Here is a 72,089-nt window from a genome sequence, read left to right on the forward strand (position 1 = left end):
TTGGCGCGTATGCAAGGCTTTGTCAACTTATAGTCAACACACGGTTCTAGCAGCAGTGGCCGTTGGATGTCCATCCAACGGATGCCGTGCTTCTTCTTCAATCTCGGATATTCTAGCTTCACCCGCCCAAAAAATGATTCCTCCCCCTGACATCTGGGGCGCACCGTTTCAGAAGCTGACCTGTGGGCCTAATAAGTTGACGAACCAAGGGCTTTGTCAACTTAGTCAATATAAACGATTCTAGCTGTAGTGACCGCACGATGTCCATCCAACGGCCATAGTGCTTCTTCAACCTCTGGTCTTCGTGCTCTAGCCGCCCAAAGCAGCGCCGGTCGTGCCGCATGCTCCTGCTCCCGTGGCCGACTGTCATGCCGTGGAGGCCTCACCGCCCCCTACTACTCCCACAGCTGGCCAAGCCATCCCTCTACTCACCCAAACCCCATGTTATTCTGCGGCGACAACAGCCTCACACCGCAGCCGAACCAGTGAACCCTCATACTCCTCTTCGCGTGGGCATCCGCTGCTGCGTCTTCCCCGGCTCCACATCGTCCTCTTCCTAGGCCTCGCCGTCGTCCACCGCCGTGGTGCTCTTGGCGCGGCGTGGTAAATGTGGTCAACGACCGACTTCCATCGGAAGAGTACTGTGCGTAGAGAGGTTGACAGCTGGGTCCATGGCGGCCGCAAGGAAGTGCCTCCTTATTACGCGCAAAATAATTATTCCTCCACCTGACAGCAGGGACCCACCTGACGGGCTACCGTATTTCACAAAAAAAATGTTTCCCGCCGACTGCTGGGACCCACCAGCTACACCTTCGCATGCAAGGAAGTGCGTCCGGGCAAAAAAAATGATTCGCCCCCCTGACTGCTGGGACCCACCAGCTACATCTTTGCACGCAAGGAAGTGCGTCTGAAAAAAAACGATTCGCCCCCCTGACTGCTGGGACCCACCAGCTACATCTTCTCATGCAAGGAAGTGCATCCAGGAAAAAAATGATTCACCCCCTGACTGCTGGGACTCACCAGCTACACCTTCGCACGCAAGGAAGTGCGTCCGGGCAAAATAAACGATTCGCCCCCTGACTGCTGGGACCCACCAGCTACATCTTCGCATGCAAGTAAGTGCCTGACAGTCGGGACCCACCTGGTCGAAGCGTACATAGCGTTGTCATTCTGGTTGCGAACGTGTACGTACATACTGGTAGATGTAGAGGCGTGCACGTGTCGTAGTAGAGGCGCGCACATAGCATGTACACGTACGTACAACGGCCAGGGTGCAAGAAAGAAAATACGACCACGTACGTACATACGGGCGAGGTCTCGAACGCCTACTCGCGCATACGTACGGCCAGGGCTCGTGTACATGGCTGGGTCAGAACGGAGAAACATCGTCGTCGTCGTGTTCATGGGGAGCCAACCGGCTGTGTCGGAACGAAATGCGTTGTCGGGTTCGTCGGGAGGGCTTGGACGGAACAGGCGATGGAAACGAGGCCTGACGTACCATAGAACGGAGGAAACGACCTTGTGTTCGACCGGCCACATTCGAAACGGGATCTTGTTCATCGGGAGGGGTGTGGTGTACCGCAAGACGGAGGAAACTGACCTCCTACGATCGAAACGGGGGTCCTGTTGACCAGGAGGGGTGTGGCGTACTGCAAAATGGACGAAACAGACTTGTGTTGGAGCGCTACGGTCGAAACGAGAGTCCTGTTGATCGGGAAGGGTGTGGCATACCACAAAACGGACGAAACGGACTTGTGTTGGAGCGCTACGGTCTAAATGGGGGTCCTCTTCATCGGGAGGGGTGTGGCGTACCGCAAAACGGGACTCCACGGGATATTGTTCATCTCCACCATCGACCTCCTCCAGCCTCCACGGGCTACCGTCGATCTCCTCCAGCCTCCACGGTCTCCTGTTCATCCAGCCTCCACCGCGCGCTACTCCACCGGCTACTGTTGAACCACCCCTCCATGGGCACCCATCCACCGTCTATTGTTCATCCAGCCGTCCACAGGGTCGTCCTGTTCATCCAGCCCTCCACACCACGGGGTCCTGTTCATCCAGAGGCAACGCCACCGCTCACTGTTCATCCACCCCCCCCCCCGCAACACTCACTGTTCATCTAGAGAGGCAGCATCGATCGGCTTCAGTTAGCAGCAGTAGCGAAGGAATCGCTCGATCGGGTTCAGTTAACAGCCATCGATCGATCGCTCGGGTTCAGTAACGCGTAGCCTGCAGTGCAATCGCTCGGGTTCAGTTAGAGCCCAACGCCTCGCTCGGGTTCAGTTAGAGCCAATGCCTCGCACACACACGTGTACATGTACGAGAGAAACACGCATTGCTCGGCCCCCGACCGCCCTCCGCAACCGGGAACTCCCCGATATTTTCCTCGCCCTCGCTTCTACCACGGTTTTTTCCGTCATGGACAGCCCAAAGAATGTCATGCAGCTGCGTCTCCGGCCCGCCCAGGACAAAAAGCCCATTTTTTGTCATGATTTTTTGTCATAGAAGTAGGAGCCCACCACATCTATGATGATACCGGGTTTTGTCACAATTATCGTCATAGAAGTGTCATAAGTATGACAGGAAAAAAATGTTCAGCCCAAAGTGTCACGGATGTGTCTTTTTTTGTAGTGCCCCCTTGCAGTTCTTTGTGTGGATTGAATATTATGATCATGAAGTTGTTTGATGCATATCGTAGAATTAACTCACAGATACTTGTGGTGACTTTGGAGTATCTCGGTGACATTAGAGTTAGTTTATGTGTGTCATATGGTGTTATTTTAGTACAAACTCTTGGCTAGATTGATCGGAAAGAATAGCTTTGTGTTATTTTAGTACGAACTCTAGGATAGATTGATTGGAAAGATTAGCTTTGAGGTGGTTTTGTATCCTACAGAAAATTCCTATATTTTGTTCTCTGCTAATAGGAACTTGGGAGTGATTCTTTATTGCACTTTGAGGGATAATCATATGATCCAACTATGTTAGCATTGTTGGTAGATTGCACTAGTGAAAGTATGCACCCTAGTTCTCATTTTCCATCATTGCAATACCGTTTGTGCTCTGTTTTACTATTTACTACCTTGCTGTTTTTTATTGTTCGCTCTACAAAAACTCATATCTACTATCCATACTACACTTTTATCACCATCTCTTCGCCGAACTAGTGCACCTATACAATTTGCATTGTATTGGTTGTGTTGGGGACACAAGATATTTCTTGTATTTGATTGCAAGGTTGCTTGGGAGACACTATCTTCATCCTATGCCTCCCACGGGTTGATAAACCTTAGGTCATCCACTTGAGGGAAACTTGCTACTTCCCTACAAAATCTCCGCTTGGAGGCCCAACATGAGTCTACAAGAATAAAGTTGTGTAGTAGACATCAGGGGAGGAGGTCCGGCGCGGGCGAGGGCCGCAGGCGGGGGAGGACCGGTGCAGGGGAGGGCAGCGTGTGGGGGACAGCGGCCGGAGCGAGGGGATTGAGGGAGGAGAGTGAGTGAGTGTGAGTGTGAGGGAGAGTGAGATCGAGTGAGGGGGGTGACGGCGACGGGATGGGGAAGATAGGATGGCTTTAGTAGTAGTGCACTTTAGGGGAACGCGTTACTGCTAAACGCCCTAGCAGTAGCGTGGTTCGAAATAAGGTGCTACTGCTATAACTAGCTGGGGGGCGAGGTCGTGGCAATTGTAGCAGTAGCATAGCTTTCTACAGACGTGCTACTGGTATTTTGATTTCAGCAGCGCGTTTTTCCTACACACGCTACTACTAAGTAGTAGTAGCGCCTTGTTTTGAAGCGCGCTGCTGGTAAGATTATGTGTATAAGGTTTTCCCTGGTAGTGTTGAGTCATTCTCATGCTCACTATATCGGTCTCCTCATTACTAGTTTGTTCATCTTTCTTGTTGAGATGTTCCGGCATCCATGTGACCTAGTCACCTGTGCCTGGCTAGAAGATGATGGATGTTGTCACACTGAGAGGGCCCTTGATGTCTACTACACAACTTATTCTTGTAGACTCGTGTTGGGCATCCAATCGTAGAGTTTTGCAGGACAGTAGCAATTTCCCCTCAAGTGGATGACCTAAGGTTTGTCAATCTGTGGGAGGCATAGGATGAAGATGGTCTGTCTCTCAAACAATCCTGCAATCAAATACAAGAAATCTCTTGTGCCCCCAATACACCGAATACAATGGCAAATTGTAGATGTGCACTAGTTCGGCGAAGAGATGGGATGTAGTATGGATAGTAGATATAGGTTTTTGTAATCTGAGAACAAAAAATAGCAAGGTAGCAAGTAACAAAACGGAGCACAAACGGTATTGCAATGCTTAGAAATCTTAATTATGGCTATCTAGTGAAAACGTGATCATCAACAACACTTGAGCCAGTCTTAGAGGCGGGACTGGGAACTTATTGTTTAGTTTTTATCATTACACACGTGCATATGAGTTTACCACTGAATCACATATTCCAGGATCATGGCAGTTATAGCATGAAATATAAAATCTTAATTATGAATAATGGAAATATAATAACAATATTATTGCATCTAGGGATCTAGTTCACATAGTCTCTTTTAACACTATGGCTATCCAGTGTTGCTCATGCTTTGCTCGTGGTAGAGCTCCTTCATCATCAGATTTGACACATTCAAATCCATGTGAACCTTGAGAAATTTCACAAAACCCTTCTCGACATGTTGTCGAATAATGTGATACATGCGCTCGATGTGCCTGGTCTCTGATACGTCTCTGACGTATCTATAATTTATGAAGTATTCATGCCATGTTTACAACAATTTTATATGGTTTTGGTATGATTTGATTAGAACTAACCCAGACCGACGTTGTTTCCAACAGAACTACCGTCGTGTCGTTTTTTGTGCCGAAATAGAAGTTCTCGGAATGGGCTGAAAATTTACGGTGATTTTATATGGTCCAAAAGATAAACCCCGGAGCACAAGAGTTGGACCAGAAGAGTCCCGAGGCGACGACAAGGTAGGGGGGCGCGCCCTACCCCCCGAGAGGGTGCTCCTACCTTGTCGCTGCCTTATTGACCCCCTTGACGTGAGAGTGAAGCCAAAAATTCCAATAAATACCAAAAACCCCATAAATAAACCTAGACCGGGATTTCAGCCATGCAAGCCTCTGTAGCCACGAAAAAAAATCAATCTAGGACCTCTCCGGCACCCCGCCGGAGGGGGCCATCATCATCAGAAGCCATGGAGCAGGATCCCGGAGGGGGCCATCATCACCATCAAGGCCAAGGACCAGAGGGAGAACCTCTCCCCATCTAGGGGGAGGCCATGGAGGAGGAATCACAAGGGGGAGATCCTCTCCCCTCTCTCTCGGTGGTGCCAAAGTGCCACCGGGGGAACCATCGCCGCGGTGATCGTCTTCATCAACATCACCTTCTTCATCACCATCCTCATCTCTTTTACGCGACCCACTCTCCCGCACCCCGCTCTAATCCCCTACTTGAACATGGTGCTTTATGCTACATATTATGATCGAATGATGTGTTGCCATCCAATGATGTTTTGAGTAGATTTCTTTTGTCTTTTGGGTTGATTGATGATCTAGATTGGTTTTGAGTTGTATGTTTTATTTTGGTGCTATCCTATGGCGCCTTTCGTGCCGCACACACGTGAAGGATTCCCGCTATAGGGTATTGCAATACGTTCATGATTCGCTAATAGTGGGTTGCTTGAGTGACATAAGCATAAACCCGAGTAAGGGGGTTGTTGCCTATGTGATAAAGGGGACTTGATACTTTAATGCTATGGTTGGGTTTTACCTTAATGATCTTTAGTAGTTGCGGATGCTTGCTAGAGTTCCAATCATAAGTGCATATGATCCAAGAAGAGAAAGTATGTTAGCTTATGCCTATCCCTCATACGAAATTGCAATGACGACTACGGATCTTGTTAACAATTGCCTAGGACAATTGCACACTGTCGCATCATTATTCCACACTCGCTATTTATAATATGTAGTAATACATTCTAACTTTATGTTAACATCACCTATTTTTATATTTTAGTTCTCCGATATCATGCAAAGTTATCCTCTTCATACCAAAAATGTAGTTTTATTTCTTGTTTCTAGATGGAAGCCAACATTCGGTGTACGTAGAGTCGTATCAGTGGCAGATAGGACTTGAGAGAATATTGATCTTACCTTTAGCTCCTTGTGGGTTCGACACTCCATACTTACCACTTCCATCTTTGGAAATTGCTATGATGATTCCTTGCACTTGGGGATTATCAGTCTCCATGTGGGATCTTGGTTAATTTCCTTGAGCAATGACACCACTATTGTCACAATAGAGTGCCATTGCTTTCATCGCAATTGGGACCACAAAAACTTCTTTAAGAAACTTCTTGATCCAGACTGCCTCCTTCAAAGCTTCTGAAGCTGCGATGTATTTTTCTTGTGTTGTAGAATCCACAACAATGATTTTCTTGAAACTTCTCCAAACTACCGCACCACCATTAAGGGTGAAAACATAACCCGATTGAGACTTATAGTCATCTATATCGGTCATGAAGCTTGCATTGGTGTAACCATTCAAAACGAGTTCTTCATCTCCTCCATGGACCAGGAGCATGTCCTTTGTCCTCCTGAGGTAGTTAAGAGTATTTTTAACTGCTATCTAGTGAGCCAGTCCAGGATCACTTCGGTATGTGCTACTAACACTTAGTGCATAAGAGACATTTGTTCTAGTACATATCATAGCATACATGATGGATCCAATTGCCGAGGAATATGGGACTCCACTCATCTTCACTCGCTCATCAACTGTCTTTGGGCATTGATTCTTGCTATATGTGAAAATACAAAAAAATTAAAAAGTGAAAATACAAAAAAAAATACTTGCCTCTTTTGCCTAAAAACTTTTTCAAAAAGAGAAGTGATTGGAAGGTTATGCATTGGAGAAGTGAGGGTCGACCTTGAACACTTGTGTTCATGCTCATGGAAACAATGCAGAGTCTTTCATGGAAGTTTCTCAAAATAATTATACCCTTGTATATATCAATTGTATTATAAAAATAATGTGCCAAGTTTTGGTTTTAGGATGATTAGATTTCTTGTTTGCTATGTGCAGTGCAAAAACAAAAACTTTGGCTGTAGGGCGTGAAAAGTTTCATTTTTTTACTGGCACGTCAAAAGTTTCTGAAATTTTTACACAGTATTGATATACAAATTTTTTAGGTTGTCCTAATTTTGTAGAATTTTTGGAGTTAGAGAAGTATACTAAGCTTCTAGATTACGAAAGACTGTCCTATTTTGGACAGATTCTGTTTTCTATGTGTTGTTCACTTATTTTGATGAATCTATGGGTAGTATCGGGGGGTATGAACCATGGTGAAGTTGGAATACAGTAGATATAATGCTAATATGAAATTGGAATGAGTTTACAACAGTACCTAAAGGTAATGATTTTCTTTATTATAATAACGGATCTCACAAGGTTTCTTTTTGTTAAGTTTTGTGTGGATGATGTGTTCGAAGATCGAGGAGTTATCAATATGAGAAGAATAAAGAGAGGAAAGAGTTCAAGATTGGGGATGCCCAAGGCACCCCAAGTAAATATTTCAAGGATACTCAAGCATCTAAGCTTGGGGATGCCCCGGTTGGCATCCCATATTTATTCCTCAACAATTATCGGTATACCTCGGTTTTTGTTTTGTTCACATGATATGTGTCTTTTGAGTTTATTTTTCCTTTCTTTTCCTTTATGCACCATGCTAGTATGAGATAGTCCTTCATCGATTTATAGAATGCTTCATGTGCTTCACTTAAATCTTTTGAGTATGGCTTTATAGAATGCTCTTTGTGCTTCACTTAAATCTTTCGAGTATGGCTTTATAGAATGCTTCGTGTGTTTCACTTATATATTTTGAGCTTGGATATTGGTTAATTCATATTAATTTTAGAATGCTTGAATGCTTCATGTGCTTCACTTATATATTTTGAGCTTGGATATTGGTTAATTCATGTGGGCTATGAATAATACTATCATCAAAATTAGTATCGTTAAAATATCATGCCTAGCTAGGGGCGTTAAACAACAACGCTTGTTGGGAGGCAACCCATTTTTATTTTTATGTTTTTGATTTTGGTTCTGTTTTTCTATAAATACACATTATTACCTCTGTAGTAATTTGTTTTGGTGTTTTAATTAGTGTTTGGGCCAAGTAAGACATTTGGGATGGCTTACGGTGATAGTTGATTTGATCTTGCTGAAAAATAGAAACTTTTGCACAATAAAATAACTTTCAAAAATCACAGAGGTGTGCTTTTGATCTGAATTTCTTACACAAGATTGATATACAAATTTCCTAGGTTTTCCTAATTTTTCTTAATTTTTGGAGTAATAGAAGTATAGTTGTTATTCATATCATTAAAGACTGTTATGTTTTTGACAAATTCTGTTTTCAATGCATAGTTTGCTTGTTTTCTAGTTTCTATGGCTTATATTGCTCAATACAAATTGTAGAAATGATATGGTACAGTAGGCATTGTGTGAGAACAATTATGAATCTTATCTTGATAGTACCAAAGTGAATGATTTGCTCTTTATCATACTAACCCGTCTCACGAAGTCCGTTAAGTTTTGTGTGATTGAAGTTTTCAAGTTTTGAGTGAGATATCGATATGAGGAGAATAAGGAGTGGAAATACGCTAAGCTTGGGGATGCCCAAGGCACCCCAAGGTAATATTCAAGCAAGACTCAAGCACCTAAGCTTGGGGATGCCCCGGAAGGCATCCCCTCTTTCGTCTTCAAAAATCATTGGTATACCTTACTCGGAGCTATATTTTTATTCATCACATGATATGTGTTTTGCTTGGAGCGTATTTTCATTTTACTTGATGTTTGAATAAAATCATTGGATCTGAAATCTTTAATGAGAAAGAGTCCTCCATGGCTATTTAACTATTTAACTACTCATTGATCTTCACTTTTATCTTTCTGGAGTGGTTTTGTCATTTACTGTCGTGCTTTACTTATATCCTATGAGTAAATGAATGAATGAATTGAATATCATAAATCTAAAATTATATATGCTTCATGTGCTTATCCCATGGGCAGTAATGAATTCACATATAAGAAGTATAGGTGGTAAATTTTATTGAAAGTTAGGAAACACAACATTGGTCACTTGAATAATTCATGAAAGAATATTGAAGGAAGAGAGATTTCACATATAAATATATTATCTTGGACATATTCTATGATTGGGAGCCCCATTAATTATTTTCAAACTTGAGCAAATTAGTTGAAGTTGGACAAGGAAGACAACGTAATGAGTTATGTTTGGGTATATTTGTATAGAAGTTATATTTTTATGGATCCTCCAACATGTGGTGCTTGCTTAGGATCTTTTGCTAGCCAAAAAATTTGTACTAAGTAGAGATATTACTTGTGCATCCAAAACCCTTAAACCCCATTTCATGCCATGAGTGTCCACCATATCGACCTATGGATTGAATAAGATCCTTCAAGTAAGTTGTCATCAGTGCAAAAAGCAATAAAAATTGCTCCTAAATATGTATGACCTTTTATTGTAAGGGAAAATAAGCGTTGTACGAACTTGTGATGGTAAAGAAATAAAAGTGACGGACTGCATAATAAAGGTTGCTATCACAAAGTCCAATACAACATGATGTTCCTTTGCATTAAGGGTTTGCACATCCAAAATTAAAAGGCACATGATAACCTCTGCTCCCTCTGCGAAGGGCCTATCTTTTACTTTCATGTATTTACTTTTATGCAAGAGTCAATAGTATTCCTTCTTATTTCAACCTCAATTATTCTTTAGTTGGCAAGCATAATGTGGTGGGGAAAGATCTAAGCACATATGGCCATTCAAATATATTTGATCATGAATTATTATTGTTGACAATTATCTATATGATAAATAAGTTGGGAGGCGAAACATTAAGCCCCTATCTTTCTTTGTGTTCAATTGATGCCATTTGTTCTAAAAATATGCTTTGAGTAGTAGCAATCATGGAATACTATATGATAGTTCAGTATGTGGGATTTGCTAAATCAAAGCTCTTACATAGACCCTTCCTCAAAATAAGATGAATTGCAATTGTCTGATGACTAAGAACATGGTTTGTTAGTTTTCAAGAAACTTTATGGTCTATACTTTAACTTGCGAATAGCTTGCTACTTGTCATGAGAAGTTTTATGAGATAAGCTACTGTTTATGATGTATAATGATGCTAGAAAAAGTGATTGGAATTATCATTGATCAAATTTATGCACAATGCTAGCATTCACACTTCATAAATTATTACTTTTATCATTTACCTACTCGAGGAAGAGCAGGAATTAAGCTTGGGGATGCTGATACATCTCTGACATATCTATAATTTATGAAGTATCCATGCCATGTTTACAACAATTTTATATGGATTTGGTATGATTGATTAGAACTAACCTAGACTAACGTTGTTTTCAGCAGAACTACCGTGGTGTCATTTTCTGTGCAGAAATAAAAGTTCTCAGAATGGGCTAAAAATTTATGGTGATTTTTTATGGACCAAAAGAGAACCCTAAAGCACAAGAGTTGGACCAGAAGAGTCCCGAGGCGACGACAAGGTAGGGGGGCGCGCCCTACCCCCCGGGAGGGTGCTCCTACCTTGTCGCTGCCTCGTGGACCCCCTTGACATATCAACGCCAAAAATTCCTATAAATACCAAAACTCCATAAATAAACCTAGATTTGGAGTTCCGCAAGCCTCCGTAGCCAAGAAAAATCAATCTAGGCCCTCTCCGACACCCTGCTGGAGGGGGCCATCATCACCGGAGGCCATGGAACAGGATCCCAGGGGGGGCCATCATCACCATGGAGGCCAAGGACCAGAGGGAGAACCTCTCCCAATCTAGGGGGGAGGTGATAACCTACAAGTATAGGGGATCACAACAATTTTCGAGGGTAGAGTATTCAACCCAAATTTATTGATTCGACACAAGGGGAGCCAAAGAATATTCTCAAGTATTAGCAGTTGAGTTGTCAATTCAACCACACCTGGATAACTTAGTATCTGCAGCAAAGTAATATGGAAGTAACGGTAACGGTAGCAAAAGTAACAGTAGTAGTTTTGTAGTAGTTGTAACAGTAGCAGCGATAAAGTAAATAAGCAAAGAGCAATATGTGAAAAGCTCATAGGCATTGGATCGGTGATGGATAATTATGTCGGATGTGATTCCTCATGTAATAGTTATAACATAGGGTGACACAGAACTAGCTCCAATTCATCAATGTAATGTAGGCATGTATTCCGAATACAGTCATACATGCTTATGGAAAAGAACTTGCATGACATCTTTTGTCCTACCCTCCCGTGGCAGCGGGGTCTTAATGGAAACTAAGGGATATTAAGTCCTCCTTTAATAGAGCACCGGACCAAAGCATTAACACATAGTGAATACATGAACTCCCCAAACTACAGTCATCATTGATAAGTATCCCGATTATTGTCACTTCGGGGTTAATGGATCATAACACATAATAGATGACTATAGACTTGCAAGATAGGATCAAGAACTCACATATATTCATGAAAACATAATAGGTTCAGATCTGAAATCATGGCACTCGGGCCCTAGTGACAAGCATTAAGCATCGCAAAGTCATAGCAACATCAATCTCAGAACATAGTGGATACTAGGGATCAAACCCTAACAAAACTAACTCGATTACATGGCAAATCTCATCCAACCCACAACCGTCCAGCAAGCCTACGGTGGAATTACTCACACACGGCGGTGAGCATCATGAAATTGGTGATGGAGGATGGTTGATGATGACAACGGCGTCGAATCCCCCTCTCCGGAGCCCCGAACAGACTCCAGATCAACCCTCCCGAGAGAGATTAGGGCTTGGCAGCGGCTCCGTATCGTAAAACACGATGAATCTTTCTCTCTGATATTTTTCTCCGCGAAGGTGATTATATGGAGTTGGAGTTGAGGTCAGTGGAGCTTCAGGGGGGCCACGAGGCAGGGGGCGCGCCCTAGGGGGGCACCTCCACCCTCGTGGATAGGGTGTGGGCCCCCTAACGTTGATTCTTTCGCCAATATTTTTTATTAATTCCAAAAAGTTGCTCCGTGGATTTTCAGGTCATTCCAAGAACTTTTATTTCTGCACAAAAATAACACCATGGCAGTTCTGCTGAAAACAGCGCCAGTCCGGGTTAGTTCCATTCAAATCATGCAAGTTAGAGTCCAAAACAAGGGCAAAAGTGTTTGGAAAAGTAGATACGACGGAGACGTATCAACTCCCCCAAGCTTAAATCTTTGCTTGTCCTCAAGCAATTCAGTTGACAAACTGAAAGTGATAAAGAAAAACTTTTACAAACTCTTTTTGCTCTTGTTGTTGCAAATATGTAAAGCCAGCATTCAAGTTTTCAGCAAAGATCATGAACTAACCATATTCACAATAACACTTAGGTCTCATGTTTGCTCATATCAATGGCATAATCAACTAGCGAGCAATAATAATAAATCTCGGATGACAACACTTTCTCAAAACAATCATAATATGGTATAACCAGATGGTATCTCGCTAGCCCTTTCTGAGACCGCAAAACATAAATGCAGAGCACCTTTAAAGATCAAGGACTGACTAAACATTGTAATTCATGGTAAAACAGACCCAGTCATAGTCATACCCAATATAAATTAATAGTAATGCATGCAAATGACAGCGGTGCTCTCCACAAGGTGCTTTTTAATAAGAGGGTGATGACTCAACATAAAAGTAAATAGATAGCCCCTTCGCAGAGGGAAGCAGGGATTTGTAGAGGTGCTAGAGCTCAATTTTGAAATAGAGATAAATAACATTTTGAGCTGTATACTTTCACTGTCAACATAACAGCTGAGAGATCTTGATATCTTCCATGCTACACACATTATAGGCGGTTCCCAAACAGAATGGTAAAGTTTTTACTCCCCCTCCACCAACAAGCATCAATCCATGGCTTGCCCGAAACAACGGGTGCCTCCAACTAACAACAATCCTGGGGGAGTTTTGTTTAATTATTTTGATTTGATTTGAGCATGGGACTGGGCATCCTGGTGACCAGCCATTTTCTCGTGAGTGAGGATCGGAGTCCATTCTCTTGAGAATAACCCGCCTAACATGGAAGATACAGACAGCCCTAGTTGATACATGAGCTGTTCAAGCATACAAAACAGAATTTCATTTGAAGGTTTAGAGTTTGGCACATACAAATTTACTTGGAACGGCAGGTAGATACGACATATAGGAAGGTATGGTGGACTCATATGGAATAACTTTGGGGTTTATGGAGTTTGGATGCACAAGCAGTATTCCCGCTTAGTACAAGTGAAGGCTAGAAAGAGACTGGGAAGCGACCAACTTAGAGACCGACAAACAGTCATGAACATGCATTAAAATTAATCAACACCAAGTGCAAGCATGAGTAGGATATAATCCACCATGAACATAAATATTGTGAAGGCTATGTTGATTTTGTTTCAACTACATGCGTGAACATGCGCCAAGTCAAGTCACTCAAGTCATTCAAAGGAGGATACCACCCTACCATACCACATTACAACCATTTTAATAGCATGTTGCACGCAAGGTAAACCATTATAAACTCCTAGCAAATTAAGCATGGCATAAGCAACTATAATCTCTAATTGTCATTGCAAACATGTTTATTCATAATAAGCTGAATCAGGAACGATGAACTAATCATATTTACAAAAACAAGATAGGTCAAGTTCATACCAGCTTCTCTCATCTCAATCAGTCCATCATATATCGTCATTATTGCCTTTCACTTGCACGACCGAATGGTGTGAATAATAATAATAGTGCACGTGCATTGGACTAAGCTGGAATCTGCAAACATTCAATTCAAGGGAGAATACAAGGCAATATGGGCTCTTGGTTAAATTAACAATCATGCATATAAGAGCCACTCAATATTTTCATCATGGTCTTCTCCTCTCGACCCCCAAAGAAAAGAAAAGAAATAAAACTATTTACACGGGAAAGCTCCCAACAAGCAAAAGAAGAACGAGAAATCTTTTGGGTTTTTCTTTTAATTACTACTACTACGGGCATGGAAAGTAAGCTAGCTAATTTTTTTTGGTTTTTTCTTAAGGTTTTTCAAACACACACAAGAAGAAAGCAAGAAAAAGAAATAAACTAGCATGGATAGTACAATGAAAAAGTATGAGCACTGACAACTAGAATGAGTGTGTGAACATGAATGTAATGTCGGTGAGAAATACGTACTCCCCCAAGCTTAGGCTTTTGGCCTAAGTTGGTCTATGCCCATGGATGGCCTGGCGGATATTCAAAGTTGTAACTGGGGTCGTACTGAGATGTGTCATCTGACTGCCACTAGCTGGCGATCTCCTCCGGGTCCCACTGATAACAGGATGGTCGATAAGGGTCAAGTGGTGGTTCTGGCTCAGGCTCTGGAGTTGACGTCTGGCCCCGATGCGCGTGAATGGCCTCCGGCAAGATGAGGTAAGTGCCTGCAGTCAAGTCAAACAAAGAGGGTGCAGGCAAGATAATAGTCTCACTGCGAGTTTTATGAAATCTCAAATTATACTTAAGCATCTTCTCATCATTTTTAGCAATAAACTCATGTGCTACCATGCTCTTATAATCTAGAAAAGTAGGAGGCAACAACTTTTCTTCTTTCTCATAATGCCTAATGGGTATCCTAACGTGTTTAGCAAGGCGTGAACCATAAATACCTCCAAAGATGGGGCCCTTTGTACGGTTCAGACTTAACCATTTAGCAACAATAGCACCCATACTAACAGTGTTATCATGAAATAAAGCATGGCACAAAATAATAATATCGGGAAGACTGAGGTTTCCACAGTTTCCGCAACCAATTAAGCATCGACTAGCAAATATTGCAAAGTAACATAAAACAGGAAAATGTATGCTAGTAATTCTTGCATCGGAAACCTTCCTCGTTTCCCCTACAGTAATCATGTCAATAAATCCATCCACATCTTTACGATGTGGTTCCTCTAAGCTGCCCATGAAGGGTATCTTGCAAACTGCGCAAAAATCATGTAATGACATTTCCCTAGCCTCATCATATAGATGGAATTCTACTGAAGGAGGTGATTTCTTAGGATGAAAGTAAAAAATTTGCACGAAAGTATTAGTGAGTAAGAGATACTGTTTGAGCTGGTCGTGGAGGAAACCGGTGAGTCCCGCATCATCAGCCAAAGTATAAAAATCATCATGAATCCCGGCTGCTCCCAAGAAATCATCACAAGGCCATTCACACGGCCAAACTTCCGCGACGCGAGGGAGATTATACTTGGGCTTCTTATTCTCCTTACTCTATTTCTCCTTCGAGCTTTGGCTAGAAGAGCCCCTCAAAAATCTCTTCATCTTTTTCTGAAAATTTCTGAAATTTTTAGTAACTCAAAATAAAAGTAAACCAAACTAAACAAAATTGATAGCAACTACTCCCACAAGTGCCTAGAGACTATATCATGCATTAAAACTACTTGGGACCATATAAATTTGACATGCAAGCTGAAGAACAGGGTCACCTAGGCAGCAAAAATATGCAATGAATAGAGCACTAGAACAAAAACTAATTGGACCATTGGAGGAGTCACATACCAAAGAACAATCCCCCAAAGCAGTTTTGTGAATGGAGCTTTGAGGAAGGAGATCGAAAATGGCAGCAAGATGAGCTAGAACTCGTGCTTGAGCTGGGTAGTGATTTTTTTGGGAGGAAGAAGAAGTGTGTGGGTGCAGGAATAAGTGGAGGAGGGCCACCATGGGCCCACGAGGCAGGGGGCGCGCCTAGGGGTGTAGAGCACGCCCCTGACCCTCGTGGCCAGGTGCTTGCTCCCCCTGCTGTGTTCTCAGTGCTAGATATTCTCAAATATTCCAGAAAAAATCATATTAAATTTCCAGGGCATTTGGAGAACCTTTATTTTTGGGGTATTTTTTATTGCATGGATAATTCAAAAAACAGATAGAAAATACTATTTTTGCTTTATTTAATCTAAATAACAGAAAGTAGAAAGAGAGTACAGAAGGTTGTGCCTTCTAACTTCATCCATCTCATGATCATCAAAAGGAATCCACTAGCAAGGTTGATCAAGTCTTGTTAATGAACTCATTCCGAATAACATGGAACCGGAGAAATTTTGAATAACACTAGGTTACCTCAACGGGGATATGCACATCCCCAATAATAAGAATAGAATATTTCTTCTTGACAGTAGGAAGAGGAAATTCAAAACCTCCAATAATAATCGATGGAATTTTCCCAATAGAATTGATACTGTGAACTTGAGGTTGTTTCCTCGGAAAGTGTACCGTATGCTCATTACCATTAACATGAAAAGTGACATTGCCTTTGTTGCAATGAATAACAGCCCCTGCAGTATTCAAAAAGGGTCTACCAAGGATAATCGACATACTATCGTCCTCAGGAATATCAAGAATAACAAAGTCCGTTAAGATAGTGACGTTTGCAACCACAACAGGCACATCCTCACGAATACCGACAGGTATAGCGGTTGATTTATCGTCCATTTGCAAAGATATTTCAGTAGGTGTCAACTTATTCAATTCAAGTCTATGATATAAAGAGAGAGACATAACACTAACACCGGCTCCAAGATCACATAAAGCAGTTTTAACATAGTTTCTTTTAATGGAGCATGGTATAGTTGGTACCCCTGGATCTCTAATTTTCTTAGGTATTCCACCATTAAAAGTATAGTTAGCAAGCATGGTGGAAATTTCAGCTTCCGGTGTCCTTATTTTATTTGTAATAATATCCTTCATGTACTTAGCATAAGGATTCACTTTAAGCATATCAGTTAAGCGCATACGTAAAAATATAGGTCTAATCATTTCAGCAAAGCGCTCAAAATCCTCATCATCCTTTTTCATGGATGGTTTAGGAGGAAAAGGCATGGGTTTCTGAACCCATGGTTCTCTTTCTTTACCGTGCTTCCTAACAACGAAGTCTCTCTTATCATAATGTTGATTCTTTGATTGTGGGTTATCAAGATCAATTGTAGGTTCAATCTCTACATTATTATTATTGCTAGGTTGAGCATCAACATGAACATTATCACTAGGTTCATGTTCATCACCAGATTGTGTCTCAGCATCAGAAATAGAAATATCATTGGGATTCTCAGGTGTGTCTTCAACAGGTTCACTAGAAGCATGCAAAGTCCTATCATTTTTATTTTTCTTCTTTTTAGAAGGACTAGGTGCATCTACATTATTTCTCTAAGAATCCTGCTCAATTCTCTTAGGGTGACCCTCAGGATACAAAGGTTCGTGAGTCATTTTACCCGTTCTAGTTGCTACTCTAACAGCAAAGTCATGTTTATTATTTAATTCATTGAGCAAGTCATTCTAAGCCTTGAGCACTTGTTCTACTTGAGTGGTGACCATAGAAGCATGTTTACTAATGAGTTTAAGTTCACCTTTAACTCTAGCCATATAATCACTCAAGTGTCCAATCATATAAGCATTACTTTCAATTGTCTACCAACATAAGGATTGAAATTTTCTTGTCTAGCCATAAAGTCATCAAATTCATCCAAGCATTGGCTAGCAAACTTAGTAGATGGGATTTCAACTTTATCATATCTATAGAGAGAATTTACCTTTACTACCTATGTCGGGTTATCAATACCATGCATTTCTTCGATAGATGGTATATTAAGGCCATGTATTTCTTCAACAGGAGGTAAATTCTTAACATCTTCAGCTTTAATACCTTTCTCTTTCATAGATTTCTTTGCCTCTTGCATATCTTCAGGACTGAGAAATAGAACACCCCTTTTCTTTAGAGTTGGTTTAGGAGTTGGCTCAGGAAGTGTCCAATTATTTTCATTAGTCAACATATTATTCAATAGCAATTCAGCTTGATCGAAAGTTCTTTCCCTAAAAACACAACCAGCACAACTATCCAAGTGGTCCTTGGAAGCATCGGTTAGTCCATTATAAAAGATATCAAGTATTTCATTTTTCTTAAGAGGATGATCAGGAAAAGCATTAAGTAATCGGAGAAGCCTCCCCCAAGCTTGTGGGAGACTCTCTTCTTCAATTTGCACAAAATTATATGTTTCCCTTACAACAGCTTGTTTCTTATGAGCAGGGAAGTATTTAGCAGAGAAGTAATAGATCATATCCTGGGGACTACGCACACAACCAGGATCAAGAGAATTAAACCAAGTTTTAGCATCACCCTTTAATGAAAATGGAAATATCTTAAGGATATAGTAGTAGCGAGATTTCTCATCATTAGTGAACAGGGTGGCTATATCATTCAATTTAGTAAGATGTGCCACAACAGTTTCAGATTCATAGCCATAAAATGGATCAGATTCAACAAAAGTAATTATCTCAGGATCGATAGAGAAATCATAATCCTTATAAGTAACAAAGATAGGTGAAGTAGCAAAAGCAGGGTCATATTTCATTCTAGCATTCAGGGACTTCTGTTTCAGTTTAGCTAATAACTTCTTAAGATCAGATCTATCATTGCAAGCAACAAAATCTCTAGCAGTTTCTTCATCCATAACATAACCCTCAGGAACAACAGGCAATTCATATTTAGGGGGAGAACCTTCATCATCACTATCATCGATAATATCAGTTTCAATTATTTCATTCTCTCTAGCCCTAGCAAGTTGTTCATCAAGAAATTGACCTAATGGCACAGTAGTATCAAGCACAGAAGTAGTTTCATCACAAGTATCATGCATAGTAGAAGTGGCATCATCAATAACATGCGACATATCAAAATTCATAGCAGAAGCAGGTTTAGGTGTCGCAAGTTTACTCATAACAGAAGGAGAATCAAGTGCAGAGCTAGATGGCAGTTCCTTACCCCCCCCCCCTCATAGTTGAGGGATAAATTTTAGTTCTTTCGTCTTTGAAGTTCCTCATAGTGATCAGCAGATATAAATCCCAAGTGACTCAAAGAATAGAGCTATGCTCCCCGGCAACGGCGCCAGAAAATAGTCTTGATAACCCACAAGTATAGGGGATCGCAACGGTTTTCGAGGGCAGAGTATTCAACCCAAATTTATTGATTCGACACAAGGGGAGCCAAAGAATATTCTCAAGTATTAGCAGTTGAGTTGTCAATTCAACCACACCTGGATAACTTAATATCTGCAGCAAAGTATTTAGTAGAAAAGTAATATGGAAGTAACGGTAACGGTAGCAAAAGTAATAGTAGCAGTTTTGCAGTAACTGTAACAGTAGCAGCGATAAAGTAAATAAGCAAAGAGCAATATGTGAAAAGCTCGTAGGCATTGGATCAGTGATGGATAATTATGTCGGATGCGATTCCTCATGTAATAGTTATAACATAGGGTGACACAGAACTAGGTCCAATTCATCAATGTAATGTAGGCATGTATTCCGAATATAGTCATACATGCTTATGGAAAAGAACTTGCATGACATCTTTTGTCCTACCCTCTCGTGGCAGCGGGGTCCTAAAGGAAACTAAAGGATATTAAGGCCTCCTTTTAATAGAGTACCGGACCAAAGCATTAACACATAGTGAATACATGAACTCATCAAACTACGGTCATCACCGGTAAGTATCCAGATTATTGTCACTTCGGGGTTAACGGATCATAACACATAATAGGTGACTATAGACTTGCAAGATAGGATCAAGAACTCACATATATTCATGAAAACATAATAGGTTCAGATCTGAAATCATGGCACTCGGGCCCTAGTGACAAGCATAAAGCATAGTAAAGTCATAGAAACATCAATCTCAGAACATACTGGATAGTAGGGATCAAACCCTAACAAAATTAACTCGATTACATGGTAAATCTCATCCAACCCATCACCGTCCAGCAAGCCTACGATGGAATTACTCACGCACGACGGTGAGCATCATGAAATTGGTGATGGAGGATGGTTGATGATGACGACGGCATCGAATCCCCCTCTTCGGAGCCCCGAACGGACTCCAGATCAACCCTCCCGAGAGAGATTAGAGCTTGGCGGCGGCTCCATATCGTAAAACGTGATGAATCTTTCTCTCTTATTTTTTTCTCCGTGAAAGGGAATATATGGAGTTGGAGTTGAGGTCAGTGGAGCTTCAGGGGGCCCATGAGGCAGGGGGCGCCCCCACCCTCGTGGACATGGTGTGGGCCCCCTAACGTTGATTGTTTCGCCAATATTTTTTATTAATTCCAAAAGGTTGCTCCATGGATTTTCAGGTTATTCTGAAAACTTTTATTTCTGCACAAAAATAACACCATGTCAGTTCTGCTGAAAACAGCGACAGTCCGGGTTAGTTCCATTCAAATCATGCAAGTTAGAGTTCAAAACAAGGGCAAAAGTGTTTGGAAAAGTAGATACGACGGAGATGTATTAGGAGGCCATGGAGGAGGAAGCACAAGGGGAGACCCTCTCCCCTCTCTCTTGGTGGTGCGGGAGTGCCACCGGGGTAACCATCGTCGCGGTGATCGTCTTCATCAACATCACCTTCTTCATCACCATCCTCATTTCTTTTACGCGGTCCACTCTCCCGCACCCCGCTATAATCCCCTACTTTAACATGGTGCTTTATGCTACATATTATGATCCAATGATGTGTTGCCATCCTATGATGTTTTGTGTAGATTTCTTTTTTCTTTTAGGTTGATTGATGATCTAGATTGGTTTGAGTTGTATGTTTTATTTTGGTGTTGTCCTATGGCACCTTCCATGCCGCGCACATGTGAAGGATTTCCACTGTAGGGTGTTGCAATACGTTTATGATTCACTTATAGTGGGTTGCTTGAGTTACAGAAGCATAAACCCGAGTAAGGGGGTTATTGGGTATGGGATAAAGGGAACTTGATACTTTAATAATGTTGTGGTTGGGTTTTACCTTAATGATCTTTAGTAGTTGCGGATGCTTGCTAGAGTTCCAATAGTAAGTGCATATTATCCAGGAAGAGAAAGTATGTTAGCTTATGCCTCTCCCTCATATGAAATTGCAATGACGACTACCGATCTTGTTAACAATTGCCTAGGACAACTCTGCACACCGACCCATCATTATTCCACACTCGCTATTTATAATATATAGTAATATATTCTAACTTTATGTTAACAACACCTATTTTTATATTTTTAGTTCTCTGATATCATGCAAAGTTATCCTCTTCATACCCACAACGTAGTTTTATTTCTTGTTTATAGATGGAAGCAAACATTCGGTGTACATAGATTCATATCAATGGCAGATAGGACTTGAGAGAATATTGTTCTTACCTTTAGCTTCTTGTCGGTTCGACACTCCATACTTATCACTTCCACCTTCGGAAATTGCTACGATGATTCCTTGCACCTGGGGATTATCAGCCTCCATGTGGGTCTTGGTTACTTTCCTTAAGCAATGACACCACTATTGTCACAGCAGAGTGCCATCGGTTTCATCACAATTGGGACCACACCAACTTCTTTAAGAAACTTCTTGATCCAGACTGCCTCCTTTGAAGCTTCTGAAGCTGATATGTACTTTGCTTCTGTTGTAGAATCCGCAATAGTGTTTTGCTTTAAACTTTTCCAAACTACCGCACCACCATTAAGGGTGAAAACATAACCCGATTGAGACTTATAGTCATCTATATCTGTCATGAAGCTTGTGTCGGTGTAACCATTTAAAACGAGTTATTCGTCTCCTCCATGGACCAGGAGCATGTCCTTTGTCCTCCTGAGGTACTTAAGAATATTTTTAAGTGCTGCCTAGTGAGCCAATCCAGGATCACTTTGGTATCTGCTACTAACACTTAGTGCATAAGAGACATCTGGTCTAGTACATATTCTAGCATACATGATGATCCAATTGCCGAGGCATATGGGACTCCACTCATCTTCACTCGCTCATCAACTGTCTTTGGGCATTGATTCTTACTATATGTTGTGCCATGTGACATTGGGAGAAAATCTTTCTTTGCATTCTCCATTTTAAACCTCTTTAAAATCTTGTCAATGTATGTACTTTGGCTTAGCACAATTAGACGTCTCGATCTATCTCTATAGATCATTATGCCTAGTATGTGTGCAGCTTCGTCTAAATCCTTCATTGAAAAGACACTTTTCAAATAGTCTTTTATTGTGCTAAGATACTTTGTATCATTTCCAATAAATAATATGTCATCCATATATAAGATCAAGAATGCTACAAAGGTCCCACTAAACTTCTTGTATACACAAGCTTCTTCATCATTTTTAATTAAGCCAAACTCTTTTATCACTTCATCAAAATGTTGATTCCATCTCCTTGATGCTTGCTTCAAACCATAGATAGATTTTTGAAGTTTGCATACCTTTATGACATCCTTTGAATCGACAAAACCTTCTGGTTGTATCATGTATACATCCTCTTTCAAAAACCCATTTAGGAAAGCGGTTTTGACATCAATCTACCATATCTCATAATCAAAATATGCAGCAATTGCCATCATAATCCGTACAGATTTTAGCATTGCTATTAACCTGATTTTCCTACATGGACTCCATTTAGGATTGCATGGCTTTATGCCATTCTTTTGAGCTGGGTGCCGCCATTGCTTCTTTGTTGTGCGTAGGTTCATCTTCTTCTAAGATCAATATTTCATTGTGAAACCATTCAAGAGGTTCGATAACTCTGCCTGACCTACACGGTTCAGTTACAATTTTTAAACGGTGTTTCTACAACTTGTGTAGTAACTTTTGGCTCAGCTGTGTGGAGAACTCCTGGAACAGATTCCGTTTCATTAGTCCTCTCAACTTCTGCAGATTCAGTAATATCGTCAAGCTGTATTGTCCTCCTACTTACTTCTTTGTTGAGAAAATCCTTCTCAAGAAAGTGTCCATTCCTTGCGACAAACACTTTGTCTTCGGACGTTAGGTAGAAGGAACACTGATTGCTTGTATCTGCGTTGGTAATTCCTCGAAGAGGAGAGGATGATGCAGCATAGCAATAGTAAGTATTTCCCTCAGTTATGAAACCAAGGTTATCAATCCAGTAGGAGAATCAAGCAACACTATGTAAACAACACCTGCACACAAACATGAAATACTTGCAACCCAATACATAAGAGGGGTTGTCGATCCCTCCTCGGTATTGAGATAGATTAAATTGTATGAGATTTGATAAATAGATCTAGCAAAAGCATAAAATAAAATAAATAAAGAAAAAGTGCAGCAAGGTATTTTTGGGTTTTAATAAGATAGGAAATAGACCCCGGGGCCGTAGATTTCACTAGAGGCTTTTCTCGAGAAAATAGCACAAATTACTGTTGGGTAATTGACATAAGAGCAAATAATTATGACGATATCCAAGGCAATGATCATGTATATAGGCATCACATCCAAGATTAATAGACCGACTCCTGCCTCCATCTACTACTATTACTCCACACATCGATTGCTATCCAGCATGCATCTAGTGTATTAAGTTCATGGAAAAATGGAGCAATGCAATAAGAACGATGACATGATGTAGACAAGATCTATTCATGTAGGAATAGCCCCCGTCTTTCTATCCTTAATGGAAATGATACATGTGTGTCATGTCTCCTTATGTCACTGAGATTGAGCGCCGCTAGATCGACTATCACAAAGCACCTCTTCCCATGGCAAGAAAAATCAATCTAGTCGGCCAAACCAAACCAAAGTTTCGGAGAAGAAATACGAGGCTATAATAATCATGCATAAAAGATTTCAGCAAAGACTCAAATAATATTCATGGATAGATCTGATCATAAACTCACAATTCATCGGATCCCAACAATCACACCGCAAAAAGTCACTACATCAAATAGATCTCCAAGAACATTAAGGAGAACATTGTATTGGGGATCAAAAAGAGAGAAGAAGCCATCTAGCTACTGCCTACGGACCCGTAGGTGTTGGAAATATGCCCTAGAGGCAATAATAAAAGAATTATTATTATATTTCCTTGTTCATGATAATTGTCTTTATTCATGCTATAATTGTGTTATCCGGAAATCGTAATACATGTGTGAATAACAGACACCAACATGTCCCTAGTGAGCCTCTAGTTGACTAGCTCGTTGATCAACAGATAGTCATGGTTTCCTGACTATGGACACTGGATGTCATTTATAACGAGATCACATCATTGGGAGAATGATGTGATGGACAAGACCCAATCCTAAACATAGCACAAGATCGTATAGTTCGTTTGCTAGAGTTTTCTAATGTCTAGTATCTATTCCTTTGACCATGAGATCGTGTGACTCCCGGATACCGTAGGAGTGCTTTGGGTATGCCAAACGTCACAACGTAACTGGGTGACTATAAAGGTAGACTACGGGTATCTCCGAAAGTATCTGTTGGGTGACATGGATCAAGACTGGGATTTGTCACTCCGTATGACGGAGAGGTATCACTGGGCCCACTCGGTAATGCATCATCATAATGAGCTCAAAGTGACCAAGTGTCTGGTCACGGGATCATGCATTACGGTACGAGTAAAGTGACTTGCCGGTAACGAGATTGAACGAGGTATTGGGATACCGACGATCGAATCTCGGGCAAGTAACATATCGATAGACAAAGGGAACAGCGTACGGGATTGATTAAATCCTCGACGTCGTGGTTCATCCGATGAGATCATCGTGGAGCATGTGGGAGCCAACATGGGTATCCAGATCCCGCTGTTGGTTATTGACCGGAGAGTCGTCTCGGTCATGTCTGCTTGTCTCTCGAACCCGTAGGGTCTACACACTTAAGGTTCGGTGATGCTAGGGTTATGAAGATATGTATATGCAGAAACCCGAATGTTGTTCGGAGTCCCGGATGAGATCCCGGACGTCACGAGGAGTTCCGGAATGGTCCGGAGGTAAAGAATTATATATAGGAAGTGCTATTTCGGGCATCGGGACAAGTTTCGGGATTATCGGTATTGTACCGGGACCACCGGAACGGTCCCGGGGGTCCACCGGGTGGGGCCACCTGTCCCGGGGGGCCACATGGGCTGTAGGGGTGCGCCTTGGCCTAGACGGGCCAAGGCCACCAGCCCCTATAGGCCCATGCGCCTAGGGTTTCCACCATGGAAGAGTCCATGTGGTGGAAGGCACCCCTAGGTGCCTTGGGGGGGAGGGAAACCTCCCCTTGGCCGCCCCCCCCCCCTTGTAGATCTCATCTACTAGGGCCGGCGCCCCCCCTGGCACCCCTATATATAGTGGGGGGAGAGGAGGGATTTCACACCAGCCCCTGGCGCCTCCACCTCCCCCCGTTACGTCTCTTCCTCGTAGTCTCGGCGAAGCCCTGCTGCTGTGACGCCCTGCATCCACCACCACGCCGTCGTGCTGCTGGATCTTCATCAACCTCTCCTTCCCCCTTGTTGGATCAAGAAGGAGGAGACGTCTCCCGTCCCGTACGTGTGTTGAACGCGGAGGTGCCGTCCGTTCGGCGCTGGTCATTGGTGATTTGGATCACGTCGAGTACGACTACATCATCACCGTTCTTTTGAACGCTTCCGTGCGCGATCTACAAAGGTATGTAGATTCATCTAATCACTCGTTGCTAGATGAACTCCTAGATGATCTTGGTGAAACGAGTAGGAAAATTTTTGTTTTCTGCAACGTTCCCCAACAGTGGCATCATGAGCTAGGTCTATGTGTAGTTCTTCTTGCGCGAGTAGAACACAATTTGTTGTGGGCGTAGATTTGTCAACTTTCTTGCCGTTACTAGTCCTTTCTTGCTTCAGCGGTATTGTGGGATGAAGCGGCCCGGACCAACCTTACACGTACGCTTACGTGAGACCGGTTCCACCGACTAACATGCACTAGTTGCATAAGGTGGCTGGCGGGTGTCTGTCTCTCCTACTTTAGTTGGAGCGGAATCGATGAACAGGGTCCTTATGAAGGGTAAATAGAAGTTGACAAATCACGTTGTGGCTTTAACGTAGGTAAGAAAACGTTCTTGCTAGAACCCTAATTCAGCCACGTAAAACTTGCAACAACAATTAGAGGACGTCTAACTTGTTTTTGCAGCAAGTGGTTTGTGATATGATATGGCCAAAGTTGTGATGAATGATGAATGATCTATATGTGATGTATGAGATGTTCATGCTATTGTAATAGGAATCACGACTTGCATGTCGATGAGTATGACAACCGGCAGGAGCCATAGGAGTTGTCTTTATTCTTTTATATGACCTGCGTGTCATCAAGAAACGCCATGTAAATTACTTTACTTTATTGCTAAACGCGTTAGCCATAGTAGTAGAAGTAATAGTTGGCGAGCAACTTCATGGAGACACGATGATGGAGATCATGGTGTCAAGCCGGTGACAAGATGATCATGGAGCCCCAAGATGGAGATCAAAGGAGCTATGTGATAATGGCCATATCATGTCACGCTTATTATTTGATTGCATGTGATGTTTATCATGTTTTGCATCTTGTTTACTTAGAACGACGGTAGTAAATAAGATGATCCCTCAAAATAATTTCAAGAAGTGTTCCCCCTAACTGTGCACCATTGCGACAGTTCGCTGTTTCAAAACACCACGTGATGATCGGGTGTTTTATTCAGACGTTCACATACAACGGGTGTAAGACAGATTTACACATGCAAACACTTAGGTTGACTTGACGAGCCTAGCATGTACAGACATGGCCTCGGAACACAGAAGACCGAAAGGTCGAGCATGAGTCGTATAGTAGATACGATCAACATGAAGATGTTCACTGACATTGACTAGTCCGTCTCACGTGATGATCGGACACGGTCTAGTTAAACTCAGATCATGTAATACTTAGATGACTGGAGGGATGTCTAATCTAAGTGGGAGTTCATTAATAATTTGATTAGTTGAACTTAATTATCATGAACTTAGTCTAAAATATTTTACAATATGTCTTGTAGATCAAATGGCCAACGTAGTCCTCAACTTCAACACGTTCCTAGAGAAAACTAAGCTGAAAGACGATGGCAGCAACTATACGGACTGGGTCCGGAACCTGAGGATCATCCTCATAGCTGCCAAGAAAGATTATGTCCTACAAGCACCGCTTGGTGACGCACCCGTTCTCCCTGCAGAACAAGATGTTATGAACGCTTGGCAGGCACGTTTCGATGACTACTCCCTCGTTCAGTGCGGCATGCTTTACAGCCTAGAGCTGGGGCTCCGAAAGCGTTTTGAGAGACATGGAGCATATGAGATGTTCGAAGAGCTGAAAATGGTTTTCCAAGCTCATGCCCGGGTCGAGAGATATGAAGTCTCCGACAAATTCTTCAGCTCACGGAGAGGTATCACTGGGCCCACTCGGTAATGCATCATCATAATGAGCTCAAAGTGACCAAGTGTCTGGTCACGGGATCATGCATTACGGTATGAGTAAAGTGACTTGCCGGTAACGAGATTGAACGAGGTATTAGGATACCGACGATCGAATCTCGGGCAAGTAACATATCGATAGACAAAGGGAATAGCGTACGGGATTGATTAAATCCTCGACATCGTGGTTCATCCGATGAGATCATCGTGGAGCATGTGGGAGCCAACATGGGTATCCAGATCCCGCTGTTGGTTATTGACCGGAGAGTCGTCTGCTTCATGTCTGCTTGTCTCCAGAACCCGTAGGGTCTACACACTTAAGGTTCGGTGACGCTAGGGTTATGAAGATATGTATATGCAGAAACCCGAATGTTGTTCGGAGTCCCGGATGAGATCCCGGACGTCATGAGGAGTTCCGGAATGGTCCGGAGGTAAAGAATTATATATAGGAAGTGCTATTTCGGGCATCGGGACAAGTTTCGGGGTTATCAGTATTGTACCGGGACCACCGGAAGGGTCCCGGGGGTCCACCGGGTGGGGCCACCTGTCTCGGGGGGCCACATGGGCTGTAGGGGTGCGCCTTGGCCTAGATGGGCCAAGGGCACCAGCCCCTATAGGCCCATGCGCCTAGGGTTTCCACCATGGAAGAGTCCATGTGGTGGAAGGCACCCCTAGGTGCCTTGGGGGGGAGGGAAACCTCCCCTTGGCCGCCGCCCCCCCTAGTAGATCTCATCTACTAGGGCCGGCGCCCCCCCTGGCACCCCTATATATAGTGGGGGGAGAGGAGGGATTTCACACCAGCCCCTGGCGCCTCCACCTCCCCCCGTTACGTTTCTTCCTCGTAGTCTCGGCGAAGCCCTGTTGCTGTGACGCCCTGCATCCACCACCACGCCGTCGTGCTGCTGGATCTTCATCAACCTCTCCTTCCCCCTTGCTGGATCAAGAAGGAGGAGACGTCTCCCGTCCCGTACGTGTGTTGAACGCGGAGGTGCCGTCCGTTCGGCGCTGGTCATTGGTGATTTGGATCACGTCGAGTACGACTACATCATCACCGTTCTTTTGAACGCTTCCGTGCGCGATCTACAAAGGTATGTAGATACATCTAATCACTCGTTGCTAGATGAACTCCTAGATGATCTTGGTGAAACGAGTAGGAAAATTTTTGTTTTCTGCAACGTTCCCCAACAGTAGGTCCATGGTAAACTACACACACATCATCTAAGGGGCAAGGGTGATGATTAAGAACCCCTCTTGATCGTTCACGCCTCCGATAGAGTGCCGGAGAAGGCCTTTAGATTGGATCTCGTGGTTCTGGAACTTGCGGCGGCTGGAATTGTATTTCGTCAACTCCCCTAGGGTTTTTGGGATTTTAGAGTATTTATAGAGGTGGATGGTGGTGGAGAAACTTTCCGTGGGCTCCACTACCCACCAGGGTGCGCCTGGGCCTTCTAGCGCGCCTTGGTGCCTAGTGGGCCCCATAGGCCTCCTCCCGTGCACTCCTTTGTCTCCTTGGGTGTCTTTTGTCTAGAAAAATCTCCAAAAAAATTGTGGCATTTGGACTTCGTGTGGTATTGATATTCTGCAAAGTAAAAAAACAATATGAAAACAACAAGTAGCACTGGGCACTATGTCAACAGGCTAGTCCCAAAAAATTATATAAAGCTGCTAGTAAATGAATAGAAAACATCCAGGATTTGTAATATAACAACATGAAACAATCAAAAATTGCAGATACATTGGAGACATATCAAATACCCAATTGTTTCTTTGGGATAACCTACAAAGTAGCATTTGTTTGCTTTGGGATTGAGCTATTTGGTTGTAAACGTTTTACATAAGTCTCGCAACCGCAAATCTTGAGATGTGACAAGTTGGGCTTCTTCCCATTCCATAACTCATATGGTGTCATCTCAACATATTTAGATGGTGTTGTGTTTAGTGTATGTGTTGTTGTTTCAATTGCATATCCCCAGAATGATAGAGGCAGGTCAGTAAGAGACAGCATTGACCTCACCATGTCTAACATAGTTCGGTTAATCTTTCCGATACTCAATTTCTCCGTGGAGTTCCGGGAGGAGTAAGTGGTGAAACTATTCCACAATTACTTAGATGTTTGCTAACCTCTTGACATAGATATTCTCCTCCACGATCTATGCGTAGAAATTTGATCTTTTTGCCATGATGATTTTCAACTTTGTTCTGAAATTCTTTGAAATTTCCAAATGTTTCATACTTGTGTTTCATTAAGTAATACAACCAAATCTACTTAAATCTTCAGTGAAGGTTACGAATTATAAGTATCCACCGCAAGTCAGAATACTCATTGGACCACATACATGAGTATGTATTATGTTGAATAATTCTTGCACCCGTTCAGGATGACCTGTGAACGGTGTTTTGGTCATTTTACCCACCATACAAGCTTCACATGTATCGAATGAATCAAAATTAAATGATGTTAATACTCCATCTTTATGAAGTTTCTGTATGCATTTCATTTTGATATGACCAAGATGGCAATGCCACATATAAGTGGTATTATCAGTCTTCTTAAGACATTTAGCATCAACATTAAAGACATCCTTTTCACGTTCAAGATCCATTATGAACAAACCACCAACAATGGGTGCAAATCCATGAAACATATTCTTATAATATATCGAACAACCATTGTTTTTTGATTTATAAGAATATCTGCCACTTATCAAACATGATCCAGAGATAATGTTCTTACATAAGTTTGGAACGAAACAAAAATTAATTAGTTCTAATACAAATCCTGAAGGTAAACTTAAAGACATGACACCGACGGCTTGTGTGGCAATGTTGTTACCATTCCCGACACGCATCACGACCTCATTTCTACTCAGCTTGCGAATCTTCCATAGTCCCTGCATTGTGTTGCAAATGTGAGCAACAGATCCGGTATCAAATACCCATGACTTAGAGTTTTCAGCAAGTAGAATATATATAATATTAATTTGTATAACTTTTATACCTTTACCAGAAGACGAATTATTCTTATCTGCAATATACTTAAAGCAATTTGTTTTCGAGTGTCCTTTCTCTTTGCAGTAGAAACATATAATCTCATGAGATGCTCCACCCTTGTTCCTCTTGGTGTTGCATTTATTTTTTAAATTGTTTGTTTTGTTTATCAGCAACTTTTGTTGATTCTGCAATCCAACATCATGATTTTTGAGCATTGCTTCATAAAGCAGTGAAACAAGAAATCATTCTTAGGTGTTTTAGGTATATCAACCCCCATTGCAGATATGGTATCAAAATAGCCTACAAATCGGTCACCTTGCTCTTCATCCTCATCCATTTCTTTAGTCATCTCATGAACTTCAGCTGGATCTTTGTGAAACAGAACTTCTAGTGCTTCGACAATCTCGATGGGACTGAGCTTTTGATAGCGCTTCTGTAACACTTCATCCATGCATGATATCATTGTACTTTGATGACACTAAAATCATTCTTGCAAGATAATTATACATTAATGATGTCCTGAGATGCTCCAAGCATCGAGCTTTCACCAAGTACTTGATCCAGGACATATTGTTTCTTAGCACATTTAGGAACTTTCCTCAAAGTGTGGATCCAATCCTCATAGTTTTCAACACTTGCAGTCAATTTTTCTTTCTCAAACAGGGGTGCTAAATTCAAACTATTGCTAGCCATTGATCTACAACAATAAACACAAGATTCACTTTAGATATAATTCATAATTAATATGGCACTAGTGTTTAAACAAGTTTTAATTTGAAGTGCACTTCCACTCAAATTAATATCTCTCAAATAATTAATAGTGAGTGATTCAAGATCCAAGGCTATTTCTCGGCCATTGACGTGTACATCACTGATGACGAGAACATAGACTGGTGGGCAAACTTTTGCCGATCATATCTCCATATGGCTCTTGTTCATCTTTCGATGCTTTGTGCTCCGAGCTCAGAACTATTCTGATAGAACTTCAAGGCAACCGAGTGCTTTATGCATGCATGGTTTGACCATCCCTGTCTTACACCTCATGGTCCATTTGTACTCATATGTACATGATGCACTATGGAACGCTACGTGTTATAGACGGTTGCAACACTGGGAAGAGCACCTTTTAGCTTGATATTAACTTGTGAGAGATCACCCTAATAATAGACTACTACGCAATAAAAGGGTGCAAACAACAAAGGGATAAACATTAACCCTAGCCGCCGGAAGCTCTCCATGATCGTCTTGAATTTCCAGCTGAATCGACGCGCGTCGTTTATTTCGTTCCCATGGCAACTGTTTCAAAAACATTGTCATGGTGGCAATCTCAGAAAATGTTGTTGTGCCGACCCTTTAAGAAAAACTTGTTGTGGAACCAAACTCTAAAATTCTGTTGTGGTATGAAATTATAGCTCCTCGTCCCGCGCCTGGTACACCTTCTCCTCGTCGGGTTTCTCCGTGTACGTCTTGCCACCGTTACCTGTAACCTATCTCTATGATATTTTAAATTAAGGTGGCAATCTCGCGGCTCCAGCCATCATGTCGTGACGCGCAGGCCACTTAACATTACAACATATAACCATCTCATACATAAACTCATTATCATGATGAATGTTATACCACATCATATGAAAACCCTGCAAAACCAAGTTAGATGTCCTCTAATCCTTTTAGCAAAATTTTAGTTATGCGCTAAACCAGTTTTAGCAATTAAGACTAGCTACCTATGTATACACATTAAGGTGATATTCTTGATGCTAGATTAAGTTTCAGGGTGTGTGAACGAGAGACTTAATTAAAAGTCTCGTCCCTCACACTAAAGTTCATCCAATATGTGTGACCCCCTAGAAGATCATCCATCTTCGGCACCCTCTTGTGTACAAGATGGTTCACTATTCTTGACTATGATGTAGCCCAAGCAACTATTAGCATATCATCGTCAGCTAGAGCCGATTGATTGTCAGAACCTTGTAACAAAGCTACATCATTCTGTCGATGAACTGAACCGAAGCAACACTCGTGGGAAGCATAACAAGAACATCAACCCTCACATGTCAGATGTGATCTAGATTGCAACCTGCATCTATTAATAAACCTTCTCTGATACCACTATTGGGAAACATAGTGGAAAACAAAAAAGTTTGCCCTACGATCACCCAGGAACAATATGAAGATGCATAACGGGTTTGGATCAACGATCGTTACCGACTCCGGGAGTGTAGTGGAAGTAGATATGTTGGTGTAGATCATACTTGGAGTCCCTCGAACATGGATGACGATCTCGTGAACCACCCTTGAACGATCCCTGGAACAGAAGACCGAAAGCACGACCTCTCTACTTGGTTGCAAGCGTATGGTCTTCACGATCCGATAGCGCTTCGCTGTCTAGAGATAATCATTGCCGGAGAATTAGAGGGAGGAGATTAGAACCACATGGGGATTCTAATTATGAGGATTAGAGGTGTCTAGGGCTACCTCTAATCAGTCAACTAGGACCAGTAAGAACTAAAACTAGATCAACCAAAGGAGGCCCCAAAACTTGTGTTTCAATAGGGAGAAATCCTCTAGTATATATAGGTTGGAGAAGTAGCACAGGGAAGCCACCAAGGAGGGAAGGGAAGTCCCTCCTTGGGGCGCCGGCCAAGGGGGAGGAGCCGTGGCAAGGGGGGGCGCCAGGTCCTACTTGGGCCTTGTGGCCCAAGTTTCTTTCCACCTTTTGGCCTTTTTAGGGCCGTTCATATTAAAATTAAATATGAAAAGTTCTAAATACCTCCAGATCATTATATATATCCATAAAATTTCCACCAATATATAATTTATGGGTAATACCCGGTATTACCCGATATTCACCGAAACCCTTTCGGGGACCCCGAAACGCTTCCGGAACCTCTCGGAACTATTCCGGATATTAATGAAACAATTCCATAAATATATTGTCATTACTCCCATTCTACTAACACTGAGCAGATTGTGATTAGATTAGGCTTGTGACCCCATAGGTTCGGTAAATCATAAACATAAACGAAACCCCTTCGTTCAATGACGGATAGCGGAACCGTGGACATCCATATCGGTCCCATGATTACGCGAATGATATTCGAGTGAATCTTTGGTTATCATGTCATGTTCCCTTTGCTTAGCGATACTTTACAAAACCCGGTGTCCATTGGCATCCTCCTGAGTCAACACCATGCCCACTATATCATTGTTGTTGTTACCGATTTGTTCTTCTTTCTCGTTAATGTGTTCCGGCATCCCCGGGACATAGTCACCTGTGTCTGGCCAGATGATTATGTATGCCGTCACACCAAGAGGGGCCTAAGAATATCTCTCCATCATCGGAGTAGCAAATCCCACTCTCGAGTTGTTCGGTCACTTGTCAAACTTTCCGGTGAGCCAGAAAGTTGTCATTATGATCACGTTGTTACAGGTAATGTTTGAGCAACCCCAAACCCCACCGTCTGGTAGGAAGTAACCGAGACACTCTCATGGTCCGAGGAACTAATAGACATGCTAACACTCCATGTTATAACAAATGATTTTAGACGATATAATCACAAAGTATAACATACAAGTTTGGGTCGATTCAATATGATCGTTCTTCTATAGTCATACCCTCAATGTTGTTTTACGACTATCGTTATGCTTAACGATATCCTAAGACCCCGAAAACATGATCAGCAACAACACTTGAGCCGGTCTTAGATGCGGGACTGCGAACCTATTGTTTACCGTTTATCATTCCACACGTGCATATGAGTTTTCCACTAAATCGCATATTCTAGGATCATAGGAGTTATAGCATGAAATATAAACTCTTAATTATGAAAAATGGAAATATAATCATACAATATCATTGCCTCTAGGGCTTATTTCCAACACCAAGTTCATGCACCACCAACATTAGAGCATAAAATGTTTTTTTGCCAATTTCAGGACCAAACTACATCACACTTGTAGTTCAAATTTTGGAAAAAATTGATAATTGACTAGAAGTCCACTAAATCGATGGAATATAGAAATAATGCTCTGAAATGATTGAACCTTGGTGAGTGGGCACCCAATATGGCCTACTTTTGATAAAAAATGAAAGGGCCCAATTCTCTAAATTATTTGAGGCACTTCATTCACAAAAATGTCATTTCTGGGACTTGAAAAATGGAAAATTATTTTTAGAAAGGATTAATCGTAATTCCTATGGAAACATTGTGAACAATGATAATACCCACAGTTGTGCCAAATTTGGGCATGTTATCATGAAATATGCCATGTATGTGGCCATGGACATGGCAATATGCCTTGAAATCCATGCAAGTTCCTACTAGATTGGCCATTTTGTGAATGTTTCTTTTCAGACTTTTTGTATTGCAAGTTTATGATTTTTCCTAGAAAGTATTGCACGTAAGAAGGCTGCATGCTAATGCATTTGAATTTTCAAGGCTTTTTTCATTTTCTTTGATTGTTTTCAAAATGGGGTCAAATTTGCAATGTTGACCATTCATACCAAATATGTTGGATTTTGAACCTTAGTTGTCCCAAGTTGATGCACCACCAACATTAGAGCATAAAAGGATTTTTGTCAATTTCCATGACCAAACTAAATCGCACTTGTAGTTCAAATTTGGGCAAGTTCTGATAATTGACTAGAAGTCCACTAAATGGATGGAATAGAGCAATAATGATCTGAAACTATTGAAACTTGATTAGTGGGCACCTAAATTGGCCTACTTTTGATGAAAAATGAAAGGGCCAAATTCTCTAAATTATTTAAGGCACTTCATTCAAAAAATGTCATTTCTTGGACTTGGAAAATGGAAAATTATTTTTTAAAATAATAATCATAATTCCTATGGAAACATTGTAAATAATGGTAATACCCATAGTTGTGCCAAATTTTGGCATGTTATCATGGAATATGCCATGGATGTGGCCATGGACATGGGCATATGCTTTGAAATCCATGCAAGTTCCTACTAGATTCGCCATTTTGTGAAGTTTTTTTAGAACTTGTTGTATTGAAAGTTTATGATTTTTCCCGCAAAGTATTGCACATAAGAAGGATGAATGCAAAGGCATTTGAATTTTTGATGCTTTTTTCATTTTCTTTGATTTTTTTAATATGGGGTCAAACTTGCAATGCTGACCAATCATACCAATTGGATTGGAATTTGAACTTTGGTTGTCCCAAGTTCATGCACCACCAACATTTCAACATAAAATGATTTTTGTCAACTTTTAGTAACAAACTACATCACACTTGTAGTTCAAATTTGAGTAAGTTCTAATAATTCACTGGAAATCGAGTAAATCAATGAAATATAGCAATAATACCCTGAAATTCATGAAACTTGGTCAGTTGACTTCCAATGTAGTCTATTTTCTATCAAAAAAATGAGAAGACCCAATTTCATAACTTATTTCAGGAACTTCCTTCACAAAATGCGGTCTACTTCAATGGTCTTACATTGAACTTTGAAACTCTTCCGGTAACTCTGAAACGCTTCTGGTTTTTGTTGAAACTATTTATAATATTCACATAACCATTTCTTGAATATTTAACTCTTAGTCCACTAACACTGAATAGATCGTGATTCCCTTAAGCATGTGACCCTGTAGGTTCGGTAAAACATAGACATGAATAAAACCCCTTTCGTTGAATGACCAATAGCGGAACCGTGGACATCCATATTGATCCTTATGAATACATGAGTGATATTCAAGTGAGCCTTTGGTTATCACGTGCTATTCCCGTTGCTTCGCAATACTTTACAAGACCCAAAGTGAGATATATCGATATCCTCTTAAGTCGTTCTCATGCTCACTATACCGGTCTCTTCGTTATCGGATTTGTTTTTCTTTCTTGGTGACATGTTTCGGCATCCCTGTGACCTAGTCACCTGTGTCTGGCCAGACGATGATTGATACCATCACACCGTGAGGGCCCTAAGAATATATCTCCATCGTCGGAGGAGCAAATCCCACTCTTGAGCTATCTAGCCCCTTGTCAAACTTTTCGATGAACTTGTGAGTTGTCGTTATGATCACCGTGTTACAAATGACGTTTGAGCAACCCCAAAGTCCATCGTACGGTAAGTAGTGACTATGATACTCTCATGATCTAAGGAACTAAAGCATACGTTAACTATCTGTGTTATATCGACTGACTTGCGACGATAGAATCTCAAAGTATAACAAACAAGTTGGGTCAATTTAATATGATCGTTATTCTAACATCATACTCTCAAAGTTGTTTTGGGACGTTACACTTAACCATATCCCAAGATATGAAAAACATGATCACAAACAACACTTGAGCTAGTCCTAGAGGCGAGACTAGGAGTCAGATGAACTACATGTGTTATTTTAATGTTGCATGAGATTGTATTGATTTGAGGGTTTTCTAATGAGGGAGAAGGTTGTGGACGCAGAGAAGTGACCGGATGCTGCCTGTGGATGTGTATGGGTACGTTCGGGGACCTTTAGGCGCTCGGATTTGTGAAGTGTGGTTGTAGATGCTCTTAGCTTGCTAGAATATCTCGTGATGACCCATTTGTTGCTCAAACAAGTTCTTTTATAGAGGTTTGCCCATCCTTTTTTGTATTCTAAAATCAAAGTGCCTAGGTCGTAATCTATTACAAATAGGGGAGTTCTTAGTTAATTAGTAGAAAGTGGACGAAGACCGACACATCACGCCCACAAGACAGGGCACCCCGACCGATCTGGCTACCCACAAAGACACACAGACACCACCGAAGAGACGGACTTCATCAAGTCTATCGACAAACTATCATCGTCTTCACTTCCCCTCGAGCAAGCAAACCCGAATTCACTACATGCAATCAAGCAAGAGCCGCATCGTTATGGGTGCACGAGATCCTAGCTGGCCTACGCCATTTATTAATCGGTCAAAGGTGTCGAGGATAAGGAAACTACAACTTGTTTGATGAGTCCCACAAGATAAAGAAGCACATCTTTCATTGGCCACCAAAGATCACCAATTTTTGAACCTATCTTTTGTACGGGATCATTGCCACTGAGACATGGCTCTAATTCACCGCTACACAACAACAAGATGCAAGGACAATTGGAAAAACCCATGAACATGTTAGGGGTTCAATGACGAAGAACACGTCATGACCTAGCTCCTCCAGCCACCGTCATTGTTGCCACTTGAGTCTAAATGCTAACCACTGGCATCAGTGGTTGGTCACCTGCCAACTGTGATGTCGTGCATGTCAAGTAAGACGATTTCCAAGGAGGGAATCAATTAAGCAATGTGGGGACAACGCCATCGGCAAACCTTGCAACAAGATCCCTAGTCTTTCATCCGAAGACAAGGGTTAAAAGGCCGAAAAACTCCACAATGACCCCTGCCCAAGGAGGAAACAAGAATTTTGCGGGCTCCGTGTTGTTAGTGCTGGTAAGGGCGAGGCACACCTTCACATGAGTAACTAGCCTTGAAACTCTCACATGATCGGCAAAAGCAGAAGCACCATCAGGCCACCCACCCGTACTGGCCCCCGCACACCTCCAGCGCCCAGCCGAGGCCACCACATGCACCGGAGCTACCACTGTCACATCGCTATCACCAATCATCTCACCGAAGAATGGTTTGTTTTTCCAGGGCCTTAAAATTCACAAACTTTTTTAAGTTCATAAAAAAAAACTAATATGTGAAAATTTAGTAAAACTCATGAACATTTTCCATGGTTATTTTTAAAATTTGCTAACATTGTGTTTGGATGTCTGTATTCTAGGCCTCTCTGTATTGAATTGGTTTCAATTCCAATTCAACCAGGAAATTGTATTGGACATGAATATGAATTCAGTTGTTTGGGTGTTAGTTGAATTGGCTTACGGAATCCAACTCAGGGTTCAATACAGAATCATGTTTGGATGTCAAACTATGGAACTACATATCAACATTAGTATATGAATCAAAACGGAAGTTGTATAATGTGTGACTATAATTTACTGACTATATTGATTGTTTATTAAATATTGTAAATTTAACACACATTTGTTCAAATAAGTTGAAGTTCAACATGACTTAGTTCCAAATGTAACAAAACATATAGTTCAAATAGGTTCAAGTTCATCAAATTTTCAGCAAGATCTACAACAACAAATAACTAGTCTTAGCAAACTTTGTTCAGATAGGTTGTGCATGAACAAGAAAGATGAGTAGAGGGATGGGAAGAAGAGGGGTGACTTAGATATGGTGGGTATTGAGTAGAGCATATGGGGAACCAGCCGGTAGAGGAGGGACATGGTAGCGCGGGAGGGAAGCCAGAGAAAGAGAGGGATGCCGAAGCAAGGGCGGAAGAGGTGGAACGGCAGCGGACGACCCGGGCAAGGCCATAGCAGGCACGGGCAGAGGAAAGGGCCACCAGGGGAGGAGGAGGAGGGCTGACTAGGGGATCTACCACAAGGGAGGCGGAGAAGGGTCGGTCAGGCGAACGACTTGCCAAAGTACGGGAGGAGAAGGACGACCGGCGAGGGGACTAACGTGGGTGTCACCGTCGCTTCCCTGGACGCCGTCTCCTATTTTCCCTGCTCGAGCCAGCCGAGGGGTGGGGATTCTTGCTCGAGCAGATAAGGGAGAAAATCGTCTTATTTTGCGGCAGTGGGTGTTTCTAGCGAAATCGGAGGGTATGGCTCGGTATCATGGGAGGACATTTTCCATGCCTAAGATTCACCATTTTAGTCTGCTATTTCCATTTACAACCCAAAAACCTGAATTTGTATTTTCCGAATCCCAAGTGCAATACATCACCCCAATAGACATCCAAACGGGGTGTAATATGTTTAAATTCACACACATTTTCAAAACTCATAAACATTTTTTTGGAATCTTTTAAGAAAAAGCATGAACTTTTTCCATACTCATGGGCAATATTTAAACCCATGCACAATTTTTAAGTTAGTAAAATTTCATAATTTTGAACATTTTTACTTTCATGAAGTTGCTTCAAATTTCGTTACTTTTAATTCATGAGCATTCTATTTTTATTTTTTTGAATTTATGTATATTTTAAAAATATACAAAATGAGTAATTGAGTTTTTCAGAAGGGGAGCAAATTTACCGTAAACCGGTTTTCTGAGGAGGCAACACAAGTGAGTGAATTTCTTGCTGAGCTTAGTAGCACTAGATGATTCGAATTATACATATGCCTTCATGCATTATTGCGCCAATTACTAGCAATAGTTGGGTAATAGCGTCAGTGCGATGTCTCGCTTACATCGAGATAGGAGAAAGCATCATCCCGAGCGTTCGCCTTAATGGGCTGACCCAATAGAGCATTTCTGGGAAGGTTGTAAGGACCGGTTGTGCCGGTTTTAGAACCTCCCACACTTTCTATTTGTTTTTCTTTTATTTTAATATATTTTCCTTTATTTTTTCATTTTTCAAATGCTCAGCTTTTTTAAAATACACGTTTAATATTGTACATATGTAGGTTGAACATTTTTTAGATACACGTTGAATATTTTTCAAATACACATTGAACCAGTATCCTCATGCATGCTGAAAATTTTGTAACTTGCACGTTAAACATATTTTTAATACACATTGAACATTTTTAAACACTACTTGAAATTTTCTAAAGAAATGTCGGAACATTTGTGAAAAACAGGAAAACATTTTGTTATGTGTTAGAACTTCGCGTTAGCATTTTATATGTTATGAATATTTTTCTAAAATTGTGCAAGCAATTTTGAAAAATCATGAAACATAATTTAAACTTGTATTATTTTGTTGAAATGCCATGAACAATTTTTTGACTGGGTATGAGTCTTCTTACAAGTTACGGGAAGAAAAACTTATAATATAACAAACATCCTTGAAATAAATATTAAACATATCTTTAAATGTGTGTAGATTTTTCAAAATGTGACGTACATATTTTAAATGGTATATTCTAAAAAAAATTGCGATAATAAAAATTTACAATTCATGAAACTTAATTAGCCTATTTTTACAAAAAATATTTACAATGTTGATATAAATAAAAATCAAAAAGAGAAAAAACAAAACAAATGAACCTGAAACTACTAGGCTGGTCCATCATATGGAGAACGGCCGTTTCGGTGCCCCGGTGCATCTGCACCCGGTCAAAAAAAAATCGTAAAAAATTCAGAAAAATTCAAAAATTCCAAAAAAAAATGGGTGGTAGAAAATTTGATGCGTGAGGTACGCTCCAATTTTCAAAACATTTGGACTCCTGTGCAGTTCTCAGCAAAAAAGACAAATCAAACCAGAACAGTATATGAACAGTACACATTTTTACAGACCTTTGATTCGTCTTTTTTGCTGAGAGATGCATAGAAGTCCAAATGTTTTGAAAATTGGAGCGTACCTCACGCATCAAATTGTCCACCACCCCAATTTTGTTTGGAATTTTTTGAATTTTTCTAGTATGTATTTTAAATTTTTTCGTGAGCGCAGGTGCAGATGAGCTCGGGCTCAGATTCGAATTTTCCACCCCATAAGCAGTCATATATTTTAAAAAAGAATAGGCAAATACCATTTCCCGCATTTTTTAACACACTACAATCAAAATCGCTCACATACTATTTGGTGTGTGGGACCTCCTATACTGCACGCGGCGCGCTGGGAGGAGACGCAACAGGCACACGTTCTCCCCCAGCGCGCCGTTTTGGGCCAGGCCTAGTGCGGGCGCCCTGCTTTTTACATTTGTTTTTTCCTTTTTGTTTTGTTTTGGTTTTCTTTTTACTTTAAATAATTTGGACTTCCAAAGAACTTTATATTTTTTTTATCAAAAATGATAATTTTTCGAATAAATGTTCAAGAAATCATATAATGTTAACAGATTTAAAAAATCTTTGTGGTTTCAAAAAAATGTTGGTGTATTCCAAAGATGGTCAGCAATTTGTATAAAAGTCTTTTATTGAAATAATGTTCATGAAAATATCAACAAAGATTTAAAATTTAGAAATATTTGCCAATTTCAAGATATTACTCCCAGTTTTTGGTCCTTCATTGATTGAAAATAGTTTTTTGGGATGTTCAAACAATGTTCCCATATTTCAAAAAATGGTCGCTGATTCATAAAATGTTCATGAATTTTAAAAAATGTTCAGAATTTTTAAAAATGTTCGCGAATGTGTAAAAATGTTCATGAATACATAGAAATGTTTGTAATTTTTTAAAGAATGTTTACGAATTTGAAAATTGTTCATTATTTTGTAAAACATGTTCACAAATTTCAGAAAAATGTTCATGGTCGCAAAATAAATGTTAAAAATTCCAAGCAAGTGTTCTCAAATTTGAATGATGTTCATGAAAATGAAAACGAAAATAAAAGGAAACATAGAAGAAAAAAATAGAAAAAAGAAAGAAAACTAATAAGAAGTAACAAATAAAAAACAAGAAAACCGGTTCAGGCAAGGTTCTAGAACCTCCCATAACCGGTGAGGAATACAGCTAAAATGGGCGGGCCTAAACACCGATCGAGCATGCTGGATTGGTGCGCGCTGGTCTCTGTTTGCGGCCAATTCCGGGTTTGCGTGTAGGTCGCTGGATAGGCACCTAGTGCCCAAATAGGAGACCGCTTGGCGCGTAGGTCGCTGTATAGTCACCTAGCGCGTACCCCGTCGTTTCCCTCATGCGACTGGTCCCTTGCTTGCGGCCCATTCCGAGTTTCTTTCCCTAAGGTTTTGTGAAGGTTCCAGAACCTTCCCTGAAACAATGTTTTTTTTGTTTTTTATTTCTTTATTTTCAATTTTTCTTTTCTTTATTTTTTCTCTTTAATTCGAATTTTCAAGTATCATTTTTTTTTTATAATTTTAGGAATATATTTCAAATTCATGAACATTGTTTGAAATCATGAATATAATTTGAATTTGTGAATAACTTTTATACATCATGATTTTTATTTCAAATTTGAAAGCACATTTATAAATTTGCAGATATTGTTTTAAATTTGTTCTAACTATTTTACAAATTTGTGAACATTTGTTTGAATTGGTGATTTGTTTTTAAAATTTGGCCACAATTATTAAAAAACACAAACGTTTTTTTGTTTTTGACAACCTTTTTTGAAATGTACAAACACTTTTTTGAATTCATGAACAATTTTAGAATGAGCGAACAGGTATTGAAGCGATGAAATGTTTTCAAAATTTGTGATTTTTTTAATATTCAAGTAATTTTTTTAGATTTCGAGAATATTTTATTAATAAATTATGAACATTTTTTGAATGCATGAAAAGTTTGTTTATAATCATGAAAATTTTCTAATATGTGAACTTTTCTCAATATCAGGAACAATTCTTGATTTCTCAAATATTATTTTCAAAATCATGATCATTTTTTGAATATGCAAACATTTTTTCAAAACCACAAACATTTTTTGAATCCATGCATATTTTATGATTTTGCAAACATGTTTCAAAATCATGAACATTTTTGAATTCATGAACAGTTGATGATTTCTTGAACATCTTTTCAAAAATCACAATTTATTTGAAATTTGGAACTATTTGAAATCTTGAATTATTTGAAAAAAATAAAACAGAAAGAAAGAGAAAGAGAAAAACAAAATGAGAAAAAGAAGGGTGCCTCGCCCAGCAAATGGGCCGACCCCAAAGAGCGCGCTGGGCAAGCGGGGGATGAGACGCCTCTTCTCAGCATTGGGCAAGCACTGTTTGGCCAGTGTCATGGAAGAGGCCAAACATTGAATATGGATTTTGATGTCTTTAAAGATCTTGTCACTCCTCAACATAGTGGCAATACCATTTAAAGATCTTGGTGCATATAACATCTTTTGTTTCGTCAATAAGGTTTGCTCCCCCAAAAGTCAGGCAGTCTAGGCGTAAAGATGTCAGTGTTCACAATATTTACCTTGTCCTGGAATACTTTCAAGGTTCCGTGTTAAACATTCCTACCATGGAGATACGGGCTATTGCACCCCTCTCCTTTTTCTGTCTCCCAACCATCAAACACATCTTGCTTAGGTGGTCTCATCCACAAAAAACACAGACATCATTAGACAAATTGCCCAATGCAAGGTAAGAGACAATATGTTCACCTATTCTTATTTAGGCATGTGGGTACCACCTGGGTCACACACCCGTTGCTTTACTCCCGTCACATTCACCAAAATGCGTTCATCCAAACATGTGATCCATCATATGTCGTAACACCCTTCTCGTCCGCCCTCGAATGTTTTGACCTACCACAACCGGTTGCAAATCGCAACAACACATGTTGTCATTATTGTGTACTTTACATAAATTTTAACCATTTTGAAAATAAAATAATTTAATTTCATTTTATATGATGCTAAAATAATCTACTCACAACTAAGCGAAAAAGACGAAAGAAAACAATACAAATAGAAAACCATAAATGAACGAATAATCACTCACTGCACCACGTGTGACACATGTCGCCATGGGGGATGCTCTCTCACCTAACGTTCATAGATATCTTCCTATAATTCGAAGAAAGTATTTGATGAAAACCAAGTTGCAATGAGAATTTCATAGAAACCACATTTTAGTGCTTTCCAAAGAATTCTCTCAAAAAAATACGATATGGCAGAAAGGTCATGTGCTATAAGAAATTGAAATTTAAGGTTCAAACGACAATATCTTTGAGAGCTAAGATTGTTTTTACATGAATAGCGATGCACCGTCTGTCACTATTCATTGCTTGGATTTTCTTTCTTAAACCTCCCAAAGGATTTTGATTTTGCACTTTAATTTTTGGATGTTTGTAGAATATCACCTCCCAAATATACTTCAAGAACTTTTAGAAACTTTTAATTATAGTGTTTATTTGTTTTGCCCTGTTTCTACTTCTTATCAGGCATATATTTCTATGGATATATCGTGGGTGATACATCCGGACACTGCAGGGACAGCTCTAAAGATATTATTATTGCCTTATGGATACATCCGGATTTTCTTCAAGCAAAACAACGCTACATATTGGCGTACACCTTATGTGTACATTTATAGCAGCGCCTGCGCCTGCTCCTGTGGCCGACGAGTCTGCCAGCCGCACCGGCACCGCTAATATCCTTCCGGCGGCGGAGGGACCACCGACCGCAGGAACTCCAGCTCCTCTTCGGTGACCGTCACTGGCTGTCCAGGCGGTAGGAACGATGCCATCGCCGGCGGCGCAGGAGGGCGCGCCCCGCGGCTGCTCCTGCCACGGGCGATGTCGTACTCGCGGTAGCCGCGGAGGTAGGTCTCCATGGGCTGGACGTAGCTGTCGAACCCGAGGTTCTGGCAGGACCAGGTGAAGTCCTCCGGCGCGACGGTGCGGCGGTGCTCCGACCTGGCCCGCTCGGACGCCTCGCCGCCGACGAAGCCGACGAACTCGACCGCGCAGTCGTGGGTGAGCTGCTTCGCAGTCTCGGCGATCTTGACGTTCGACGGCAGCACCCGCCTCATCAGGCGCACGACGTTGGCCATCGGCAGCGCGCTGCCCCCCTCCGCCGCCGGGTTCTCCGCGTCGCCCTCGCCGCGCTGCCCACCTGAAATGCAAACCAGTGACAAAACTACCATGAACAACTAGTAACTCTTGTTTTAAACGTGGGCGTAATCTCCCGGAGCAGCTCCATACCACGTTTCTTGCTGCTCCCTCCCATCGTCTAATCTGTTACTCACTTTACTTACTCACTTATTCAGTGTGTGCGCGTTGTGGTGGGAGCGGCTTGTGGCCTGGGCACCTGCATTTATAGGCGTCCGCGGGCTGGGCTGCGCCAGCCTGGACGGACGTGCCATGCCAAGGTGCATGGTGCCGCCGTGGCGCGCGGAGAACGAGTTGAGGCCGCCACATTGCAGCTCCGGCGAGCCATGCAGGCGTACCGGCGGGCTTTGTTCGTTTCTCACCTACGGGCAGGGTCGCCGGCGAGGAAGCACATCAATGCGCTGCGCAGGCGTTCGCAGTCAAATCTCTCTTATCTTTAGCAAGCGATTACTGTCTGGGTGGTAACTGAAGAGAGGAGGACGACGTAGTACGTCAACGAGGCGGGGGTGGTTGGGTACGCGCCGATGTGGGTACGTAGGCGTTGGGCGTCGCCGCGTCCCGTTGCTCGCGTCCTCCGTCCGCTGCCGCCTGGAAATTAAGAGGTCAGACCGCTTGCGGAGTTGACTTGTGCGTCCTCCTACGCAAGTTTTGAACATGAACCGCACTATCTGACTCCCTCGCCTCAATTTCAATTTCTATTCAGTTTTTTTTCTTCAGATTACTATACTATGAGCATGAACTTGCGTATTTCACTGAACACAGTCTCCAACATGAACACAGCCAATGCACTAAGGCTAAACAACCCCTCTTTAGTTCACTTTATTATATATGAACAGATCTTCTAATTCACAAATAAAACTAAACAATGAGGTATTATTTTGCTAATCTGGTTTTATTCATAATCTGCTCATTATTGTGCTATAAACAATGAGTGTGACGTTTTATGGACATTTAGTGAAGTCTCCATAATTTCACTACTATTGTAAGAAGTTGTAAGAAAGATTTCACCAGTGGTCGAATCGGATTATATCATTATACATACATTTATCATAGCAATATTTTATGATAGTTTATTAAAAACTACTACATCCTTTCTGGTTTAAAGGTCTAAAATGCCCACATATATCCCTAGGTCGTCAATCTAAAATAATTTATTACAAGTTATATATCACAAAAATATACTATTAGAAACTTCAAAAGTCATATTTCCTAATAGTAGTATAATTATTGTGAGATACAATTTGTATTACATTGGTCAAATTGTTGATCTAGGTATACACGTTAGCCTTTTAAACTGAAAAGGAGGGAGTAGTAGCGTATTTGACGAGGGTCAAAGTGGCATCTTGGAGACTGTGTTCATGTTATTGGGGGTTTTGGTGGAGCATCCATTATACTTCCTTTTTAATGTATAGCCAGTGAAATATTTATTACATATGACAATGCTTGGCGGCTACTAGTAAACAATTTATATTAATTTCACATATGCAAAGAATGTATCCTATCCCCTGTACACATTAAACAGTTTTAAACTTATAATATGGTGCATATTTACCTACCCTATATTATAAGGCACATGTTTTGCGTGATTAATTTTTTTCCAACTTTGGGTTTTAAAATCCTTGAAAAGAATATCTAACTGTCACATGTATGACACCTTTCATGAGCACAACATAACATCTGGATGTTCTTCATCTTCATCATGACTCTAGATGCATTTTTGTTTCCCTTTGATTGTCATCAATGCCGCGGCTCTTTCCTTGCCAATCCCTCTTCACTTTATATACCTCAAACTGAAATGTTCACTCAACTTCTAAAAACTGTTCAGCAAGCCAAAAAGTCTTGTCTGCATAAACTTTTCTTAGGTGTGTTTCCCTGCCTATCAAGTATGTTCTTGTATCTAAGAAATGTCTTCAAGTAACTCACTACAAATGTTCATATTCGTGAACATATGGAGCAATTCCTTTTTGTTGGGTTTTAAATACTTCATCCACATAAAAAGCAATCCTATCACACAATTACAAGAACAATGTGCAATAAATCATCGAAGGCGGTTGCCAGACTCAGTTATGTAAGCAATAAAGTGCTATGCAGTGGGGAAACACGTGAAAACTAAAAGAAAATAAGAAGTAACATAAGGAACTAAAATTCTTTTTGAGGAAAAGGGCTCCAACCCGATTCCATTTTCATAAAATTAAAACACCATCAGGTCTTATACATCACAGAATAACCAAACCAGGGAACGAAACCCAAATTCAAACCAGCTACAAAAAGTAGCTATTATAGGGAAGGGACATCCACCGATAGATCCAACACACCAGGGAGACCCACATGGTCGCTACATTTGCAACCAACGTCACAATCCCACTTCTTCCTAACAGGATCAATCACTAGAGGGCATTTGAAGAATGGGCGGATCACCGGGGCTTAGCAGGCATGAAAGACTCCCATGTGTTGTGCGTTCGCTCGGGGTGTGGCCATGGTAGTTCTGCTGAAAATAGCATCAGTCCGGGTTTGTTTCATTCAAATTATGCAAATTAGAGTCCTAAACAAGAGTAAAAATATTTGGAAAAGCAGATACGACGGAGATGTATCAAACACCCTCCGGCCAGCACACCCTTGGGAGCTTGCTTATCAGGGCCCCGCTGCACTCAGCGAGCTGGGAGCCACTACTCTTTGGCTTGGCGCGGAAGATCTTCAGCCACAGGACAAAGTGTGGCTCGATGCGCAGGAACGCCTCACACACGGCGATGAAGGCGGCTATGTGGAGGATAGAATTTGGGGCCATATGATGGAAATCCAGCCCGTAATAGAACATTAACCCCCTCACAAAGAGGTGAAGGGGAAACCCCCAGACATCGGATGAGGTTGGGGACGAAGAACACCCTCTCCCCCTCCTTGGGGGTAGGGATGGCGAACTTAGAACGGTCGGTCTCGCTTGGCATCGGTGTGCGGCATTGAGTCGTGGTGGGGATGTACCCCGCCGCCCTGAGCTCCTCAATAGTGTCCCCCGTGACGATGGAGTTCGGCCACTGCCCCTTTAGATCAGCATCGGCCATCGCGGATGGAGGGGTTGGGATGGAAAGGTGGAGACTTGGAGTTGGATCTGGGTCCGTCGGAGCTCTAAGAAGCTTTGAGCAATTGAGCGAGTGATGGAAGCGTGGGGAAATGATTTACTGCCTTCCTTCTGTTTTATAGGTGAGTAAAAGACCAAGCGTCCTCACGCCCCACCGTGTAAATTGCATGTTTCCCAACGCCTCATGCCATAATACATGAATTGGTAAATAAACTTATCGATTATATCCCTGAAAACCCGGGGCACGATATCACTATTTATGAGACATGCTAATGAAATATTTCCTTGGGCCACGAAACATTTTCATGATAACTAACGGTCTAACTCTATCCCACGATAGGGGGTGACGGTTCGGTAAAGCTGTCAGGGGTTCGACCCGCTCCCGCTGGTCATGCTTGCATGGCAAAGTCTTTGGGCCTAAGTTATCTCAAGACCTCGGATATGGGTAGACACCTTAGTAAAATAGGAGCCCTATGTGCTTCTAGCCGAGGATGCAGTTTCAAAACACATGGTCAACAGGGTCAACTGTAAAAGGAGACCCGGTGATTTAAAGTCAATTGAAGACTTTGTGTCCAAAGCGTAAGCTGATGAAGGAACTCGCCTGTCAAGCCGAAGAAAACGCGTCGGAGGATAAAGTTGTGATCATCGGATTTGAAGACAAGTTCAGGGGCTACTAACAGTGTCCTGGACTAGGGGGTGCTAACATGTACGGCCCACAGTTCATGGGTCGGACTTATGGCCTGATGTCTACTACGCAACTTTATTCTTGTAGACACGTGTTGGGCCTCCAAGCGCAGAGTTTTGTGGGACAGTAGCAATTTTCCCTCAAGTGGATGACCTGAGGTTTATCAATCCGTGAGAGGTGTACGATGAAGGTGGTCTCTCTCAAACGACCCTGCAACCAAATACAAGAAATCTCTTGTGTCCCCAACACACCCAATACAATGGCAAATAGTATAGGTGCACTAGTTTGACGAAGAGATGGTGATAAAAGTATAATATTGATGGTAGAAATATATTTTAATAATCTAAAATAAAAATAGCAAGGTAGCAAATAGTAAACGGGCACAAAAACGGTATTGCAATGCTTGAAAATGAGGCCTAGGGTCTGTACTTTCGCTAGTGCAATCTCTCAACAGTGCTAATACAATTGGATCAAATAACCATCCCTCAAAGTGCGATGAAGAATCACTCCAAAGTTCCTATCTAGCGGAGAACATAAGAATAAATTGTTTGTAGGGTACGAAACCACCTCAAAGCTATTATTTCCGTTTGATCTATTCAAGAGTTCGTACTAAAATAACATGAAGCTATTCTTTCCATTCGATCTATCCTAGAGTTCGTACTAAAATAACACCAAAGCAAACTTATATTCATAATACTCAATCCAACACAAAGTACTTCAAAGAGTGCCCCAAGATTTCTACCGGAGAAACAAAAGACAAGAACGTGCATCAACCCCTGTGCATAGATTACCCCAATATCTCCTCGGGAATCCGTGAGTTGAGTGCCAAAACATATATCAAGTGAATCAATACGATGCCCCATTGTCACCATGAGTATTCAATTGCAAGACATATATCAAGTGTTCTCAAATCCATAAAAGTATTCAATTCGATAACAACGAAATCTCAAAGGGAAAAACTCAATTCATCACAACAAGATAGAGAGGGGAAAACACCATATGATTTGACTATATTAACAAAGCCCGTGATACATCAAGATCGTGACATCTCAAGAGCCCGAGAGAGAGAGAGAGAGAGAGAGAGAGAGATTAAACACATAGCTACTGGTACAAACCCTCAACCCCGGGAGTGGACTACTCCCTCCTCATCGTGGTGGCCGCCGGGATGATGAAGATGCCCAGCGGTGATGATCTCCCCCTCCGCAGGGTGCCGAAATGGGGTCTAGATTGGATTTCATGGATACATAGGCTTTGCAGAGGCAGAACTTCTGATCTAGGGCTACCTGATACGTCTCCCACATATCTATAATTTTTTATTGTTCTATGCTATTATATTACCTGTTTTGGATGTTTAATGGGCTTTACTAAGCACTTTTATATTATTTATGGGACTAACCTATTAACCGGAGGCCCAGCCCAAATTGCTGTTTTTTTGCCTATTTCAGTGTTTCGCAGAAAAGGAATATCAAACGGAGTCCAAACGGAATGAAACCTTCGGGAGAGTTATTTTTGGAACAAACGCAATCCAGGAGACTTGGAGTGGACGTCAAGAAAGAAACGAGGCGGCCACGAGGCAGGGAGGCGCGCCCCCACCCTCGTGGGCCCCTCGTGGCTCCCCTGACCAACTTCCTTCGCCTATATATACTCATATACCCTGAAAACATCCAGGAGCACCACGAAACCCTATTTCCACCGCCGCAACCTTCTGTACCCGTGAGATCCCATCTTGGGGCCTTTTCTGGCACTCCGCCGGAGGGTGAATCGATCACGGAGGGCTTCTACATCAACACCATAGCCTCTCCAATGAAGTGTGAATAGTTTACCACAGACCTTCGGGTCCATAGTTATTAGCTAGATGACTTCTTCTCTCTCTTTGGATCTCAATACAAAGTTCTCCTCGATCTTCTTGGAGATCTATTCGATGTAATTCTTTTTGCGGTGTGTTTGTTGAGATCCGATGAATTGTGGGTTTATGATCAAGATTATATCTATGAACAATATTTGAATCTCCTCTGAATTCTTTTATGTATGATTGGTTATCTTTGCAAGTCTCTCCGAATTATCAGTTTGGTTTGGCCTACTAGATTGATCTTTCTTGCAAAGGGAGAAGTGCTTAGCTTTGGGTTCAATCTTGCGGTGTCCTTTCCCAGTGACAGCAGGGGCAGCAAGGCATGTATTGTATTGTTGCCATCGAGGATAAAAAGATGGGGTTTATATCATATTGCTTGAGCTTATCCTCTACATCATGTCATCTTTCCTAATGTGTTACTCTGTTCTTATGAACTTAATACTCAAGATGCATGTTGGATAGCGGTCGATGTGTGGAGTAATAGTAGTAGATGCAGAATCGTTTCGATCTACTTGTCGCGGATGTGATGCCTATATACATGATCATGCCTAGATATTCTCATAACTATGCACTTTTCTATCAATTGCTCGACAGTAATTTGTTCACCCACCGTAATACTTATGCTATCTTGAGAGAAGCCACTAGTGAGACCTATGGCCCCGGGGTCTATTTTCCATCATATAAGTTTCCGATCTATTTTATTTTGCAATCTTTACTTTCCAATCTATATCATAAAAATACCAAAAATATTTATTATCTCTATCAGATCTCACTTTTGCAAGTGGCCATGAAGGGATTGACAACCCCTTTATCGCGTTGGTTGCAAGGTTCTTATTTGTTTGTGCAGGTACGAGGGATTTGCGTGTAGCCTCCTACTGGATTGATACCTTGGTTCTCAAAAACTGAGGGAAATACTTACGCTACTTTGCCGCATCACCCTTTCCTCTTCAAGGGAAAACCAACGCATGCTCAAGAGGTAGCAAGAAGGATTTCTGGCACCGTTTCCGGGGAGTCTACGCACAAGTCAAAACATACCAAGTATCCATCACAAACTCTTATCCCTCGCATTACATTAGTTGCCATTTGCCTCTCGTTTTCCTCTCCCCCACTTCACCCTTGACGTTTTATTCGCCCTTCTTCTGTTCGTCTTTTCATTTGCTTTGATGTCTTATTTGGATCGTTTGTTCGTTTGGTTGGAATAGTTGCTTATTTATTGCTAAATAGAGAACCTAAGATCTATGGATTCTCATCCGCTTGCCAATCTTTTTAAGCGATCCAATTATGATGAACCAAACCCTAGTGATTTTAGTGCACTAGATTATCTTTATGAGGTTTTGCTTGAAATTCATGAATCTGAAAATTGTGATGAAGAAATTTATGAAGAGATTCACGATAGCTCCTTGAATAAAAAGTATGATTGCGATGATTTTATTTTAAATTTTCTTTATGTCAATTGTGCTAGTAATATACAAAACCCTAAGCTTGGGGATGCTAGTTTTGCTATGTCTACTACTTGTTGCAATGGTCATGATTGGGGTGACTCTTCTTATGATCTTGAAAATTTATTTAAGCCCCATGATGAATATGAGATTGATAATAGTGTTTGCAATAATATTGAAAGTGGGTTTGGAAGAGTGACAACTTTAGATCCCACATATTTGGAGAATGTTCAATCTTACGGTATTTTTGATAAAAGTGGGTTTGGAAAGGTCATGACTTTAGTTAATGATGATCCCACTATTTTGGAAGAGTGTCAATTTCGTATGCATGTGGATCGTGTTGAGACTATGTTATGTGATAGCTATTTTGTTGAATTTTCCTATGATCCTACATGTAATTATTATGAGAGAGGAAAATATGGTTGTAGAAATTTTTCATGTTACTAAATTACCTCTCGTCATGTTGAGATTGTTATCGTCTCTTTCTTCTTCCTTGCATATGCTAATTTTTGCTTGCTATGATAATTTGTTTGCTTATAAAATGCCTATGCATAGGAAGTATGTTAGACTTACAGGTGTTTGTCACATGCTATATGATGCTCCTTTTGTGCTTCAATTCTTGTCTTTGATGTGAGCATCATTAAAATTGTCAATGCCTAGCTAAAAGGCTTTAAAGAAAAGCGCTTGTTGGGAGGCAACCCAATTTTATTTTTTGTTCTTTACTTTTTGCTCCTGTTTAGTATTAAATAATCCATATAGCCTCTGGTTATATGTGGTTTTATGTTTTAGTTAGTGTTTGTGCCAAGTAGAACCTATAGGATCATCTTGGGTGATAGTTAATTTGATCTTGCTGAAAAACAGAAACTTTTGCATGCACGAGAATAATTTTAATAAATCACAGAGACATGATTTTCAGTTGATTATAACAAATTTCCTAGGACTTCATATTTTGGTAGAATTTTTGGAGTTCCATAAGTATTCAAAAGTTACAGATTACTACAGACTGTTCTGTTTTTGACAGATTCTGTTTTTCGTGTGTTGTTTGCTTATTTTGATGAATCTATGGCTAGTATCGGGGGGTACGAACCATAGAGAAATTGGAATACAGTAGGTTTAACACCAATATAAATAAATAATGAGTTCATTATAGTACCTTAAAGTGGTGGTTTGCTTTCTTGCACTAACGGAGCTCATGAGATTTTCTGTTGAGTTTTGTGTTGTGAAGTTTTCAAGTTTTGGTAAAGATTTGATGGATTATGGAATAAGGAGTGGCAAGAGCCTAAGATTGGAGATTCCCAAGGAACCCCAATGTAAAATTCAAGGACAACCAAAAGCCTAAGCTTGGGGATGCCCCGGAAGGCATCCCCTCTTTTGTCTTCGTCCATCGGTAACTTTACTTGATGCTATATTTTTATTCACCACATGATATGTGTTTTGCTTGGAGCGTCTTGTATGATTTGAGTCTTTGCTTTTTAGTTTACCACAATCATCCTTGCTGTACACACCTTTTGGGAGAGACACACATGAATCCGAATTTATTATAATACTCTATGTGCTTCAACTCCGCCTATGTTGTCTCAACATAGCCGGTCCCAAGCCCAGGTAAAGGAGGAGGGTTGTGATAGGCTTGGCGAGCCAACGTAAAAACTCAGCCACTCTTATGGAGATGAAACCCAAAAGATTTTCGTTGGGGCGTAACCCTCTCAGCGACGCGCCACATCGGAACCCGGGTGTGGTGGAAAATGGGCAAGGGCCGGGCCGTCACCCCCCAGGTGGCGCGCCGTATCTTGATCCGGATACGGTGGCAAGTGAGCGAGGATCGGGTCGTCGCATCCTTAGTGGCGCGCTACATCGGCGCCCGGATGTAGTGGAAAATGAGCAAGGGTCTTCGCATTTGACTCGACGAGTGCGAAGGGTAAGGAAGCTAGCCGAGCCTAGGAGGATTCGCTTAGGTAGCTGGAACGTAGGGTCTCTGACAGGGAAGCTTCGGGAGCTAGTTGATGCAGCGGTGAGGAGAGGTGTTGATATCCTTTGCGTCCAAGAAACCAAATGGAGAGGACAGAAGGCGAAGGAGGTGGAGGATACCGGCTTCAAGCTATGGTACACGGGGACGGCTGCAAACAGAAATGGCGTAGGCATCTTGATCAACAAGAGCCTCAAGTATGGAGTGGTAGACGTCAAGAGACGTGGGGACCGGATTATCCTGGTCAAGCTGGTAGTTGAGGACTTGGTTCTCAATGTTATCAGCGCGTATGCCCCGCAAGTAGGCCACAATGAGAACACCAAGAGGGAGTTCTGGGAAGGCCTGGAAGACATGGTTAGGAGTGTACCGATTGGTGAGAAGCTCTTCATAGGAGGAGACCTCAATGGCCACGTGGGTACATCTAACACAGGTTTTGAAGGGGCGCATGGGGGCTTTGGCTATGGCATCAGGAATCAAGAAGGAGAAGATGTCTTAAGCTTTGCTCTAGCCTACAACATGATTGTAGCCAACACCCTCTTTAGAAAGAGAGAATCACATCTGGTGACTTTTAGTAGTGGCCAACACTCTAGCCAGATTGATTTCATCCTCTCGAGAAGGGAACATAGGCGTGCGTGCCTAGACTGTAAGGTGATACCTGGAGAGAGTGTTGTACCCCAGCATAAGCTGGTGGTTGCTGACTTCCGCTTTCGGATTCGTGTCCAGCGGGATAAGCGGGCTAAAGTCGCTAGAACGAAGTGGTGGAAGCTCAAGGGGGAGGTAGCTCAGGCGTTCAAGGAGAGGGTCATTAAGGAGGGCCCTTGGGAGGAAGGAGGGGATGCGGACAATGTGTGGATGAAGATGGCGACTTGCATTCGTAAGGTGGCCTCAGAGGAGTTTGGAGTGTCCAGGGGAAGGAGAAGCGAAGATAAGGATACCTGGTGGTGGAATGATGATGTCCAGAAGGCGATTAAAGAGAAGAAAGATTGCTTTAGACGCCTATACCTGGATAGGAGTGCACACAACATAGAGAAGTACAAGATGGCGAAGAAGGCCGCAAAGCGAGCTGTTGGTGAAGCAAGGGGTCGGGCGTATGAGGACCTCTACCAACGGTTAGGCACGAAGGAAGGCGAAAGGGACATCTATAAGATGGCCAAGATCCGAGAGAGGAAGACGAGGGATATTGGCCAAGTCAAATGCATCAAGGACGGAGCAGGCCAACTCTTGGTGAAGGACGAGGAGATTAAGCATAGATGGCGGGAGTACTTCGACAAGCTGTTCAATGGGGAGAATGAAAGCTCTACCATTGAACTGGACGACTCTTTTGATGAGACCAGCATGCGTTTTGTGCGTCGAATCCAGGAGTCTGAGGTCAAGGAGGCTTTAAAAAGGATGAAGGGAGGCAAGGCGATGGGCCCGGATTGTATCCCCATTGAGGTGTGGAAAGGTCTCGGGGACATAGCGATAGTATGGCTAACCAGGCTTTTCAATCTCATTTTTCGGGCAAACAAGATGCCAGAAGAATGGAGACGGAGTATATTAGTACCAATCTTCAAGAACAAGGGGGATGTTCAGAGTTGTACTAATTACCGTGGAATTAAGCTGATGAGCCATACAATGAAGCTATGGGAGAGAGTCATTGAGCACCGCTTAAGAAGAATGACAAGCGTGACCAAAAACCAGTTTGGTTTCATGCCTGGGAGGTCGACCATGGAAGCCATTTTCTTGGTACGACAGCTTATGGAGAGATATAGGGAGCAAAAGAAGGACTTGCATATGGTGTTCATTGACTTGGAGAAGGCCTATGATAAGATACCGCGGAATGTCATGTGGTGGGCCTTGGAGAAACACAAAGTCCCAGCAAAGTACATTACCCTCATCAAGGACATGTACGATAATGTTGTGACAAGTGTTCGAACAAGTGATGTCGACACTGATGACTTCCCGATTAAGATAGGACTGCATCAGGGGTCAGCTTTGAGCCCTTATCTTTTTGCATTGGTGATGGATGAGGTCACAAGGGATATACAAGGAGATATCCCATGGTGTATGCTCTTTGCGGATGATGTGGTGCTAGTTGACGATAGTCGGGCGGGGGTAAATAGGAAGTTAGAGTTATGGAGACAAACCTTGGAATCGAAAGGGTTTAGGCTTAGTAGGACTAAAACCGAGTACATGATGTGCGGTTTCAGTACTACTAGGTGTGAGGAGGAGGAGGTTAGCCTTGATGGTCAGGTGGTACCTCGGAAGGACACCTTTCGGTATTTGGGGTCAATGCTGCAGGAGGATGGGGGTATTGATGAAGATGTGAACCATCGGATCAAAGCCAGATGGATGAAGTGGCGCCAAGCTTCTGGCATTCTCTGTGACAAGAGAGTGCCACAAAAGCTAAAAGGCAAGTTCTACAGGACGGCGGTTCGACCTGCAATGTTGTATGGCGCTGAGTGTTGGCCGACTAAAAGGCGACATGTTCAACAGTTAGGTGTGGCGGAGATGCGTATGTTGAGATGGATGTGTGGCCACACGAGGAAGGATCGAGTCCGGAATGATGATATACGAGATAGAGTTGGGGTAGCACCAATTGAAGAGAAGCTTGTCCAACATCGTCTGAGATGGTTTGGGCATATCCAGCGCAGGCCTCCAGAAGCTCCAGCGCATAGAGGATGGCTAAAGCGTGCGGAGAATGTCAAGAGAGGGCGGGGTAGACCGAATTTGACATGGGAGGAGTCCGTTAAGAGAGACCTGAAGGATTGGGGTATCACCGAAGAGCTAGCTATGGACAGGGGTGCATGGAAGCTTGCTATCCATGTGCCAGAGCCATGAGTTGGTTGCGAGATCTTATGGGTTTCACCTCTAGCCTACCCCAACTTGCTTGGGACTAAAGGCTTTGTTGTTGTTGTTGTTGTTACTCTATGTGCTTCACTTATATCTTTTGAGCTAGATAATTTTGCTCTAGTGCTTCACTTATATCTTTTTAGAGCACGGCGGTGGTTTTATTTTGTAGAAATTATTGATCTCTCATGCTTCACTTATATTATTTTGAGAGTCTTTTAGAACACCATGGTATTTGTTTTGGTTATAAAATTAGTCCTAATATGATGGGCATCCAAGTTGGGTATAATAAAAACTATCATATAAGGTGCATTGAATACTATGATAAATTTTGATACTTGATAATTGTTTTGAGATATAAAGGTGGTAATGTTAGAGCATGCTAGTTGGGTAATTATGAAATTGAGAAATACTTGTGTTAAAGTTGGCAAGTCCCGTAGCACGCACGTATGGTAAATGTTGTCTGACAAATTTGAAGCATGGGGTGTTCTTTGATTGCCTTCCTTATGAGTGGAGGTCGGGATCGCACGATGGTTAACTCCTACCAACCCTTCCCCTAGGAGCATGTGTAGTAGTACTTTGCTTCGAGGGCTAATAAACTTTTGCAATAAGTATATGAGTTCTTTATGACTAATGTGAGTCCATGGATTATACGCACTCTTACCCTTCCACAATTTGCTAGCCTCTACGGTACCGTGCATTGCCCTTTCTCACCTTGTGAGTTGGTGCAAACTTCGCCGGTGCATCCAAACCCCGTGATACGATATGCTCTATCACACATAAACCTCCTTATATCTTTCTCAAAACAGCCACCATACCTACCTATTATGGCATTTCCATAGCCATTCCGAGATATATTGCCATGCAATTTTCCACCATTCCGTTTATTATGACACGCTCCATCATTGTCATATTGCTTTTGCATGATCCTGTAGTTGACATTGTATTTGTGGTAAAGCCACCTTTATAATTCTTTCATACATGTCGCTCTTGATTCATTGCATATCCTGGTACACTGCCGGAGGCATTCACATAGAGTCATATTTTGTCCTAAGTATTGAGTTGTAATTCTTGAATTGTAAATAAATAGAAGTGTGATGATCTTCATTATTAGAGCATCGTGCCTTGTGAGGAAAGGATGATGGAGACTATGATTGCCCCACAAGTCGGGATGATACTCCGGACTTTATGAAAAATAAAAGAGGCCAAAGAAGCCCAAATAAAAAAGAGAGGCCAAAGAAGCCCAAATAAAAAAAAGAAAAAAATGAGAGAAAAAGAGAGAAGGGACATTGTTACTATCCTTTTTACACACTTGTGCTTCAAAGTAGCACCATGATCTTCATGATAGAAAGTCTCCTATGTTGTCACTTTCATATACTAGTGGGAATTTTTCATTATAGAACTTGGCTTGTATATTCCAATGATGGGCTTCCTCAAAATGCCCTAGGTCTTCGTGAGTAAGCAAGTTGGATGCACACCCACTTAGTTTCTTTTTGATGAGCTTTCATACATTTATAGCTCTAGTGCATCCGTTGCATGGCAATCCCTACTCCTCGTATTGACATCAATTGATGGGCATCTCCATAGCCCGTTGATTAGCCGCGTCAATATGAGACTTTCTCCTTTTTTGTTTTCTCACATAATCCCTATCATCATACTCAACTCCACCCATAGTACTATATCCATGGCTTACGCTCATGTATTGCGTGAGGGTTGAAAAAGCTAAAGCGCATTAAAAAGTATGAACCAATTGCTTGGCTGAAACCGGGGTTGTGCATGATGGGAGCATTATGTTTGACGAAAATGAACCATGGCCTAACTATATGATTTTGTAGGGATAACCTTTCTTTGGTTATGTTATTTTGATAAGACATGATTACTTTGTAAGTATGCTTGAAGTATTACTATTTTTATGTCAATATTAAACTTTTATCTTGAATCTTTTGGATCTGAACATTCATGCCACAATAAAGAAAATTACATTGAGAAATATGCTAGGTAGCATTCCACATCAAAAATTCTGTTTTTATCATTTACCTACTCGAGGACGAGCAGGAATTAAGCTTGGGGATGCTTGATATGTCTCCAACGTATCTATAATTTTTGACTGTTCCATGCTATTATATTACCTGTTTTGGATGTTTAATGGGCTTTACTAAGCACTTTTATATTATTTTTGGGACTAACCTATTAACCAGAGGCCCAGCCCAAATTGCTATTTTTTTGCCTATTTCAGTGTTTAGCAGAAAAGAAATATCAAACGGAGTCCAAACGGAATGAAACCTTCGGGAGAGTTATTTTTGAAACAAATGCAATCCAGGAGACTTGGAGTGGACGTCAAGAAAGAAACGGGGCGGCCACGAGGCAGGGAGGCGCGCCCCCCACCCTCGTGGGCCCCTCTGGCTCCCCTGATCGACTTCATTCGCCTATATATACTCATATACCCTAAAAACATCCAGGAGCATCACGAAACCTTATTTCCACCGCCGCAAATTTCTGTACCCATGAGATCCCATCTTGGGGCCTTTTCCGGCACTCCACCGGAGGGGGAATCGATCACAGAGGGCTTCTACATCAACACCATAGCCTCTCTGATGAAGTGTGAGTAGTTTACCATAGACCTTTGGGTCCATAGTTATTAGCTAGATGGCTTCTTCTCTCTCTTTGGATCTCAATACAAAGTTCTCCTCAATCTTCTTGGAGATCTATTCGATGTAATTCTTTTTGCGGTGTGTTTGTCGAGATCCGATGAATTGTGGGTTTATGATCAAGATTATATCTATGAACAATATTTGAATCTCCTCTGAATTCTTTTATGTATGATTGGTTATCTTTGCAAGTCTCTTCGAATTATCAGTTTGGTTTGGCCTACTAGATTGATCTTTCTTGCAATGGGAGAAGTGCTTAGCTTTGGGTTCAATCTTGCGGTGTCCTTTCCCAGGGACAGCAGGGGCAGCAAGGCATGTATTGTATTGTTGCCATCGAGGATAAAAAGATGGGGTTTATATCATATTACTTGACCTTATCCTCTACATCATGTCATCTTTCCTAATGCGTTACTCTGTTCTTATGAACTTAATACTCAAGATATATGATGGATAGCTGTCGATGTGTGGAGTCATAGTAGTAGATGCAGAATCATTTCAATCTACTTGTCGCGGACGTGATGCCTATATACATAATCATGCCTAGATATTCTCATAACTATGCACTTTTCTATCAATTGCTCGACAGTAATTTGTTCACCCACTGTAATACTTATGCTATCTTGAGAGAAGCCACTAGTGAAACCTATGGCCCCCAGGTCTATTTTCCATCATATAAGTTTCCGATCTATTTTATTTTGCAATCTTTACTTTCCAATCTATATCATAAAAATACCAAAAATATTTATTATCTCTATCAGATCTCACTTTTGCAAGTGGCCATGAAGGGATTGACAACCCCTTTACCGCGTTGGTTGCAAGGTTCTTAGTTGTTTGTGCAAGTACGAGGGATTTGCGTGTAGCCTCCTACTGGATTGATACCTTGGTTCTCAAAAACTGAGGGAAATACTTACGCTACTTTGCTGCATCACCCTTTCCTCTTCAAGGGAAAACCAACGCATGATCAAGAGGTTGCACTACCCCGAAGGGTTTTGGAATATTTGGGATTTTATAGGGCAAAGAAGTGGTGCGGGAGGCCACCGAGGTGGGCACAACCCACCTGGGTGCGCCTAGGGGCCCAGGCGTGCCCTAGTGGGTTGTGCCCCCCTCGGGGCACCCCTAGGTGCTGCTCTGGCCCATCCTGGGTGTTCTGGTCTATAAAATTCTCCAAGGAGTTTCGCGGTGTTTGGACTCCGTTTGATATTGATTTCCTGCGATGTAAAAAACAACAACTGGCACTAGGCACTGGGTCAATTGGTTAGTCCCAAAAAATGTATATAGTTGCTATAAAATGGTTGTAAAACACCCAAGAATGATAATATAACAGCATGAATACTTCATAAATTATAGGTACGTTGGAGACGTATCAGCATCCACAAGTTTAATTCTTACTCGTCCTCGAGTAGGTAAATGACAAAAGAAATAACTTATGAAGTGTGAATGCTAGCAAAGTGCATAAGTTTGATCAACGATAATTTCAATCACTTTTCCTAGCATCATAATAGCAATTCTTTCTTATAAAACTTCTCATGTTATAGTAGCAACCAATTCACATGTTAATGTTCAAACAATGAATTCTCTTGAAACTCAACAACCTATGTTCTCAGTCACCAAGCAATTGCAATTCAACTTATTCAATAGAGTCCGCGTAAGAGCTCCACATACTCAACCATCATATAGTCTTCTATGATTGCTAACACTCACCGCATACACATGAGCAAAACGTTTCAACCGGACACATAGAAAGATAGGGGCTTATAATTTCACCTCCCAACGTATTCACCTTTGGGTGATGTCAACAATAATAACTCATGCTACCCATATTCAACTAGATATATGTGCCTAGATCTTTCCTCACCACATGATGCTTCCGAAAGGAGAAAAATAAAAAGGAATAGAGAGAAAAACTTTGACTCTTGTATGAAAGTAAATACATAAAAGTAAAAGATAGGCCCTTCACAGAGGGAAGCAGAGGTTGCCATGCGCTTATTTGTTTGTATGCTCAACCCCTTAGTGCAAAAGAACGCCACGTTATATTGCCCCTTATGATAGCAACCTTTATTATGCAGTCTGTCACTTTTATTCTTTGCCATCACAAGTTCGTACAACGCTCAATTTTCTCTTACACTAAATGATCTAACACTTTTAGAAGCAATTTTTATTGCCTTTTTGCACCGATGACAACTTACTTGAAGGATCTTTCTCAATCCATAGGTAGGTATGGTGGACCCTCGAAAATAAGATTTGGGTTTAAGGGTTTTTGGATGCACAAGTAGTATCTCTACTTGGTGCAGAATTTTTGGCTAGCAAAGATAGGGGCAAGCACCACATGTTGAAGGATGTATGACAATATAACTTCTATGTGAATATGAAGTCTTCCTTGTCCAACGTCAACAAATTTGGCATATAATATTTTGATGGGGCTCAAAATCACAAAAGATTTCCAAGATAGTGTATTTGCATGTGAAAGTTCTCTTCCTTATACTAATTATTCGTGAATTTCTTGTATGACCAATATTGTGATTGTCAAGCTTCAAAAGCTTTAACTTTCTAAATCCAATGTGAAGCCACTACTAGACATGACATGAACATGTAATTTCAACTTCATGATATTCAATTCATTCAACAATTTACTCATAGGATATAAGTGAAGCACGAGAGTAAATGACAAACTACTCCAAAAAAGATATAAGTGAAGATCAAGTGAGTAGTTATGAAAATGGGTAGCTATTTGAGGACTCTCTTTTATTTAAAAACTTTCAGGTCTAAGTATTTTATTAAAACAACAAGCGAAATGAAAATAAAATGACATTCTAAGAATAGCACAACTCATGTGAAGAAGCAAAAACTTAGGCTCAACCAATACTAACCGATAATTGTTGAAAGAGAAAGGTGGGATGCCTACCGGGGCATCCCTGTAACAGCCTGATTTTTTGGCCCTTTCTTTTTCTTTTGATTTTCTGAGATTTTTGCCTGAGTTTTCTTTTTCCGTGGCTTTGTGGTCTGGAAACTAAAGAAGATGCCCTCTTCTTTGCTTCCAGAGTGGCTTGTCATCCCCTATCCAACCCTAGACCCTATCATTTTCATCCTAGCCCAAATCCCAATATTCTTTTTATTGGGAATATTCCTTTTCTATTAAAGGAATTATCCTTTTTGCCCTAGGTTGTGAAGCAACCTATATTTCCATCACTCCTAAAATTCACAAATAATTCCCATAAATTGTTTGGGTCATATCTTCCTCAAATATGGCAAAAGATTTCTTTTGCCATGTTTATCATCATCCTCAAATAATTCATTTCATATTCTGCCCTAAATGGCACATTGTGAAGCAAGTGCTATTTTTCTTTGCCCAGTTGACCTCAAACTCCTTGGACATCTTTTCTTGTCTATATCATTGCCACATGCCAAAATGCAACCTCATTTGCCTAGTAGTCATTTAATTATGATTTTCCAAAGTTTCTGTCTAGAAAGAAACTTTGTGAAGGAGGTTCAAGCTAGGCATATACAAATGAGTTGCACTTTTGCATGGTCCTTCATATCATCAAATCATAGCCCTACACCAAAGTAGAGCTCATGTAATGCCTCCATGTGAGCACAGCTTCAAATATTTTATTCTGTCCAAAATTTCAGTTTGTGAAGCAAGTATATTTTATCTTGCTCCATTATGGCTGTAAATTTCTCCAGGTCTTCTCTTATCCATATAACTTATCTCCACCCAATTTGGCCATATTTCATATAGCAATTTTCCCTCTAGAATTTCTGCAAGTTTCTGGTCAATCGGGATGTTTATGCAGGAAGTACCATTTTGGTTTATCCAAATGGTGTGAAACATTTTTCAGCATCTTCATATGATCAAATAACTATGCATTGCCCAAGCTGAGCTTAAGATGATACTCCATGAGAGAGCATCATCATGATCTTCATTTTGGACCATTTTAGGCAGTTGCAAAGCAACTATATTAATCCTTGGCCCATTTCCATCCAAAACCCCCAGGATTCTTGTCCTTCCATAGTCAAACATCCCAAACAACTCCATTTTACCCAATCAGCTCCCTGTGGATCACTAGTGCTCATCCAAAACTGATACATCAAACTTCAGAGGAAAAATCCCATCGACCCAGTGCACCTATTCTTGATCTATCGTTTCCCTCAGCCTCTATGATGAAGGGACTCATCGCTAGACAACCTTTCCCTGCCTCTTGCGTCCCCTCCTTGTCTGTCACAGTGCTGACCACGTCGTTTGCACGCGCGCTGGCAGCGTTGGACGCGCTCTGGGCGTCGGGACGCGCCGGCCAGCTCTGCATCGACGGAGCTCGCGTGTCCGCTGGTGCCGACCTGACTCCCCCTCCCTATCACGTCGCTCTCGACCTGTTGCCCCCTCTCCAAGCCTCCTCGCTGGAGCTAGACGCCGCACGTCCACGGGCGCACAGTGCCGACAAGGCATTTAAGGCGTTCGGCTTCTTCTCCCTTTGTCCACGAGCTTGGCCTCATCTCCGAGAGCCCTGCCATTCGTCCTAGCCCTCCCCATGCCTCTGCTCGCGCTAGCGTGACGGCACACGCGTCACCACGGCCATGCTCACCCCCCCCCCCCACTGCCCCGGCTATATAAGCCACCCCGAGGTGCCCCGACCTCACCAGCGGTCTCAGCCCACTCCCAGGACCCCATCTAGCCACTAGCCCGAGCTCGAGAGCCTCTCCTCGCCGTGATTGACCACCATGGACACCGCCTCTGACCTCCTAGATTCCGGTGAACCGGAGCTCCATTCTACCTCTAGCCACCACCAGTAGCCTCCCCACATCCCCTGGAGTTGCCCCAACACCCCTCCTCTTCCTCTGGTATCCGTTTTCCATGACCTCGACTCCGGCCGAAGCCCTCCTCCGCCGCGGACCACGTTCATCTCCGCCTCGAGCTCCTCGGTGTTTGTATGGTGCGGGGATGGATGTGTCTCGCTCCCCTGGTCACTCCAGTGGTCGGGGCATCACCGGAGATGGTCGGAGCAGCCCAGGAGAGCGCCGGCGCCGGCGACCTCTCTCCGGTCTGCGAGCGGCGTCGGGGGAAGGAGGAGGAGCGGGAGGAGGGAGTTGACCAGCAGTGTGGACCCCGCGGGCCCCGCACGTCAGTGAGCCATCCGCCGGCCCCGCATTGACCCGCCCGGTCCAACTGGATAAGTGAAGGGCCCCACAGCCCGTGGGACCCGCCCGTCAGCGACCACGCGCCCGGCCCCACCTCTGATGATGTGGCAAGTGGAGACGTAATTTGGGCGTGTGCGTTTTCAACTTCTGAAAGCGTATTTCTAATTTACGCCTCTGCCTCATCCACTCAGGGAACCGTTTGTGAATATTCTTTTTGCAGAAAAGTCCCGGATCTTCTACACCTCATATCTTCGCAACCGTAACTCCAAATGAGGTGAATCCAACGCCCATGTCTTCGTCTCTTCAAGTCCGAACTTTTGGTACCATTTTAACTATGTTTCAACATTCTAAAAATGACCATTTTTTCCTTGACCCTAATCAGCCCCTCAGAGAGAGTACCCTTTCCGACGATTCTTTCTACGGTCTTTCCACACTTCTTCCTGGAGCCTTCTTCATCCCCAGGAAAGCCACAACCACCATTTGTCTGATAGCCATGCAGAAGCATTGGTTTCCAACTTGAATCTTTAATAATTGTTTGATTGTTTTGCTTCTGATGTCGTTATTTTTGTTATGCTTATGGATCGGTGTTTACTGTCATGTTTTCTTGCACCCTATTATTATGTTCTTCATGCTAGTATTACGTTAATATTGGCAATGCTTGGTAATAGTACATGTTGGTGATGGTCTTCTGTGCATGACTATCGTCTTTCCCAAGTATCGTTGTTATGCATGTTCCTTTGCACCCAGTTGGTTAAATGCTTGCATGGTAGTTTATTGTTATGTTATTGCATGCTAATTGTTGTTGATGCTACTGGTCATGTTATGCTATGAGTAGTGTTCTAGTTGTGATATTCATGCTCATCTGGATAAATGATTAAATGTTGTTGTTATGCTCGTTGATTATGTTGTACCTCCATGCTTATTTTGATATCATGTTCATGCATCATGTTATTATCATGGCTCAGCATATTGCATTCAAGTTTAACCAGATTAAATTGAACTTGAACAACTGTTGGCTGAGTCATGGTGCCACCATATCGATCTGACTAGTGCAACCACGCTTACCCTATGGGGGGGGTCCTAACTGGGTCTATTGTCATGCCTCTCACCAGTGCCTCCCGCGAGGGAAGGTTATGTGCGGGTGCTACCTTGGCCAGGTAGGACGGCATAAGCCTTGTGTGCCTGTTGTTGAGTATGGATCCTTGTCCCCGTTTGGGACTGTTTTGCCACGACGGTGGTCGTTGGTGCCTTTGGTAGGCATGGGGCCACCCAGGACTTAGCCCAAAGGGGAGTTGGTCAGAGTGGCCGGGAGAGCGTCATGGCAGTAGGACGGTTTTGTCAGAATGCTTTGGTCCACCCGAATGGGAGTGCGAGGCCAGGGTTCCATGGTGTGGGTACAATGTGCTAACCTCTGCAGAGTGTGTGTGTTAAATCTAACGATAGCGGCGCCCGAGGATATGGGCCCAGTTCGTAGTTGGTCACACTATGGGTCAACAGTAATAATAATAATTTGCTTAATAACAACCCCGGTTCGATGATGAAAGAGGTTGGTTGATATTTATGTGATCGAGAGAGGATCACTGTGGTATCGTGAATACCAACTTGTTGGATATTTGGGATGTTAAGGACAAGGGTAACGGTCAAGCTCCTTGTGGTCATGAATGATTACTACAGTATTGTTAATACCTAGCTTGATTGGATCCTGAGATGATCGTGTGATGTCTGCGATGGTAAGTGTGTGCAAGTGATGGTTACGATGTAACCCGAGCAGAGTAACTTGGTGCATGATAGTGTCATCATGTTGCATGCTAGTTTCATCATATTTATATGTTCATGCCATGATTATATTGTGCTAGCTGTATCATGTTATTCATGCCATGTTGTTCTGATGATATTATGTTAATCCTTGTTAACCTGTAATTGCCATGATATTGTTTGTCTTGATTGCTTTGGTTGCTGTGAGCTTGCAAGTACATTCAATGTACTGACCTGGCATGTCATGCCAGTTTGCAGGTCATGCCGGATATGATTGCTTGTTTTCCGTGGATTCCTTGTTTGCGAGCTAGGATAAGCGTTCCAGCCAGAGTCCCTGCAGAGTGGAGTTCACCACCGCTGTCGTTGTTCCGCTGCTAGAGTCATTCCGCTACGTCGAGTTGTTCTGCTGCTTGCATGGAGCAATTGTGGCACGCGTAGTTTCGCTGTGCCGATGTGAAACCCTTGTACCCATATAGATTGTAATAAAGAGATGATTTGTTCTATGCTAAGCAGTGCCGTATTCCAGAAGGCTTCTCCTCGCTCTCTGGGCTAGAATACGGGGCGTTCCGGTTTCTCCGAGCCGGGGTGCCACAATCCCCAAGCTTAGATGCTTGAGACTTCTTGGAATATTAGCTTGGGATGCCTTGGTAATCCCCAAGCTTGAGCTTTGTGTATCCTTAATTCCTCTTATATCACGGTTTCCCTAAATCTCAAAAACTTCATCCACACAAAACTCAACAAGAACTCATGAGATAAGTTAGTATAAACCAATGCAAAAACCTTATCATTCTCTAATGTAGCAAATAACTAAAATTATTATTAAACATTACATACTAAATGCCTCTGCGTATTTAACATTACTATCCTCAAATAGAATCATTAAACAAGCAAACATACGCAAAGATAACAGCAATCCGCCAAACCAGTACAGTCTATAAAGAATGCAAGATTCATCATACTTACCTAACTCCAAAAATTATGAGAAAAATACCACACTGTAGGAAATTTATCAGAGCTTATTTTTCAAAAAGTTTCAACAATTTATCATATTCTGACTTTTCTAGGGAAGTTTTGCAACAGCGGTAAACTTTCTGTTTTCAAACAGCAACAAGTATACTTGCAAAATAAGCATGGCAAAGGCTATCACTGCCAGTTTTATTGAAATAAAAGATGCAAAACATTATTCTAAATAACAGCAAGCAAATCCTAACAAAATAAATTGACGCTCCAAGCAAAACACATATCATGTGACGAAGGAAAACATAGCTCCAAGTGAGGTTACCGATAATGTTGGAGACGAAAGAGGGGATGCCTTCCGGGGCATCTCCAAGCTTAGTTGCTTGGATCTTCCTTGAATATTACCTTGGGGGTTCCTTTAGCATCCCCAAGCTTAGGGTCTTGTCACTCCTTATTCTCCTCATATCAACATCTCACCCAAAACTTGAAAACTTCATTCACACAAAACTTAGCGGAACTTCGTGAGATAGGTTAGTATGATAAAGAGCAAAACATTGGTAATGTCAAAGACAAGATCCATAATTGTTTTCACACAATGCCTACTGTAGAATATCATTTCCACAATTTATATTGAGCAATATAAGCCATAGAAACAAGGAAACATGCAAACTATGCATTGAAAACAGAATCTATCAAAAACAGAACAGTCTGTAGTAATCTGTACTCAAACCATACTTATGCTACTCCCAAAATTATGAAACATATTGGACCACGTGATAAATTTGTATATTAATCTTCTGCAAAAATAATCAACTCAAGAGCACTCTTCTGTTAAAAATGAGAGTTATTTTCATGAGCGCAAAAGTTTCTGTTTTTCAGCAAGATAAAATCAACTATCACCCAACATGATCCCAAAGGCTTTACTTGGAACTTTATTGAAACAAAATCAATAAAACATTATTAATAAAGTAGCCTAATCATGTGAACACACAAAAATAGTAGGTAAAAGTGTTGGGTTGTCTCCCAACAAGCGCTTTTGTTTAATGCCTTTTAGCTAGGCATGATGATTTCAATGATGTTCGCATAAAAGATAAAAGTTGAAACATAACAAGAGCATCATAAATCATAAGTTCCTCTCTCATAATAATTTTCAGTAGCATCATGAATAGATTCATCCATATAACCATCACATAAAGCATTCTTTTCATGATCCGAAAGCATGGAAGATTTATCACTCTTTATGGCATACATGTCATCATAATAATCATCATAAGTAGCAACTTTGTTCTCATCATAGTCAATTGAAACCTCTTCCAAAATAGTGGATGTATCACTAAATAATGTCATGACCTCTCCCAATCCACTTTCATCAATATTTTAATAATATTCAACACCCTCCAAAATAGTGGGATCACTACTACCTAGAGTTGACACTCTTCCAAACCCACTTTCATCATCGTAATCATCATAAATAGGAGGCATGATATCATCATAATAAATTTTCTTATCGAAAGTAGAAGGAATCAAAGGATAATATTCATTATGCAAAGCATCCCCAAGCTTGGGACAAGCATTATTTTCAGCAAATAAATCTTCAAACATTTCGTACTCATCAAACATAGCATCCCCAAGCTTGTGATTTTGCATATCATCATAATCATTCTTATCTATAGCATGAATGGCACCAATAGTACAACAAACATTATTATCATATTCTTTAAAGCAAGTGCCAAAAAGATTTTCAATATCATAAGAGACATCATTGTCTTCCCAATCATAATCATCACAACAAGTAGTAGGCATCACAAAATCATACTCAATATCATCATCCTCCATCAACATATTTTATTCACTTTCATGAGGCACAATGGTGATAGGAGCAATATTACTTGGGAGAGTTACCTTTTTACCTCTACGTTTTCTTCTTTTCTTTTTCTTCTTCACCACCTCACGTGTGGGTTTTATCAATTTTTTCAAGCTTCTTGTTGAAGAGAGTTGATTGGATAGGAAGCTCCTCCTCGTTACCTGATTCATCATAATAAACACTAGGAGGGTATTGGGAATATTTTCCCTTTCATTAGTACTCTCTTCATACTCTATTTGTTTTCTTGTCTTTAAATAGTTGGCAATATAAGGATTCTCAATGAATTTACCGCACAAAACATATAAATATCCTCTAGATCAAATTCAAGAATTCTATTGAGGTTAAATTTTGGAATACCCTTAGTTATACGTTTCATTTCTTCATACCCCAAAAGAAGACTAAGCTCTTTATGATGCTCAAGGGTAATCAAGTTATCAAAATTTTGGACACAATTTGATCGTGAAACAAATAGCATTGGAGATTTAATTGGCCATGTTCATTGCAAAGTTCACAAGGATGGCGAAAAATATTAAATCTTTCAGCACAATCGTCTAGCCTCTCTTGCAACTTTTTCGTTTCTAAATATTTATGCTTCTTACAAAATCTATCTTCCCTTTTTGGTGGGCGTGTGCACTCCCTTACTCCGCAAAAATTGACATTCTTATAGAAGACATCATTATCATGGCTAGTGCAATCATCATTAGCATTTTGGATATTCAAAGAATTCATACTAACAACATTGCAATCATGCTCGTCATTCATGCCAATCATTTTATTAAATTCTTCTTCTATCAATTGAGCACAATTTTCCGACCCATCATTTTCAAGAAAGATATTATAAAGATGATCAATAATATGATGCAACCTCAATTCCATTTTTTGTAGTTTTATTTTATGAACCAAACTATTGATAAAACAAGAAACTAAAATATTCGGTTGCAAGATCTAAAGATATACCTTCAAGCACTCACATCCTTGGCAACGGCGCCAGAAAAGAGCTTGATGTCTGCTACGCAACTTTATTCTTGTAGACACGTGTTGGGCCTCCAAGCATAGAGTTTTGTAGGACAGTAGCAATTTTTCCTCAAGTGGATGACCTAAGGTTTATCAATCCGTGAGAGGTGTAGGATGAAGGTGGTCTCTCTCAAACGACCCTGCAACCAAATACAAGAAATCTCTTGTGTCCCCAACACACCCAATACAATGGCAAATTGTATAGGTGCACTAGTTCAGCGAAGAGATGGTGATAAAAGTGTAATATTGATGGTAGAAATATATTTTTATAATCTGAATAAATAAAAACAGCAAGGTAGCAAATAGTAAACAGGCACAAAAACGGTATTGCAATGCTTGAAAATGAGGCCTAGGGTCCGTACTTTCGCTAGTGCAATCTCTCAACAATGCTACTATAATTGGATCATATAACCATACCTCAAAGTGCGATGAAGAATCACTCCAAAGTTCCTATCTAGCGGATAACATAAGATTAGATTGTTTGTAGGGTACGAAACCACCTCAAAGCTATTCTTTCTGCTCGATCTATTCAAGAGTTCGTACTAAAATAACATAAAGCTATTATTTCCGTTTGATCTATCCTAGAGTTTGTACTAAAATAACACCAAAGAAAATTTATATTCATAATACTCAATCCAACACAAAGTACTTCAAAGAGTGCCCCAAGATTTCAACCGGAGAAACAAAAGACAAGAATGTGCATCAACCCCTATGCATAGATTATCACAATGTCACCTCGGGAATCCGCGAGTTGAGTGCCAAAACATATATCAAGTGAATCAATACAATACCCCATTGTCACCACGAGTATTCAACTGCAAGACATATATCAAGTGTTCTCAAATCCATAAAAGTATTCAATGCGATAATAACGAAATTTCAAAGGGAAAAACTCAATTCACCACAACAAGATAGAGAGGGGAAAACACCATATGATCCGACTATATTAACAAAGCCCACGATACATCAAGATCATGACATCTCAAGAACACGAGAGAGAGAGAGAGAGAGAGTGAGAGAGAGAGGGAGAGATTAAACACAGCTACAGGTACAAGCCCTCAACCCCAAGGGTGGACTACACCCTCCTCATCATGGTGGCCGCCGGGATGATGAAGATGGCCACCGGTGATGATCTCCTCCTCCAGAAGGGTGCCGGAATGGGGTCTAGATTGGATCTCGTGGATACAAAGGCCTTGCAGCAGCGGAACTTCTGATCTAGGGCTACCCCAAAGGGTTTTGGAATATTTGGGATTTTATAGGGCGAAGAAGGGGTGCGGGAGGCCACCGAGGTGGGCACAACCCACTTGGGCGCGCTTGGGGGCCCAGGTGCGCCCTAGTGGGTTGTGCCCCCCCTCGAGGCAACCCCCAGGTGTTGCTCTGGCCCAGCCTGGGTGTTCTGGTCCATAAAAATTCTCCAAGGAGTTTCACGGTGTTTGGACTCCGTTCGATATTGATTTCCTGTGATGTAAAAAACAAGCAAAAAACAACAACTGGCACTGGGCACTGGGTCAATAGGTTAGTCCCAAAAATGATATAATGTTGCTATAAAATGGTTGTAAAACACCCAAGAATGATAATATAACAACATGAATACTTCATAAATTATAGATACGTTGGAGACGTATCATGGCCTGCTGATCATTAAAAGGAAGGACCCCTGAAGCTTCGAACCTCGGCGTAACCTATATGGAAACCTCTGAAGACTTGGCATGTACTTCAAGGATAGCTCAATTAATAGCCGACATGATGGCAATCGACCATGTGTGTAACCTAGGTACCCCCAGTGGATATATAAGCCAAGGGGTTTAGTCTGTAGAGGCACGATTGGCAGCCTTAGGGTTTAGAACACAATCATACGATCTCGAGGTAGATCATCTTTTACTCTGTACTCCATCACATCAATATAATCAAGCATGACGTAGGGTTTTACCTCTTCGAGAAGGCCTGAACCTGGGTAAACATCGTTTCCTGTTTCCCCCATGTTACCATTATTCCTAGAGCACCATCTCGGGACCCTACCCGAGATCCACCGGTTTTAGCACCGATAGTGAGCGT

The 72,089-nt window shown here is 41.6% G+C and overlaps 1 protein-coding gene across 1 annotated transcript; it reads right to left on the reverse strand.

Annotated features, from left to right (window-relative positions):
- Window positions 1–44,209: 44,209 nt before the first annotated feature.
- LOC123134454 (nuclear transcription factor Y subunit B-1-like) lies at window positions 44,210–44,996 on the reverse strand. The gene is made up of 2 exons (XM_044553706.1): window positions 44,922–44,996; window positions 44,210–44,832 (listed from the first exon to the last, which is right to left on the reverse strand). Exons 1-2 carry the CDS (start codon window positions 44,944–44,946, stop codon window positions 44,366–44,368), a joined length of 492 nt encoding a protein of 163 aa, XP_044409641.1. The 5' UTR covers window positions 44,947–44,996; the 3' UTR covers window positions 44,210–44,365.
- Window positions 44,997–72,089: the final 27,093 nt, after the last annotated feature.

This window comes from Triticum aestivum, chromosome 6B, assembly GCF_018294505.1.
Source record: "Triticum aestivum cultivar Chinese Spring chromosome 6B, IWGSC CS RefSeq v2.1, whole genome shotgun sequence".
Classification (NCBI taxonomy): domain Eukaryota; kingdom Viridiplantae; phylum Streptophyta; class Magnoliopsida; order Poales; family Poaceae; genus Triticum; species Triticum aestivum.

Excerpts from the sequence above, each read along its gene's own strand:
- LOC123134454 (XM_044553706.1), bottom strand. The coding sequence starts at position 44,946 with ATGGGAGGGAGCAGCAAGAAACGTG. Across the intron at positions 44,833-44,921 it reads AGGGAGCAGCAAGAAACGTG|GTGGGCAGCGCGGCGAGGGC; the intron begins GTATGGAGCTGC and ends TTTGCATTTCAG.